This window comes from Ranitomeya imitator, chromosome 9 (assembly GCF_032444005.1).
Source record: "Ranitomeya imitator isolate aRanImi1 chromosome 9, aRanImi1.pri, whole genome shotgun sequence".
Lineage (NCBI taxonomy): Eukaryota > Metazoa > Chordata > Amphibia > Anura > Dendrobatidae > Ranitomeya > Ranitomeya imitator.
In genome coordinates this window covers 52209368-52281456 of record NC_091290.1, presented here as the reverse complement: position 1 = coordinate 52281456, position 72089 = coordinate 52209368, and the positions used below count along the sequence as shown (strand labels likewise).

General features: G+C 41.5%; 1 protein-coding gene across 1 annotated transcript; it reads left to right on the top strand.

Annotated features, from left to right (window-relative positions):
- The first annotated feature begins 14230 nt into the window (after nucleotides 1–14230).
- On the top strand, nucleotides 14231–54837 carry IGF2 (insulin like growth factor 2). Its single transcript, XM_069738576.1, has 4 exons — nucleotides 14231–14514; nucleotides 41982–42144; nucleotides 52222–52388; nucleotides 53407–54837. The coding sequence occupies exons 1-4, from the start codon at nucleotides 14455–14457 to the stop codon at nucleotides 53635–53637; spliced, it is 621 nt and encodes a 206-aa protein (XP_069594677.1). The 5' UTR covers nucleotides 14231–14454; the 3' UTR covers nucleotides 53638–54837.
- Nucleotides 54838–72089: the final 17252 nt, after the last annotated feature.

Below are 72089 nucleotides of genomic sequence, written 5' to 3'. Positions count from 1 at the left end.
AGTTATATCAGATAATATAGTGAATAAGTAGCACTTTTTTGGAAGAATTCTTAATAAATCAGGAAATATTTGCTTACGCAATATTTGAGACTTGAGAGTGTTAGATGTGACTCGAAGATGATCTCAAAATTATGTTTTTATCTTATAAAAAAACAAAAATTGTCATGACTAGAGTTGAGCGACCTTGACCTTTTTAGAGTCGAGCCGGGTTTTGCGAAACCCGACTATGTCCAAAGTCGGGTCGAGTGAAATCGGCCGATTATGACGTAAAGTCGGGATCGACCGAAACACGAAACCCAATGCAAGTCAATGGGGCAGCATAGTCGGCAGTGAGTGGGGGCCAGGAAAACACCTAGAGTGGCCATTTTAATGTCAAAACCATCCATTCTTCTTAATGAAGCTTGTCAAGCGTAATTTACCTTATAATAATTGGAAGGCATTTGAAATTGGGGGTCATTTGGCTAAAGTTGTGGGGGGTAGGGCTGGTTCAAGTAATTAGTGGGCCCAGGAAATCTGGACCACGTCACGGCAGTGGAGCAGGGAGAGGTAAGTATTTCAACTTTGCAAGTGCTGTGAACCTGAGCAAGCAGGGGGGGCCCACTCGTTGGCATTGGCACTGGCACAGGGCCCCTCAAAGTACAGCGGTGTGTTTGCACGGCGGGGGCGCCTCCCACCGGCAGCAACACTTTTGCGTACTATGAGAGGCCCTGTGCCAGTGACGTCGCCAACTAGTATTCCTCCCCCCACCTGATGAAGGAACCTGCACTTTCATCTGCACCTTCCTCTTTGTCCCCGTGTAAGGTGGTATGGTATGCGGGAAGAGCAACCTGACTTTCAGCAGGGTCACAATGTTGTTGTGTAGCGTGCACGGGGAATGTTGCGTTATGGGTCAATGTACCAGCAGACTCATCTATCACTGGCTGGGCAATGGGCACGATGAAGTGGAAACACAGATATAGGCCCAAAGAAGAAAGTGGGCTAAATGCAGTTCAAAATTGGTAACACAGGAATAACCAGGGGGCATTGCAGTGGAGGACAACTGGAATGAGAGGCTGACACAGAGAGTAGGGCCAAATCAGTAAGTAGTCGAAATGCAGTTCAAAATTGGCAACCGTAGTAAACAGGCGGCACAGCTTTGTTCAGTGGAGGAGAACAGCAAGGAGTGGCAGACACCGATAGTAGGCCCCAAACCAACTAGTACGCCAAATGCAGTTGTTCCATTTAACCACAATTTAATGAGAGCCTGAAGATAGAAGCTCAGGAAAGGCAACCTGGGGAACACCTTGGAGTGTAACACACCATCTCTCTCCACCCCATACCCATTTTGTATGGCCTAATGCAGTGTACTTTTCTACAACTACTAAACGAGAGTCGGAAGACCGAAGCAATGGCAAGGAAACCTGGGGAACACCTTAGAGTGTAACACACCCTCTCTCTACACCCCATACCCAATTTGAAGGCCTAATGCAGTGTAGTTTCCAAGAACTACTAAACGAGAGCCGGAAGATCGAAGCTCAGGAAAGGCAACCTGGGGAACACCTTGGAGTGTAACACACCCTCTCGCTACACCCCATACCCAATTTGAAGGCCTAATGCAGCGTAGTTTCCAACAACTACTAAACGAGAGCCGGAAGATCGAAGCTCAGGAAAGGCAACCTGGGGAACACCTTGGAGTGGAACACACCATCTCTCTACACCCCATACCCAATTTGAAGGCCTAATGCAGAGTAGTTTCCAAGAACTACTAAACGAGAGCCGGAAGATCGAAGCTCAGGAAAGGCAACCTGGGGAACACCTTGGAGTGTAACACAACGTCTCTCTACACGACGGAAGGGCTGATTCTTAGGAAGGAAGGCTGTTGGAAATAAGCATTGCGCGTCCGAGGGTGATTATATTCTTATTAGGTATATACTCACCCTCGGACGCGCCCTGCTTCTTTATTTGGAATGAATGTTTATTTGCAATGTGGTGTTGACTTTCTCTATTATTTTGGTAATTAATGATTTTATTATTTTCATTATTTTGCATCTTCTCGGCAATAATATAAAGAAGACGCGACAGGACAACACTCGGTGGATGCCATATGTGTGTTTTCAATTTAAAAAAACTTTCAGTTAACTACTTGCAGGAGAAAGTAATTGTAGCTGGTGGCCATTTTTAGTACTGTACCAGATTAGAGTTGTGTGTTTGTTTTTAATGTTAAAATGTCTGCATTTGATATCTCACCAGTATTTTCTTTTTTATAAGCAAAATACTTATTTTTATATTTTCTGATGTTGGTTCCAGGGGTACACGGCCAGCAGTGCCCTGGTCAGTGTAGTAGTAGTTGAAAGAATGGACCGCAGACAGGCATCGAAGGCCTAAAATAATAACACATGGCTGTAGGCAATTTTAAATTGGTTCCAGGGGTACACGGACAGCAGTGGTGTGGTCAGTGGAGGCCTAGTGGAAGGAGTGACCGCAGACAGGCATCGAAGGCCTAAAATAATAACACATGGCTGTAGGCAATTTTAAATTGGTTCCAGGGGTACACGGACAGCAGTGGTGTGGTCAGTGGAGGCCTAGTGGAAGGAGTGACCGCAGACAGGCATCGAAGGCCTAAAATAATAACACATGGCTGTAGGCAATTTTAAATTGGTTCCAGGGGTACACGGGCAGCAGTGACCTGGTCAGTGTAGTAGTAGTTGAAAGAATGGACCGCAGACAGGCATCGAAGGCCTAAAATAAAAAAATTGGGCTGGCTGTAGGCAATTTTAAATTGGTTCCAGGGGTACACGGGCAGCAGTGACCTGGTCAGTGTAGTAGTAGTTGAAAGAATGGACCGCAGACAGGCATCGAAGGCCTAAAATAAAAAAATTGGGCTGGCTGTAGGCAATTTTAAATTGGTTCCAGGGGTACACGGGCAGCAGTGGTGTGGTCAGTGGAGGCCTAGTGGAAGGAGTGACCGCAGACAGGCATCGAAGGCCTAAAATAATAACACATGGCTGTAGGCACTTTTAAATTGGTTCCAGGGGTACACGGGCAGCAGTGGTCTGGTCAGTGGAAGTCTAGTGGAAGGAGTGACCGCAGACAGGCTTCGAAGGCCTAACATAACAAAATTGGGCTGGCTGTAGGCACTTTAAATTGGTTCCAGGGGTACATGGGCAGCAGTGTATGGTCAGTGGAAGTCTAGTGGAAGGAGTGACGGCAGACAGTCTTCGAAGGCCTAACATAACAAAATTGGGCTGACTGTAGGCACTTTTAAATTGGTTCCAGGGTAACACGGCCAGCAGTGGCCTGGTCAGTGTAGTAGTTGTAGAAAGAAGGGACCGCAGACAGGCTTCGAAGGCCTAACATAACAAAAATGTCAAAACAATGGTATTGTCAGTGCCAGGCATTGAAGGATGTCAGCGGCTAGACTACACATTGGTGAAGCTGTGAGAGATAATTTTGCTAGTGGTAGAGCACTGTTTGAGCTGGGGGGGGGAACTGTCTTGTGGCCGGCGGTACAGGCACAGGGCCCCTCATATTACAACGGTGTGTCTGACGTTGGGTGCGCACCACCACCGCCAGAGACACTTTATTGTACTATGAGGGACCCAGTGGCAGTGCCGTCGACCAAAAGCGGCCACACCCACCTCTTCAGACAAACAGCACTCTCAAGGGTCCAAGCGCAAAGTGGCGATAGCACGGCCCCGTGTGGGGAGTTTGGCCATTTCGTGAGGTGGAAACATGTCGTATGCTGGACAATCAGGTGAAGAAAATTACGAGATTGGAAAAGTCATTCAGAATAGTCCACAGGCAAGACCTTTTCATAGGAAAGCTAGGTGTCAGCCGGGCAGGGTGGGGCAAAAGATTTTGAAATCCAGTTGTGGTTCATTTTAATGAAGGTTAGATCATCTACATTTTGGGTAGCCAGACGAGTCCTTTTTTCTGTTAGTATTGAACCTGCAGCACTGAATACTCTTTCTGATAGGACACTAGCTGCCGGGCAAGCAAGCTCCTGCAATGCATATTCTGCCAATTCTGGCCAGGTGTCTAATTTGGATGCCCAGTAATCAAATGGGAATGACGGTTGAGGGAGAACGTCGATAAGGGATGAAAAATAGTTTGTAACCATACTGGACAAATGTTGTCTCCTGTCACTTTGAATTGATGCTGCAGTACCTGTCCTGTCTGCGGTCATAGAAAAATCACTCCACAACCTGGTCAGAAAACCCCTCTGTCCAACGCCACTTCTGATTTCTGCCCCTCTAACACCTCTGGTCTGCTGGCCCCTGGAGCTCGTGTGAGAACGATCACGGGCGCTGTGTGCAGGGAATGCCAGAAGCAAACGGTCAACAAGAGTTGATTGTTTTGTTGCTAATATTAGTTCCAAGTTCTCATGTGGCATAATATTTTGCAATTTGCCTTTATAGCGAGGATCAAGGAGGCAGGCCAACCAGTAATCGTCATCGTTCATCATTTTTGTAATGCGTGTGTCCCTTTTGAGGATACGCAAGGCATAATCCGCCATGTGGGCCAAAGTTCCCGTTGTCAAATCTGCGGTTGTGCTTGGTTGAGGGGCAGTTGCAGGCAAATCTACGTCACTTGTGTCCCTCAAAAAACCAGAACCCGGCCTTGCCACGCCACCAATTTCCCGTGCCCCCGGGAAAGCTTCCTCATTAAAAATATACTCATCCCCATCATCCTCCTCATCCTCCACCTCCTCTTCGCCCGGTACCTCGTCATGTACACTGCCCTGACCAGACAATCGCTGACTGTCATCAAGGCTTTCCTCTTCCTCTGGTGCAGACGCCTGATCCTTTATGTGCGTCAAACTTTGCATCAGCAGACGCATTAGGGGGATGCTCATGCTTATTATGGCGTTGTCTGCACTAACCAGCCGTGTGCATTCCTCAAAACACTGAAGGACTTGACACATGTCTTGAATCTTCGACCACTGCACACCTGACAACTCCATGTCTGCCATCCTACTGCCTGCCCGTGTATGTGTATCCTCCCACAAAAACATAACAGCCCGCCTCTGTTCGCACAGTCTCTGAAGCATGTGCAGTGTTGAGTTCCACCTTGTTGCAACGTCTATGATTAGGCGATGCTGGGGAAGGTTCAAAGAACGCTGATAGGTCTGCATACGGCTGGAGTGTACAGGCGAACGGCGGATATGTGCGCAAAGTCCACGCACTTTGAGGAGCAGGTCGGATAACCCCGGATAACTTTTCAGGAAGCACTGCACCACCAGGTTTAAGGTGTGAGCCAGGCAAGGAATGTGTTTCAGTTGGGAAAGGGAGATGGCAGCCATGAAATTCCTTCCGTTATCACTCACTACCTTGCCTGCCTCAAGATCTACAGTGCCCAGCCACGACTGCGTTTCTTGCTGCAAGAACTCGGACAGAACTTCCGCGGTGTGTCTATTGTCGCCCAAACACTTCATAGCCAATACAGCCTGCTGACGTATGCCAGTAGCTGCCCCATAATGGGAGACCTGGTGTGCAACAGTGGCAGGTGCGGATGGAGTGTTTGTGCGACTGCGGTCTGTGGACGAGCTCTTGCTTCTGCAGGAGGACGAGGAGGAGGAGGAGGAGGGGGTGCGAACGGCTACAGACAACTGTTTACTAGACCGTGGGCTAGGCAGAACTGTCCCAAACTTGCTGTCCCCTGTGGACCCTGAATCCACCACATTTACCCAGTGTGCCGTGATGGACACGTAACGTCCCTGGCCATGCCTACTGGTCCATGCATCTGTTGTCAGGTGCACCTTTGTGCTCACAGATTGCCTGAGTGCATGGACGATGCGCTCTTTAACATGCTGGTGGAGGGCTGGGATGGCTTTTCTGGAAAAAAAGTGTCGACTGGGTAGCTCGTAGCGTGGTACAGCGTAGTCCATCAGGTCTTTGAAAGCTTCGCTTTCAACTAACCGGTAGGGCATCATCTCTAACGAGATTAGTCTAGCTATGTGGGCGTTCAAACCCTGTGTACGCGGATGCGAGGCTAAGTATTTCCTTTTTCTAACCATAGTCTCATGTAGGGTGAGCTGGACTGGAGAGCTGGAGATCGTGGAACTAGCGGGGGTGCCGGTGGACATGGCAGACTGAGAGACGGTGGGAGATGGTATTGTTGCCGCCGGTGCCCTAGATGCAGTGTTTCCTACTACGAAACTGGTGATTCCCTGACCCTGACTGCTTTGGCCTGGCAAAGATACCTGCACAGATACAGCAGGTGGTGCGCTAAATGGTGGTCCTACACTGCCGGAAGGGATGTTGCGTTGATGACTAGCTTCATTGGCCGAGGGTGCAACAACCTTAAGGGACGTTTGGTAGTTAGTCCAAGCTTTCAAATGCATGGTGGTTAAATGTCTATGCATGCAACTAGTATTGAGACTTTTCAGATTCTGACCTCTGCTTAAGGAAGTAGAACATTTTTGACAGATGACTTTGCGCTGATCAATTGGATGTTGTTTAAAAAAATGCCAGACTGCACTCTTTCTAGCATCGGATACCTTTTCAGGCATTGCAGACTGAGCTTTAACCGGATGGCCACGCTGTCCTCCACCAGGTTTTGGCTTTGCCACGCGTTTTGGGCAAGATACGGGCCCGGCAGATGGAACCTGTGGCGATGTTGATGCCTGCTGCGGCCCCTCCTCCTCCTCTGCTTCAGAACTGCTGCCGCCTGCACCCTGTTCCCCCAATGGCTGCCAATCGGGGTCAAGAACTGGGTCATCTAATAACTCTTCTTGTACCTCCTGCGCAACTTCGTCTGTGTCACCGTGTCGTTCGGTGGTATAGCGTTCGTGATGGGGCAACATAGTCTCATCAGGGTCTGATTCTTGATCAGCACCCTGCGAGGGCAATGTTGTGGTCTGAGTCAAAGGACCAGCATAGTAGTCTGGCTGTGGCTGTGCGTCAGTGCACTCCATGTCAGATTCAATTTGTAATGGGCATGGACTGTTAACTGCTTCACTTTCTAAGCCAGGGACGGTATGTGTAAAGAGCTCCATGGAGTAACCCGTTGTGTCGCCTGCTGCATTCTTCTCTGTTGTTGTTTTTGCTGAAGAGGACAAGGAAGTGACTTGTCCCTGACCGTGAACATCCACTAACGACGCGCTGCTTTTACTTTTACCAGTTTCACGAGATGAGGCAAAAGAGCTAGAGGCTGAGTCAGCAAGATAAGCCAAAACTTGCTCTTGCTGCTCCGGCTTTAAAAGCGGTTTTCCTAATCCCAGAAAAGGGAGCGTTCGAGGCCTTGTGTAGCCGGACGACGAACCTGGCTCCACAGCTCCAGACTTAGGTGCAATATTTTTTCCCCCACGACCACCTGATGCTCCACCACTACCACTACCCTCATTACCAGCTGACAATGAACGCCCCCGGCCACGACCTCTTCCACTAGACTTCCTCATTGTTTTAAAAACGTAACCAAACTAACGTTATTTGTTGCAGTCACACAACTTACACGGTGAGCTATAACTTCTGTATGATTTAGCTACCCCTTTACAGGTTGGTGAGACCACAGCGAAAATCAGGCCCAATGTTACACACTCTTTTTTTGGTGGCTGCAAATTAGAGAGATGCCCCACACGCAGGACTGTCACTGAAGCACAAATGTTAATATTAATGTCACACTATTATTTTTTTTTTATTTTTATTTTTTTCAGGAACACTTTAGAAACCCCCCAAAAAAAAAAAAATAGATTTTTGCAGGGAGAATTTAGAAAACAAATGTAACAAACTATATGCTTTCTATGGGCCACTGAGTGAGAGATGACGCACACAGGAATCAGGAGTGGCACACAAGCCCAGAGGCCAATATTTTTCTACCAATGATTGATGGAGTTATTTTCTCTGGTAGATTTTGGAACCCAAATCAAGGAAAAAAAATGTAGGCTTTCTATGGACCACAATTGGAGAGAGAGAGAGAGAGAGATGGCACACCCAGGAGTCAAGACTGGCACACAAGCAGAAAGGCCAATATTAATCTCCCACTGTTTTTTTTGGTTGTTTTTTTTTTTTTTTTTTTCAGGGAGACTTTAGAAAAAAAAATAATAAAAAAAATATGATTTTATCAGGAAGAATTTAGAAACCAAATAAAATAAAATGATTTTTTCAGGGAGAATTTAGAAAACAAATAAAACCAAAAATAGGCGTTCTATGGCCCACTGACTGAGAGATGACGCACCCAGGAGTCAAGACTGGCACACAAGCAGAAAGGCCAATATTAATCTCCCACTGTTTTTTTTGGTTGTTTTTTTTTTTTTTTTTTTCAGGGAGACTTTAGAAAAAAAAATAATAAAAAAAATATGATTTTATCAGGAAGAATTTAGAAACCAAATAAAATAAAATGATTTTTTCAGGGAGAATTTAGAAAACAAATAAAACCAAAAATAGGCGTTCTATGGCCCACTGACTGAGAGATGACGCACCCAGGAGTCAAGACTGGCACACAAGCAGAAAGGCCAATATTAATCTCCCACTGTTTTTTTTGGTTGTTTTTTTTTTTTTTTTTTCAGGGAGACTTTAGAAAAAAAAATAATAAAAAAAATATGATTTTATCAGGAAGAATTTAGAAACCAAATAAAATAAAATGATTTTTTCAGGGAGAATTTATAAAACAAATAAAACCAAAAATAGGCGTTCTATGGCCCACTGACTGAGAGATGACGCACCCAGGAGTCAAGACTGGCACACAAGCAGAAAGGCCAATATTAATCTCCCACTGTTTTTTTTTTTTTTTTTCAGGGAGACTTTAGAAAAAAAAATAATAAAAAAAATATGATTTTATCAGGAAGAATTTAGAAACCAAATAAAATAAAATAATTTTTTCAGGGAGAATTTAGAAAACAAATAAAACCAAAAATAGGCGTTCTATGGCCCACTGACTGAGAGATGACGCACACAGGAGTCAGGAGTGGCACACAAACCCAGAGGCCAATATTTTTCTACCAATGATTGATGTAGTTATTTTCTCTGGTAGATTTTAGAACCCAAATCAAGGAAAAAAAATATAGGCTTTCTATGGACCACAATTGGAGAGAGAGAGAGAGAGAGAGAGAGAGAGAGAGAGAGAGAGAGAGATGGCACACCCAGGAGTCAAGACTGGCACACAAGCAGAAAGGCCAATATTAATCTCCCACTGTTTTTTTGGTTGTTTTTTTTTTTTTTTTTTTTCAGGGAGACTTTAGAAATAAAAATAATAAAAAAAATATGATTTTATCAGGAAGAATTTAGAAACCAAATAAAATAAAATGATTTTTTCAGGGAGAATTTAGAAAACAAATAAAACCAAAAATATGCGTTCTATGGCCCACTGACTGAGAGAGAGAGAGAGATGGAACGCTTAGTACTGGCACACAAGCCCAAAGGGCAATATTAATCTCCCTTTTTTTTTCCAGGGAGAATTTCTGAAACCCAAAAAAAAAATAAAATAGGCTTTCTATGGCCCACTATTTGTGAGAGAGATGGGACGCTCAGGACTGGCACAGATGGCACGCTCAGGACTGGCACAGAAGCCCAGAGGCCAATATTAATCTCCCTTTTTTTCTGGGAGAATTTATAAAACCAAAAAAATATTTAAATAGGCTTTCTATGGCCCACTATTTGTGAGAGAGATGGCACGCTCAGGACTGGCACAGATGGCACGCTCACAACTGGCACAGAAGCCCAGAGGCCAATATTAATCTCCCTTTTTTTCTGGGAGAATTTATAAAACCAAAAAAATATTTAAATAGGCTTTCTATGGCCCACTATTTGTGAGAGAGATGGCACGCTCAGGACTGGCACAGATGGCACGCTCACAACTGGCACACAAGCCCAGAGGCCAATATTAATCTCCCTTTTTTCAGGGAAAATTTATAAAACCAAAAAAAAAATTAAATAGGCTTTCTATGGCCCACTATTTGTGAGAGAGATGGCACGCTCAGGACTGGCACAGATGGCACGCTCACAACTGGCACACAAGCCCAGAGGCCAATATTAATCTCCCTTTTTTCAGGGAAAATTTATAAAACCAAAAAAAAAATTAAATAGGCTTTCTATGGCCCACTATTTGTGAGAGAGATGGGACGCTCAGGACTGGCACAGATGGCACGCTCAGGACTGGCACAGAAGCCCAGAGGCCAATATTAATCTCCCTTTTTTTCAGGGAGAATTTATAAAACCCAAAAAAAAATAAAATAGGCTTTCTATGGCCCACTATTTGTGAGAGAGATGGCACACTCAGGACTGGCACACAAGCCCAAAGGCCAATATTAATCTCCCACTGTATTTTTATCAGGGAGAATTTATACACCCCACAAAAAAAAATACAGAAAAATGAAAAGGCTTTCTATGGCCCACTATGTGAGAGAGATGGCACACACAGGGATGGCACTCTAGCAGAAATGCCAAATTGCCAATCTTAATCTCCCACCAAAAAAAAAAAAAAAAAAAAAACAGGGAATGTCCTACAATTACTATCTCCCTGCCTGCAGTAATCTCAGCCAGGTATGGCAGGCAGCTACTATCTCCCTGCCTGCAGTAATCTCAGCCAGGTATGGCAGGCAGCAATAAGGAGTGGACTGATGCACAAATGAAATAAAAAGTGTGGACAAACAAAAAAGATAGCTGTGCAGAAAGGAAGGAACAAGAGGATTTGTGCTTTGAAAAAAGCAGTTGGTTTGCACAGCGGCGTACACACAGCAATGCAGCTATCAGGGAGCCTTCTAGGGCAGCCCAATGAGCTACAGCGCTGAGGGGAAAAAAAAAAAAAAAAAAAATTCCACTGTCCCTGCACACCGAGGGTGGTGTTGGACAGTGCAAATCGCTGCAGCACAAGCGGTTTTGTGGTTAATGGACCCTGCCTAACGCTATCCCTGCTTCTGACAAAGCGGCAGCAACCTCTCCCTAAGCTCAGATCAGCAGCAGTAAGATGGCGGTCGGCGGGAACGCCTCTTTATAGCCCCTGTGACGTCGCAGACAGCAAGCCAATCACTGCAATGCCCTTCTCTAAGATGGTGGGGACCAGGACCTATGTCATCACGCTGCCCACACTCTGCGTTTACCTTCATTGGCTGAGAAATGGCGCTTTTCGCGTCATTGAAACGCGACTTTGGCGCGAAAGTCGCGTACCGCATGGCCGACCCCGCACAGGGGTCGGATCGGGTTTCATGAAACCCCGACTTAGCCAAAAGTCGGCGACTTTTGAAAATGTTCGACCCGTTTCGCTCAACCCTAGTCATGACATCTACTATAAACGTGTGTGTCTGAGAAAGGAGGAACCCCATCGAGGACAGCAACTGATGGACAAGCTAGGTACAGAATATGTTGGGGCTATATGAGCAACATAAACTAATAAATATGCACTTATATAGTTAATGTATAGAAAATGGACACTGATATCAACAATTAAAAGACTCGATGAAAAGCATTCATAGATGTAAAAACTCCCATGTAAAACTTTTTTTTTCTTCAGCATGGTAGTCAACCACACACAAAAAAAAAAAATGTCGCTTCCCTAGGAAATACAGGTAGCATTTAAAAATGCGTTGCGTAATATTTAGTCATTTTTTTAATTTCTTTATTTCTTGACTAATTAATAGGATGATGACACATAGGGATAGGTGATCAGTGTATATGTGATCAAATATTATTTGCTTATAAAAACGAAAATGTTTGATTACCATACGTTGATCCGACCATTTAGTATACTGTTGATCAGTGCACAATTTGTTATTATATTTTGTTAAATTATTTTTTAAATTTCGGTGATAGTTACTTTTTTTTAGACGACATTTTGCTATGTTGCTAAAATTTCGCTGTCGGTAAAAATGTTATACGGATGATGAATGCAGAGTGAGATTTGCCTCTGAACTACGGACCTTTGATTAATTTTTTTTTTTCTATTTTTTTTCAAGCAGGATCATGTTTCATGGATAATCAAAAGGAATCAGTGAAAACAAAAATATATATATACATATATACACATATATATGTATATGTGTGTACATAAATATGTAAATAAATATAAAGATATTAGATATATAATATATATATATATATATATGCATATACATATATATGTATATATATATATTTTTTTTTAAATATAGATCAATATAAAGATAGATTAATATATTATACATATATATTTTATATATATATATATAATATATCTATATCTATCTATATATTAATCCTCTTCTGTGTGAAATGTGGTCGGGATTCTTTTATGATTAGGGATACGTTACTATAACTATCTGTCTTAATGTGGCCCAGAATTAACTAGATTTTCCCTACTTAAGGAGCAGTAAAATTTATGATAGTTATATTATTTTTTTTTCCTAAAATACAAACTAGTTTAATGTTTTAGCAGAATACCATCATGTCTTCACCCAACGAGTGCCCATTAATTATATGAGATCCATTTTGTTCACAGTTGATCGTGTGCCCTGGACTGTTCAATGAATTATCATTTATCGTGGGGTTTTTACATTAATGATCCATACTAATGATATAAATCGAATCCGTTTTTAATAATGACTTGGTTGTATCCGATTATTTTGATGCCTAAGGCACAACTATTATTATTATTATAAATCATATAGACCGAGAAGCCAGAAGCGTAGAAAATAATAAACGTTTGCGGGCTGCCACAGTGAGGACAGCGCGATAATATAAAACGAGCAACATCTTTTAGTAAGTCATGCGTTCACAGATTCTTTTTAGCTTCTGATTTTTTAGGTCTAACATCTGTCAGTCTAGATATAATTTCAGCTTATCACAAGTATCGTTTTTTTTTTAACTATAATCCAATTGCGTGATCAAAAAAAAAAGTATGAAATAAATTGCGTTATTTCAAGGCTCCTATAGATCAATCTCCACTTTTGCCTCATTCTATTTTTCTACTAAACGCTATACATCCCCCCATGTCCACTCCGCACTCTCCGAAGACATTTTAAGTGATTAATCGCAGTCATTTTTTTCAATTGTTTTTAACATAATAATAATAATAATAATAATAATAATAATTTTTATTTATATAGCGCCAACATATTCCGCAGCACTTTACAATTAAGCGGGGACATGTACAGAACATAGTTTTTGTTTACGTATTTTGCAGCCTCGGAACGTACGATTGCATGCCTCTAGTTCCTTAGGAGGTCTCGTAAATCAACGGATAGATTTAAAAAAAAAAAGCGTAGGATTGAATGTAGCAAAAGGGGACGCAAAATGCATACGCTATTCTTAGTAACAATAAATATTATTAAATAGGTGAATTATTAATAAGTATTGTTAAAAAAGATTATTTTTTAGGATTACGTTTTTGTTCGACATATTTTATTGGAAGAAACCGAGTTTGATTTATTCTTACACACTTAATTGAACATTAAAATAAAAAGAGAAAAAGCCATCTTTGACATCCATATTAGTATTGGTGCAATAATTAGTGAAAAAGGACTCAAATTGTTTATAGGAGTAATCTTTTCCTATATTGATTTTATATACTGTATGTATATATATATATATAGATGGATAGATAGATAATAGAAAGATAGATAGACAGATAGATAGATAATAGATAGATAATAGATAGATAATAGATAATAGATAGATAGATGATAGATAATAGATAGATGATAGATAGATAGATAGATAGATAGATAGATAGATAGATAGATAGATAGATAGATAGACAGATAGATAATAGATAGATGATAGATAGATAATAGATAGATGATAGATAGATAGATAATAGATAGATAATATATAGAGATAAATGATAGATGATAGATAGATAGATAGATGATAGAGTTATAGACAGAATGTATAGATAAATATTATATACATACAGTAGCTATGTTGAAGATAGATATAATGTGCCTCTGATTTTTACATTGATAATATTTTTATTAACATGAATAAACAATTATGTCATTAATAGTAATAATAATACAAATACAAGTTGCTTGTTAGTGATTTAGGCTGTTGTGGTCCCTTGTAGTGTGAGGGTCAGACATATGGGAACGCCCGGGGGGACAGGCCATTCTCGCAGAGGTGCTGCATGTTACCTCTCCCAGCTCACTACAATAGTATCACGTAAACTTGTGAATGAGATGGAGAACAATGGCTCCCAGGCGTTGTGCTCTTGATTAGACCCTTTGGCTGATTCTCTTTTTGGGGTGGGGGGGGAGGGGTGTGGATGCACAGGAACATGCCCACTGCAGGGGGAGCAGAGGGGGAGGTGGGCTGTATATAAGCCCGGGCAGGCTGCCTCCTCAGCCTGTCTCCCTAGGACTGGAGCAGCTAACAAGAATATCATTGTAGCCTGAGTGAGGAGACCTCTCCATGCAGTCACCCATCCGAGCCTCCTGCCTCCATCCCAGCCAGTAACTTCCAGAAACCAGCAGCACCAGTATAGACCAGCAGCCTGGACACACCACACTGCATCTTTATTATACAGTTATATATAAGGGAGGAAAAGTGACTTATAATAAGCCAAGCCATGGAGCAAGTAAGATGCAAGAACAGAAGCTGCACAGGCCGGTCCTGGCGGGGAGCACAGGTAACTCCTGGGGGGCTATGGTGGGGGGTGGAGACAGGGAAGCTGGGACTGCTCCATAGATGATAGTAATAATTCATAATATTATTCATTGTCTTCAGCTCGATCTTGAGCCATGGTGACTTGATGGATGAATAAGATCGATGGTGTATAATAATAATAATAATAATAATAAAGTGATTTCCGTGCAGCAGATGACAAGATCCAAGGTTCTGCTCATCCTAGATGAGATGATATAAGAAAGCTGCGAGTTCTCATGGCTCAGGTGGCATCATGCCCATCATCGGAGCCCCCCATGCACCTGATCATGCCCGTCATCGGAGCCCCCCATGCACCTGATCATGCCCGTCATCAGAGGGGGGATGCACCTGATCATGCCCGTCATCAGAGGGGGGATGCACCTGATCATGCCCGTCATCAGAGGGGGGATGCATGGGGGGATGCACCTGAGCTTTATGAGATATGGGTCATTGCCAGTGATTAGATGATGGGTTCAATGGAATGAATGATTTTTGCGTCATGAGTGATACGTGAGCAATGACGTCACGTCTGAATCGCACTCATTACGATAATCAGGCAATGGATGTCATCTTTTATCATGGTCGGTTAACCCTCTGTGGGATCAAGTGAGGTTAGGTAAGGTTGGAGTGGAAGAAGATGCCGGCAGTGCTGGGAGTTGTAGTTCCGCTGCAGTTGCCGAAAAGGAAGTTTTTGGTTCATTGGTTGGTTAGTGGTGGAGGTGGAAGGTGGTTGGCAGATAGGTCTGAGGATGTTGCTTTCTGGCTCACTTTGCCACTTGTTAATTAGCGGTGTAGTAAATGCTTTGTGCTGACAGCGATGGCTAGCCGTGCCAGGGGCTTCTGTAAGAGTCTGAGAACGAAGAAAGGAATTAATGCCGGATAGGAAGAAGGATAAAAAATAATCGCTTAGGGGAAGAAAAGCGGAGAAAAAGTAAAATATGCCAAATCTGACTACAGTTATTACACTGTAATACCACTAGAGGGCGTCAGAGTAAAGGGCATTTGAGCTAAGTCTGACTTCTGGTTTAACTGTGCTGAGCTTACAAAATAGTCTGAAATACTCTAAATGGAGTGAACTCTGCTTATAGATAACTGCCAGCAAAATGGGGGGTCAGAGGGCACTTGTGCAACGTTAACCCTGTGCATGCATCATTGCCATCGGATTTCTGGCAAAAGGAATTCTTCGCTCATTATGTGTCTAGAGTATGCAATGATGATTTGTTATAGTATGTATAGAAACGTGTTACTTATATGTCATTGTAAATTCTTAATGGATATTGGTGGCATATTGTTAGGCTATCCTACCCGTGACCTAATTGATGATTACAAGAATAAGCTGGCAGTGGCGCTAGGAAGCGTTACTTTGTCTCCTGCCAGCTCCGCTCAGCTTAGTTGGGCCAACCATGGAGCCTGCAAGGAAGGTTGAATAGTGGTCAGTATCAATGCTTTCTGAGATTGCCCTTTATTAATGTAATGGCTGGCAGGATTGACAAACTTTGTTTATTCTTGACATATTATTGAACAGCCCCCGGCAGGCGATCTGACGGATATACATTGGTATGATAATGACTATAAGTGATGTTTGTCCATAGTCTAAATCTCTGAGATTATTATATCATTGGTTGCACTCAGACAAGTGCGATCAGTCAAAACTTGAGATAGTACTCGGACTAATTTTATTGAATGAGGCAGCGCACGTGTATGAGCTTTTTCTTGGACAGAGTGGTCCGAGAAAAAAATCACCTCTGATAAGCGGATGGCACTCTTTCATTCGTGTACATGGAATACATCAGACGGCACTCGGATGACGTCTGGGTGCAGTCCGATTTTCACAGACTGAATGGAGAAACTGTTTTTTTTAATTCTCTACATCCGAGAAAATCAGATCACGATCTGGTGAAACTTTAATGGGTGTAATAAATGCAATTGGATGGATTTCTCAGATGCAGAACATACTGCCATCGGCACCTGCGAGCTGTAAAATGATGATAATTACAATCTCAGCCATGAAATAACATCACGACACGTCAAGACCTTTACTGAAACTTTTGAAAAGTTTATTGTGAATTTTTTTAGCATTCTTATTCCACATCGGTCTAATTGTCACGTATATTTGGGGTCTACATCGGAGGAGTTGTCTTCCTCCATCTATTTTGTGAATGTTGATTGATTGCACATTGGAAATTAGTAATAAACTCTTTATTAGTCTGTTTGATGAAACGATGAGTTGTTTACACATATGTGTTGTGCAGCAGTAGGCAGGTAGGAAACGTTACATTCTCCGTCTTTTCCCCTGTAAATGAACCTCTTCCTCGGTCTACATCGGAGGAGTTGTCACCCGCCATCTGTTTGGTGAATGTTGATTGATTGCACATTGGAAATTAGTAATAAACTCTTTATTAGTCTGTTTGATGAAACGATGAGCTGTTTACACATATGTGTTGTGCAGCAGTAGGCAGGTAGGAAACGTTGCGTTCTCCGTCTTTTCCCCTGTAAATGAACCTCTTCCTCGGTCTACATTGGAGGAGTTGCCACCCGCCATCTGTTTGGTGAATGTTGATTGATTGCACATTGGAAGTTAGTAATAAACTCTTTATTAGTCTGTTTGATGAAACGATGAGCTGTTTACACATATGTGTTGTGCAGCAGTAGGCAGGTAGGAAACGTTGCGTTCTCCACCTTTTCCCCTGTAGATGAACCTCTTCCTTGGTCTACATCGGAGGAGTTGCCGCCCGCCATCTGTTTGGTGAATGTTGATTGATTGCACATTGGAAATTAGTAATAAACTCTTTATTAGTCTGTTTGATGAAACAAGTTGATTACAAATATGTGTTGTGCAGCAGTAGGCAGGTAGGAAACGTTGTGTTCTCCGTCTTTTCCCCTGTAAATGAACCTCTTCCTCGGTCTACATCGGAGGAGTTGCCGCCCGCCATCTGTTTGGTGAATGTTGATTGATTGCACATTGGAAATTAGTAATAAACTCTTTATTAGTCTGTTTGATGAAACGATGAGTTGTTTACACATATGTGTTGTGCAGCAGTAGGCAGGTAGGAAACGTTGCGTTCTCCGTCTTTTCCCCTGTAAATGAACCTCTTCCTCGGTCTACATCGGAGGAGTTGTCGCCCGCCATCTGTTTGGGGAATGTTGATTGATTGCACATTGGAAATTAGTAATAAACTCTTTATTAGTCTGTTTACTGAAAAGATGAGTTGATTACAAATATGTGTTATGCAGCAGTAGGCAGGTAGGAACCGTTGCGTTCTCCACCTTTTCCCCTGTAGATGAACCTCTTCCTTGGTCTACATCTGAGGAGTTGTCGCCCGCCATCTATTTGGTGAATGTTGATTGATTGCACATTGGAAATTAGTAATAAACTCTTTTTCCATCTGTTTACTGAAACGATGAGTCGATTACAAATATGTGTTGCTCAGCAGTAGGCAGGTAGGAAACGTTGCGTTCTCTACCTTTTCCCTGTAGATGAACCTCTTACTTGGTCTACATCTGAGGACTTGTCGCCCGCAATCTATTTGGTGAATGTTGATTGTTTGCACATTGAAAATTAGTAATAAACTCTTTATCCGTCTGTTTATTGAAACGATGAGTTGATTACAAATATGTGTTGTGCAGCAGTAGGCAGGTAGGAAACGTTGCGTTCTCCATCTTTTCCCCTGTAAATGAACCTCTTCCTCGGTCTACATCCCGAGGCTGTGTGTAACATGAACTGCAGATGATCTGCGGGGCTGTGTGTGTATTCAGGGCCCCTTGGCTAATTCATTTCTAGGAAAACGCTTATTTTCTCTGCCCTTTGAAGTGATGCTTTGTGTATGGATTGAGAGCACTTGTGACGTGTCTCACAGAGCATGCTTGTTACAGTATGAGTGTCACAGATAAAACACGCATGCAGGGATCCTGCTAACTGCTGACTCAAGATTCCTAGTAGGGAGCTCTTCCCACACAGACACTGAACACATGGCACAGCTCTGGCTAATGGTTATATACCCTGCCTGCAGCCATCGTTTAACCCATGCCCTGCCAAAAATTGTATTGACTGTTTTTTTATGCACTTAGCAAAAGGAGAGGAGGGGGTAAACTTTAAGGAAATTTAGTTGAAGATCATTTTTCTTGAGCGTTCCAGGAAAAGTTTGGGAATTCAAACCAGAGAGTTATTACAACCCCACATTTTTTCTGTTTTGTTTGAGTCCGTAGGTGGTCTTTATTCGATGAGAAACCGTACGTAAAATAGGAGAAAAACAAAAAATGGGTCTGACGAAGATCCCTGCTGACTACAGATGCCGAGATTGGGCTTCATTTCCCTAAGGCTATGTTCACACAAAGATTTTCAAGTGGAAATCATGTCTGATAATTCTCCCTTTTTTGGGTGGGGGGTAAGTTTTTGTGGGTTTTTGTAGACTTTTTGTATGACAGTGCCTAGTTTGGAGTGGATAGTATCAGCTTCAAAGAAGTGACATGGTCAAGACCTCTTCGGTTATAAAAGCAATTCAAAGACTCTTTATAAGAGGAGTCAATTGAGTTTCACATAGGAAAGAATTGGAAGCGTTTTTCAACATTTTTTTGTGTTGATTTAGAGTGGATCTGCTCCAAAAACTCTTCAAAACATCTTTGAGTGTACATAGTCTAAAACATTTCAATCTTAGGTTTTGACCAACACCAGATATTAGTTCCAATTCAAGAGTTCGCGCACACGACAGGTTTTCTCATACAAGTGCTATCCGGAGTTTTCATCGATAGCACTTCTATGGGGCTGTCCGATTTTTTTCCTTAGACTGAGTGGTCCATGGATAAAAGTGGAGACATGTCCGATTTTAATCCGAGTGTTGGATCAAAATCGGCAAAGCAAGTCTACAAAAAAACATCGGATCGCACTCAGATGACATCAGATTTTCACAGACAGAACAGAGATGACGGAGAGACTATTTTTTCTCTCCATGTTTTTTTTGGAAGGAGAGAAAACAGTCGTGACATGAAGGATACAATCATCGCTTGCTTTTATAGCTAAATTATTTTAATTTACTGTTTCCTTTGGCCAGAACTGCCATTTTGCTGCCATACATGCCGCTACCTTTGCTGATCATTCGGGCATTAGGCATTAGGGCAGTGCCCAAGGGCAGGATCGGTGAAATATTGTTGGTTACCTTTTGCCAGGTAATATCCGTGTTGGAAGGGATTTTCTACATTTTATCATTATAACGTGTGATCACCAGCGCAATGTATCTCTACCAGGTTTTGTCAGAACCTCGGTGTTTAGTAGAGTCTGGTCAATGGACCTCAAGATGTCAGGAACTGAAACTTCTACAGTTGGGTTCAAAAACTGATTTTACTTAGCTGGTTCATATGTGGTGGCACGAGGACAGGAATAATGGTCAGCAAATCCCAGCCAAAATATGGAGTTAGTGTAGAACCTTCCCGTCTATAGCAAGCCTAGGAATGGGAGTAGGTCGTCCCCGGAATGGGAAGTTGTTTTTTTTTTTAGGAAATCCCACAGTAATAATTAAGGGGGCGGGTTGAAGATGTGAGTATGCATCATAAGCAGCCGATCACCACCACGTAACTAGCTAGTATTATGTGGTTGTGTTTTGTGATTTGGTGCTACTATATGTTTTTTATGGAATACTTTATATGTCGTCACATGGCCTAGTATATATGTTTTTATATGTTACTACTTTATATGTTGTCATATGGCAGTACGTTATATGTCCCTATATGTTACTACATTATATGTTGTCATATGGCAGTACTATATATGTCCCTATATGGTACTACTTTATATGTTGTCATATGGCAGTACTATATATGTTTCTATATGGCACTACTTTATATGTTGTCATATGGCAGTACTATATATGTTTCTATATGGCACTACTTTATATGTTGTCATATGACAGTACTATATATGTCCCTATATGGCACTACTTTATATGTTGTCATATGGCAGTACTATATATGTTTCTATATGGCACTACTTTATATGTTGTCATATGACAGTACTATATATGTCCCTATATGGCACTACTTTATATGTTGTCATATGGCAGTACTTTATATGTCCCTATATGGTACTACTTTACATGTTGTCATATGGCAGTACTATATATGTTCCTATATGGTACTACTTTATATGTTGTCATATGGCAGTACTATATATGTTCCTATATGGCCCTACTTTGTATGTTGTCATATGGCAGTACTATGTATGTCCCTATATGGCACTACTTTATATGTTGTCATATGGCAGTACTATATATGTTCCTATATGGTACTATTTTATATGTTGTCATATGGCAGTACTATATATGTTCCTATATGGCACTATTTTATATGTTGTCATATGGCAGTACTATATATGTTCCTATATGGCACTACTTTATATGTTGTCATATGGCAGTACTATATATGTTCCTATATGGCACTACTTTATATGTTGTCATATGGCAGTACTATATATGTTCCTATATGGCACTACTTTATATGTTGTCATATGGCAGTACTATGTATGTCCCTATATGGCACTACTTTATATGTTGTCATATGGCAGTACTATATATGTTCCTATATGGTACTACTTTATATGTTGTCATATGGCAGTACTATATATGTTCCTATATGGCACTAATTTATATGTTGTCATATGGCAGTACTATATATGTTCCTATATGGCACTACTTTATATGTAGTCATATGGCAGTACTATATATGTTCCTATATGACACTACTTTATATGTTGTCATATGGCAGTACTATATATGTTCCTATATGGCACTACTTTATATGTAGTCATATGGCAGTACTATATATGTTCCTATATGACACTACTTTATATGTTGTCATATGGCAGTACTATATATGTCCCTATATGGCACTACTTTATATGTTGTCATATGGCAGTACTATATATGTCGCTATATGGTACTACTTTATATGCTGTCATATAGTGCAACTCTTAGGGATCGTTCACAGTATAATAGTACTAAATAGTTAGGTGCTGTTCTGGGGCATGATACATACCTGGTTCCTAGACGTTGCAATCTGTTTTACCACTTAGGCAGATGCGCAGAACAACACCGAGTTCCCGTCCTTTACATTACAATTTACAATGCCCGCTTAGTTGCCAAACACTCCGAGCATGAAGTTATTTCATTATGAGCCCAACACAGCAATCACGGCAGCCTTGCCCAGGTTATTATTTTGGCACGTAAGAAGTCAGATCATGTGCGCTATGTGCATAGTTTCTGGCTTACACAGACTCCTTTAATGAAATGCAATCCCTTACCTAGTCATATTCACTTTAGCTTTGTCAGGGTAATGGGTGTGTTGGAATGTATATTCACAAATGTCTTGGACGCAGAATATCCACAGGGGGTTATTTATTTCCACTTTGGTAAATGCAAGCACTTGTACAGGATGCCCCTTTTCGTGTATTGAGAAGGCTGAGGGGGGCACATACTTACAGTATATGTTCTCATATCTCTTACGAGAAGTTCTTCTGTGTCTAGGTTATTTGAGACATCTGGAAGAACACACAATGTCCTATTTATCGGTCTAAACTCAAGACCGACACCAGCAAAGTCTTCTTCCTGATTGGACTCTTGATGGCGGACACAGTGCGCTCATCTTATAAACTGTATTCATAAAAGTTATGTAGCTCCATAAAAAGCTCAGCCGCTCACAATTCATAAAACAGAAAACCAATGGATCCTTACTGTGTTAGTGATATGGCGCTGACAAAGAAATGAGAAATCTCTCCGGATCACTGATTTATATCTTACTCTTGACTGTTTTACAAAATATGAGTGCTAAGTCCTAAATATTAGGAATTTTTCTTAAAGGGAATCAGTAGGATCAAACTTCCTTAGCCGTGTATATGGGAATGTAGGTCATAGGAAGCTGAATAAATTGATACTTTAATATCTGGGTTCTGATACCTTATTCCAGAGAAATCCATGTTTTCTCTGAACTGTTAAAATCTATGGGCTGGACATAGATCTCCATGAGAATTTGCTTCTTTTCAATGAAAGGGAAAGTTACCAGTGTGAGACATGTAATAACTGACAGTCCGCTCTCCTGATCTACATGTCTCACACTGGTAATGTCCCCTTTCATTTAAAATAAGCTCTGGAGGCAGATTCACACTGAGAGCTATGTTCGGCTGATAGATCTTAACAGCTCATTTACATATTAAGTAAAACAGGGATGTCTCTGGAATAAGACATGGGATCTCTGATATCAAGATGTCATTGTATTCAGCCTATTATGACCTATATGTCCATATAGCAGGGCTAATCCTACTGACAGATTCCTTTTAGATACAATCCTGGGACCTTGTGGGATTCTATGCTCAGGGACCTTTCCCTTCTTTCACTTCTCATTGACTTTTCAGAAGACATATTTAGCAGAAAAACGGTATAGCTGTAAGTACTGATGTACAGTATAGCTAAGGCTACTTTCACACATCAGGTTTTCAGTGTCAGGCTAAATCCGGCTAATTTTCAAAAAACCGGATCAGGCGAATGTTGCCAACGGATCCAGTTTTTTTTTCCCATAGACTTGTATTAGTGCCGGATTGCACCGGATGACATTGTGTTTCGTCCCGTTTTCGCCGGATACGGCAAACCTGCCGCTTCCGGTTTCTTGAAAAAACGTCCATAGCAAAGTTTTTGTCTCCGGCGAAAAAGCCTGAAGCTCCGGATCTGGCGCTTCCGGCTGTTTGCTGGAATGGAAGCCTATGGGAGCCGGAAGGTGCCGGATCCGGAATAAGGCGGATCCGGCGGCCTGATCAGTTTTTTTAAACTGAGCATGCTCCAAATTTTTTTTATCCAACAATCTAGATATGCTAGCCGGATCCGTCAAAAAAACGGATCCGTCGCATCAGTTTTTCACAATCTGCGCCGGATCCAGTTTTTTCAACATTCGCCGGATTTAGCCTGCCACTGAAAACCTGATGTGTGAAAGTAGCCTAATTCTTTTTTTTTTTTTTGCCTTTTGCATCTGTTGAGCTACATTTTAACACATCTCTGACTCATCAAAGAGCTTCCAACAAGGAAGCCCAGAATATCATACCAAGGCCAACGTGGACAGCAATCTTAAGGAAACCTCTAATCTGAATTGCCTTCTCAATCATCACTCCTTTGGAGAGGCGGATGAGTTTTACCTATTAGGCTGCCGTCACACTATCAGTATTTGGTCAGTATTTTACATCAGTATTTGTAAGCCAAAACCAGGAGTGGAACAATTAGAGGAAAAGTATAATAGAAACATATGCACCACTTCTGTATTTATCACCCACTCCTGGTTTTGGCTTACAAATACTGAGGTCAAATAGTGATCAAATACTGAACGTGTGACGGCAGCCTTAGTTTCACCACCAGCCCTATCCATTGTTCATGAGGTTTCTGGTGGAAAGCCAATGATTTAATGATGCCTCATTGTGCAGGAATGATACTAAGAAAACTATGCTTTGAGTTTGCAAGTTCAACAATTATCTGTTTGAAACGGATCCAGCGGCAATCAGTTGCGCAGACACAAACTTTTTTGTTCAGTTAAAAAAAAACAGATTGCTTCTGGATCCGTTTTTTTTAAAACATAGACGTCCATGGAAAACGGATCCGTTAAACAGTCATCCACTTTTCCATTTTTTTTGCTTACTGAATCAGTTTCAAACAGACGATTACTGGACATGTGAACTAACAAAGACTGCAATAATTTGTGTTCTGATTTAGAGAATGGCCTTACTTTGGTGAGTAAATCAGATTATACTGAACAAAGCTACATTTAGTACTTAAAGGGGTTGTCCGAGACTTTAACAGTGATGACCGATCCTTAGGATGGGTCATCAATGCCCGATCAGTGGAGGTGCGACGCCTGGCATCCCCACTGATCGATTGTTCCTGTCGGCCAGAACTGCTCAGTTACACCACAGCTCCATCCACTGTATAGTGGCTGCGGCTGGGTACTGCACCTCCACAATCTATTCAAATGAATATGTGGCGGATGTGTAGTACCCGGACATGGCCACTATTCCATCGATAGAGCTGTGCAGCTACATAGCTGAGTAGTTCCGATCCACCACCGGGAACAGCCGATCAGTGGGGGAGCCGGGTGTAACCCCAACTAATCAGACATTGATGACCTATCCTAAGGCTAGGCCGGCAATTTTAAGGTCCCTAACAATGCCTTGAAGCTTATTTTGACACCTTCGACATCTGACTGAGTAATGTGGTTCTGACATTTATGCAACCATGCAAAGTTGCTACTGGCAGTTTCTAGAGTTTTTGGTAAACCTCTAGTAGGAAGGTTCGGACCACTCTCAAATAATGCACAGGACTGGTTAAACATATGAGCTGGCAATCCAATCAAAGTTGCATTGTAGAACAAAAGGAAGAGTTAAATCTCTCAGATCTTGGCATGGGGGAACTTAAAAGGGATAAAATCCAATTTAAAGGGGACCTGTTCACTTTATTACAATATTGCTTTATTATGTACTTTTAGTCCCCGGAAAATAATTATTATGGAGAATCTTTTCTTAAGACTCAGAGTGCAGAGGGCAGTTCCTCATTTATTTTTTCTAGAAACGTACGAATAAATAGACAACTGGGTCTTATCACTCCACCTCTGTCCCTATACAATATAATGCAGTCAGTCATGATTGGGCAGTGTCAGACTGTGAAGCCCAATCATGACTACCCCGAAAGGTATCACCTGGTTGGCAATTTATACACTCCTAGAAGAAATAATAGCATGGTAATATTAAGACTCCAGAATTCTTGTATAATGGTGAATAATTTACTAACACAGACACATCAGTAGTCAAGATAGATGATAGATTCTCTTTAAAGGGAACCTGCCGTTTGCCATAAATAGCTATTTTTTTTACCTGGTGTAAATGCCGCTGTTCTCCTGAATCCAACGTAGTTGTTTTTTTCTTCCTGCATCTCTCCATTCCCAAGATATGACCCTTTTTCTCTACGCAAATCAAATCATTTTAGTCAATTATCTGTGGTAGTCAAGTAGACGCCCATTTAGAACACTTGATGACCACACCCAGTTAGCTAAAAAGACTAGATTTACATACAGGGAAGAGAGGGCTATATCTCATAAATGGAATGGCGCAGGGACAAAAGAAAAACAACGCCGGATTCAGGAGAACAGGGGCATTTACCCAAGGTAACAAAAAAAACATATTTATGATAAGTGACAGGTCTCCTTTAAACCCATTTAGTGAAGTCAGGACGTCTCTTCACTTTCTTTGGTATCCAGAGAATTGTAATAGATACATATCACTGAAGGAGAAAATTCATCAGTAATCACAGAGCGTTCGGGGTCTTTTAGAACAGCACATACCACCTTTTAAATGGAAGAGGTAAGGCCCGTTCTGTTCCAGAGGGGATTAGCGCAGTAACATTTTAGTCAACAATTAGACACAGTTATTGCATGCATTTCCAAGAAAGGTTCGCCCCGTTTTTTGTTTCATGCCTTTACTCTATGTGTTATTTTTGCACCGTTACAGTATCAGTTTTTCAGTCATTTCACAATGTAGTCAGCCTACAATAATGCTGTGGTAGGCGGCCAACAGTTCTCCAGCTGTTGTGGAACTGCGTGTCCCAAAAGCCCCTGCCAACCTAGTCATGTACCAATCTGCCCATGCTAGAAAAATGTGTGTCAGCTCATTATGCCAAATAGTGCCCACATACCACAGGCTAGACCTAATGAACATGCGTTACTCCTAAATAGGTTACATGCTGTTAACTCCGCTATTTTCGACATAACCCTATTAGTTAATGTCTCCTCCCTACAAGTTGCCTTTGCCTGCAATAACCCAGAATACAGCATTTACGTCTCCAGCCCTGAATTAACCTTCTGGCAGTGGGAGAGGATTTATGTAGATGTAAGCAAACGACTTTCTTTTAAATTAATAATTTAAGATTGCTTCTACTTGTGATCGACTTTAGAAGGTACAGTTCGTCCTTTCGCCTTTTTTTTTTAGGGGGAACGGAAGGAGCAATGAAGAGTATGGAAAAAAAAAAAGAACGAGAGGGGGGACAAACCATAAAAGCAACTTTGGAAACAAAACACCCCTTCATCATCTTAGTGTCCCCAAGGAGAAGCATATTCAGGCAAAACAAGTGAAAGCAGCCAGAATAGCGAGCGAAATGATGGCACGTCGCCAGCTGAAAAAGTCTGTTGTTTGCTTGTTTCATTCTGTTTTTCTTCCTCTTTCTCTCCCAGTTGCCTTCTCTCTGCAGTGATTGTTTGGAGAAGGAGAGAGAGAGCGAGCGGAGTTGGAAAGGCTTCTGCATTGTTGAGCAACAGGGAATAGGGGGCATATGAGGGAACCTTTAACATGCAGGAGTAGCAGCAAGAGAGCAGATGTTGCTGACTCCCCTTTCATTTTTTTTTTTTTTTCGTTTTGTTTCGTTCTGTCCCTTTAAATTTTTTTTTTCTTTGCCGGCCTAATTGTGAAACAAAACACAGACGGCATGATTTGATCCAGAGAAAGTTTAGGATTATAAAGCCAGGGCTGCTAGGAGGTCGAATTGTTGGAGAAAAACATATGATGTGCTGAACGGGGCTGTGCGCAGGTAGCAAGGAAATTCATGTTATTGATTTAAATGATTGATGGAAAATCTTATCAGTAAATAACTTCTGGCAGCGGCGACGTGAATGTGTTCCCATAAACCAGATACAGGCTTAAGAGGATGTTATGTAGAATTATATCGATAAAGAAAAGTTCTCCTATGCCTTCTGCACACAAAATGTCGGGCTTCAACTTTGGACTCCTGTCCAAACAAACAAAAAATAAATAAAGAAATAATGGCACACTTGAAGGGCTTATACAGGACTATTTTTTTTCTCTATAAACCTAAAAACTAACTAACCACTTAAAAACTAACTACTTGGCTGTTGTACCCCTCGCCGGTTCAGGGCAGTCAATCAGCATCTCTTCTCCTTCAGGGCTGCTCTGTCGATAGAGAAGACTGGCGATGTCATGCTGATTGACAACTGGCTCCTTGCAGTTAGGCAGCGGGGAACCGTTTGTCAATCACCGTGACATTGGCAGTCATGCCATGATAACAGAGCAGGATGAGAGAGAAGCCGTTGCCCTGTCGACGTGACATCAGCGGAAGTCTCTGAATCACCGGCAGAAGCAGTCTATGACCACTCTGTGCCTGCAGAGGTTGGTTCCATGCATAACCACAGTTACTTTTATGGCATACAGTGTCTCATACAAGTAACTGGCACCTGCCATAATGACATATGTTAGAATGACCAAAGCAACGTCTGTATTTCCATTGTGGCCAACCATCATATGGCTGGTGCCCACATATACTTTAAACTGTCAACTGAATCCATCGATACTGGTGGGTTTGGCTGCCATTAGTCTAAGGAAAGAGTCAGACTGCTATACAACTTGGATGGGGATCGCAACTCAATGTCTGGACTGGCCGGTGGCTGTCCTCACCCAAGCAGAAAGCATGTATTTTCTTGCGCATGTCACGCTCGAATAGGCAGAGCTGCCAGCCAGTCCGAGCAATGCAGTACGATCCTCATCCAAGTTATATGACTCATTCCTAATGTCTATGGGGGGATTGTCTGTATTTCCATTGTGGCCGACCATCATACGGCTGGTACCCACATACACTTTAAACTGTCAACCAAATCCATCGATACTGGTGGGTTTGGCTGCCATTAGTCTAAGGGAAGAGTCAGACTGCTATACAACTTGGACAGGGATCGCAACTCAATGTCCAAACTGGCCAGTGGCTCTCCTTACCCAAGCAGAAAGCATGTATTTTCTTGTGTATGTCACGCTCGAATAAGCAGAGCCGCCAGCCAGTCCGAGCAGTGCATTGCGATGCTCATCCAAGTTATATGACTCATTCTTAATGTCTATGGGGGGATTGTCTGTATTTCCATTGTGGCCGACCATCATACGGCTGGTGCCCACATATACTTTAAACTGTCAACTGAATCCATGCTGGTGGATGTGGCTGACATTAGTCTAAGGGAAGAGTTAGATTGCCATATAACAAGGACGGGGATTGCAACGCAATGCCTGGACTGTCCGGTGGCTCTCCTCAGCCAAGTGTAAAAGCACGTATTTCCTTACACCTGTCATGCTCGAATAGGCAAAGCCGCCAGCCAGTTCGGGAAATTCATTGCGATCTTCGTAAAAGTTGTATGACTCTTTCCTTATGTCTATGGGGGATTAAAGATAAAACACATTTATCAAACAACATTTAGACTGTGATAAATCTGGCGCCTTTCATGACTGTGTCCAAAAATGCAACATTTTTCATATATGTCCCATTGTATCACTTTTTCCTTAAAAAAAAGTTTCCTTACTATAACTAAATATATGAACAAAAATGTGCAAAGTTACTTACATTATAGATGGAAGAGCTGAGAGTGAGTATAAAACTGGTATCTAATCAGTGCCAACAACTTTCTCAGTGCCTCTATCTCAGAGGTCACGACTGTCACTGTCTTATGATAGTTTTTCTTTTTTTAGTTCTTACTTTACTATACTTTTATTTTTTGCTAACTCTGTAAAATCATATCTTGTGATATACAGAGAGGGAAAGCTTAGTCACTCTGTGCTCTTTATTAAAGGAAATTTAGTAAAGTCTAAACTTGTCCTTCCTGTATGAAAAAAAGGAAATTTGGGGTTCCCGACCTTCAACATTTGGGGTTTCCGACCTTCCACTTTTGTCTTCTACGGATCCAAGATCTTTTGCAATAGTGAAATCAAGTCAGCAATGTAAATGGGAATTAGACATCAAGAAAGGACAGTAATTTATTGTTTTGCCTCCTGGTTCTTTTCAATATGTGCAGTTCCCGGCATGGGAAGGGAGGAACTTTACACAGATTTAAAGGGGTTGATATGTCTCGGTCAAACGCTTTCTTATTGGAAACAGCTGTTTTTTTCTGGGCGAAGCTTATGAAGGTGGTCCTGAGTGAGGCCCCATTTAGGACTTCCAAAAACGCATATGCACAGAGGTTTTTGATGGGAAAACCCCTGTAAATATGACACAGTGATTTCTACTGGTAGAACATATACTGTGGTGGACTACTCTTGCTCCGGCTGGGTGTGATATTGAATAGTCCCTATGCCATAGATATATGGACATCACGATGGGGTCTCCAACATGAGCCAGAGAGGAGAGCTTCTAAAAAAATAGATCAGGAATGCTGGGAACCAGGAAAACATTCATTTCTCAGTGCATCCTCCTCCTGATGCAGAATACTCCTTTTATTACATTTTCAATAGCATTATACGATTAAATATATGGAGCGAGAAACACATGTACACAGGGCTGTATAATTATTTCTTGACGTCAATGACTTTTCTCCTGCTATCATTCCCTGCATGACTTGTGTGTTTTTGTCCTTCTTCTTCTTCTCCACTAATTGTCATTAAGCTGTAAATGACCCAGAACAGTAATCTTAATATCCGTGTTAGTGGATGGCTTGTGATTTCATCTTCCTCTTCAACTAGGTGCGGTGAAGCAATGAAGCAAGCTTCACACCCGTTCATTGCCTGGCCCCTCTCATATTTTGCCGGACCTGTCATTCATTTATACTCTGGTGCAAACGGGGGGGACTAAGGGCTGAGATTACTGTTATATGAGAGGGGAGTAGTAATTAGGGGGTAGAGAGTAACTCTGGGTGCTGCTGTTATGGAACAGAACAGGGGGCAAATAAAACAGAAAGGAGGTTTACAAAAAATGGCATTTCCTCCTAATTGCACACCGATGTAATCACACTAGATGGAGCTATGTTACTATACAAATTATCACCGCAGCCTAGCAGTGTATGCACATTCTGCATTGCATCGCATAGTTTTATATATATATATATATATATATATATATATAGATATAGATATAGATATAGATATATAGATATATATATGTTCCTGCTTGAGGTACAAGTCTGCAGTCCCTCTATGTTACTGCAGACCTGTGAACCCTCACGTCGCGCACACTGCACACTGTAAGGTTTTTCTTGTGCTGGGCGGTGATGTGACCACCCGTGTGCGATATGCATTTTCCCGGCCACATTCTGACTAGACTGTTTACGGCCTCACTGAATACACTTGAATAGCGACTAGAGCCCATCTAGTTGGAATGAGACCAGGAATATGCATATCACATATTTGCAGCCACATGACTGTCCGCTCCCAGAGCCACTACCGGAGGATCCTCACAGTGCGCAGAGTCCTCATAACTCCACAGTCATTCTATGTAGTGTTCTTCTACTGGGGCTCTCTTTTGCTGCTTCTGCCATTGAAAGGAGCTATCCCTCAAGGGTTCAGCACTGATGTATCTCCCGATACCCCAGTAGACTGTCTGGTATAGTTAAGGTCTGATTATGAAGGTAGGTATAAGCTTTAAAGTGGTTGTCCGGCCTTGGGGTACTAGTCTGCAGTCACTCTATGTGACTGCAGACTTGTGAATCCTCACATTGAGTGCACTGGGGGCTGTACAGATTCTACAGAACCGATGCCGGGAGTGTTGGGCGCTTGACCCCCAAGTATGTGATTTGCATATGCGCAGTCAAATGCTGACTAGATGGACATGGCCTTCCTCAATGCAAGTGTATTGCCTTAGGTCAGACAAAGTCTAGTCGAAATGTTGCCGGAAGTATGGAAATTGGATACCTACGGTTGCATAACTGTTCCCGCCACTGAAACAGGAGAATCTCAAAAGAGCGAGCAGAGCATGCGATGTGAGGATTTACAAGTCTGCAGTCACATAAAGTAACTGCAGACTTGTAGCTTCAGACTGGACAACCCCTTTAACTGTTATGATTGATGATGGTCCATTTTTTTCTTCTATATCAGAACAGTGTAGTAAATTACCTGTAGAATTGCTAGATCGCTATCCTTTCCTCCCTGCATAATAATTGGATACAATGCTGCTTTGTGATATAAATATCAAAAGCTTATTAGTCTGTGTTCCACTAACGGGTTAAGGACGCTAATTACGTTAAGCTGCTTTCAAAAAGTTTTTTATGCACACGCTCGCATTTCAGCCAACCTCCTTACGTCATTTTATATAAACAAGCCAAAGCCGGCATCAATATGATTTAGAACCCTTTTACATGCTTATTAAGCAAAGGCGAAGCAATGGAAGTCATTGCCGGATGGTCCAGGACATGCAGCAGATGAGGAGGGTTATAACTTCTGAAGATGATGACAGAATGCAAAAATAAAAATAAAATGAAGTGTTACATCCTCCTTAACATGGCTGATCTTCCATGTTGATGTCATGTGCAATTTATCACCACATCCAACAGCTTTCCCAAACATTACCATTCGTGGCGGTGAAAGCTAGCCATGGGCCAATGTGTCATACATGGTCATCCTAGTCCAGTACTGCAGCCAGTGCGCTCCAATATGCTTAGACATTTTAATGACATACATATCACTTATTAATATACTTATTCCACTGTCGTCTTGGTTTCATTGTCCGTCCCGAATCTCAGAAGCCCCACTAAGGATTTGTGTTTGACACAGGAGTTTCCTGAGTTAACGTTCAGTCTGTGCTGAACATGAAGAGACCTGGCTGATGGCTCATTTCACTAGCGAGGCTAGGCTCTTCTCCATCTGTGCATTAGATGTGACAGAATAGGGGAGCTGCCTTACTTTCTAAAACTAACCAGATGGCCATCCCCCAACACACATTTTACCGATGACCTACAGACACAGGAAATTTTCTCCTATGTCAAGTGGAATTGTTCAGAACTGGGACCAACTGGAAACCTGGGACATTGTTGGAGAGTTGTTAAAACAATTCTAGAAGTTAATTATTAATAAGTAATTTATATGAACACATCAAAACAATTTGGTTTTAAATGGACAACCCCTTTAGCTCAAGCAAAATTAATTTGAGCATGATAGGTACCTTAATAACTGTGGTCAGAAGAGAACTGTCAACGACTTCTATTGGCCTAGATATTCAGTCTTATTCCATGTAAACCAGTGGTCCCTGTCATTTCTTAAAGTGACAGCCACATTCAGCTCTGAGAGATCATTGAGAGCCACATTCTGCACTTCTTCTCCTCCACACTAGTGACACTGATACCCTGGTATAAAGACAGCCAAAGCTTCCCTACAAAGAACACATTGTGATCGTGTGTCTCTTCCCATCTAGGCAGGACACTTATATGGGAGTGCCCATTTACCACCATTTAGTATTCTTACTCCAAACATACTCCCTTCTCTAATGGACAGTATCATCATATCTCTAGTTTACCATATTTATATCCACCCACCCAGTATATGAGCATCCAGATCTGTCCTTCTGTGCACCATCTGGATCCTAGAGACCTCATCTTCAAAGCTGTTTTCTAATCCTGGTGCTAATGCACCAAGCTTGCAGATAACCACGAACCATACATTATTCTCTTCATTGAGTAGGGGTTGGACACCATGACCCTTGAGAACCCTTCCAACTCTAACATTCTATTATTCTATGGGCCTGCAAGCCACCTGTGGCTCTCGAGCCATAGGTTGGGGACCCCTGATATAGACTATCACATGATGGAAGAGGAGGTCAAAGAGTTTGACCAAACCAGAAAAGTTTCATAGCCACACCTTTCTTCCGGACACTCTATACCCAATGGCAAGAATTTTTCATAAGTGATCTACTTAGTGTATCCAGTACCAAAAAAAAACTAGTTCTGAAAAAAGATACCATTATTATGTTTTACATGTAATGTACCATGGTAATAATAATAATAATCTTTATTTTTATATAGCGCTAACATATTCCACAGCGCTTTACAGTTTGCACACATTGTCATCGCTGTCCCCGATGGGGCTCACAATCTAAATTCCCTATCAGTATGTCTTTGGAATGTGGGAGGAATCCGGAGTACCTGGAGGAAACCCACGCAAACACGGGGAGAACATACAAACTCTTTGCAGATGTTGCCCTTGGTGGGGTTTGAACCCAGAACTCCAGCGCTGCAATGCTGCTGTGCTAACCACTGCGCCACCATGCTGCCCGGTAGAATAGTAGAATGGTAGAGTAGAGTGGTAGAATAGTATGCAAATGTGCTCTTTTGCAGAAGATCAGACATTGACTTATGGGGTAGCTACCTAGTCTAGGTGGCAATTGCAAGTTTGTGTGTCTTGAAATTGAGATCTTTTCATCATGTGTCAAATAGAAGCATTTGAAGAACTTCTTAGTGCTACTCATAATAAAGACAGTGGTCTCCAGCTTCCTCATGTAGTCATGGGCTAGTGAAATCTTGTAATTAAGGAACCATTCTGTCATTGATCTACGTATTTATGACTAAAGGATCCATGAACTGACCTATTGTATAGTCTTCTGGGTTCACATGAGTTTCAACAAGATGACTTAATGGGTCAAATGCCTCTTTTATGCTCTTGATCACCCAACACGCTCTTTAGCCTGTGTTTGTATAGATGCATAAATACAATCTCTATTCATTTGTTGTGAAGCCATACCTAATAAAGTGTAGAAATAACACATAAAATAATAAATCACTGAGCTCAGCCTCACAGACATTCATTCATGCACCCAGGGATGGCAGAACTCTGGGTTAAGGCTAATTGTTCGCAGTTCCCCTGACCTAAAATTCCTATCATTTCAGAGGCTAAAATTCCACTGGGTTCCCAATCTGGATATTTATTTTGCTTTTCTTTAATATAATTTAAAACCTACCAGATATGGAATTTGCAGAAACAACAACATTGATGCGGAAACTGACTCCGAACCCTTTCACATTTGACAGAATTTGATTGTCGTAATTATCAGAAACACCTATGATTCAAAGGTGGTAGTGGAGACCTCTTAAAGCTACTTTTGTTTGTTCTTGCAAACTAGTGCTAAAAGTGAATTCCTGGCTCCTCAAACAGAAGAGACACAGAGGTTAGAGCAGGACTGAAACGTAACCCTATTTGAACTTAGCAGATTTGTGACTTTAATTATCCATGGCTTTTCATGGTTAATAGGAAGACTGACTAGACCTGTCAGAGAGGACCACCTACCTGACCCACCTATGCTGGTGCCATAAAAGCATCTACTAAGTCTGCTGTTTAAAAGCTAATATTTCCCTAAAATAGTTTTCAAGCTTATTTGCTTGTGTAATTAGTGCCCACCCTATAATTTTGCCAAGTTCTAATCTCATTGGACACACTTTCTATGATCATCAAGAGGATATTCCATGAGCATAAATTGGATTATGGGTTTGGTAGAAGACCACTAGACGGTTGGCCAACTACATTTATCAAGTGACCACCACTTGATTACAAAAAGCATGGAAATTCATTATAGTAAGGTTCAACTCCTGTGGAAAAACAGTGAATCCATGAATATGGTCATGCAAGACTGGATTTAGGGTCGTAATTCATCCTACTTTTATTCTTTCTGTGTATGTTCAACTAGCGTTCTCCTCTAGCAAGTATAAATAGATGTCACTGGCATTTTTAGATCCAATTATTTAGTACGTCTAATTGTCCCCTCCAAAACTGGTCAAGAGCTCTATATACCTATATGTAGAAGTCCCTCTCACCATTGGGTAGTCATCTAGGCCACTAAGCAGAATGCTGGTTTGAGTTCCTGAGTTATGACAAATGGATCATTAGAGGGGAGAAGGTCACCACATTTGTGACTTTGTGGTGCCCTTCTTTAAGGGTCATCCTCCTAAAGGCTGTAATTCTGCCTTTTAGTTCATCAGTGAGAGCAGGGTCACCTAACCTTTTTCTGTCCATCCGAGAAAAAACGAGAGTTTGAGCAGAGTTTGATCAGAGTGGAATCCGTTTTTCTTGGACACGGAGAAAAAAAAAGTTTGTCAACCTACTCCGTTCTGTCAGTCCGTGATTGGACCTCACTCCGGTGTCATCCGAGAGCGGTCCAGTGTTTTCCACGGCCTCATAGACTTGCATTGCCAATTTTGATCTGACACTTGGATCAAAATTGGACATGTCACTGAGTCTTTCCTCGGAACATTCGGTGAACGAGTTCTAGAAAAATAGGAGATGTTTTTTTCCTATGTTCAGATGATGAACGAAGTTCTTCGATATGTTCAAAGATAAAGGAAAAAAAAAAGAAAAAATAAGGTCACATTATTGAAGACATTTCGATCCACATAACATTTGCGAAATCTATGTTTGGTCTTATATACATGACTGCAATGTTTGACTATGTCCTTTGCAAATATGTACTTCAGAAGTCCTGTAGGTCGTTTACTTAGCTTGAGCAATATTTTAAATGAGTTTATTTACATTTTTTCCAGGGTCACATACATTATTTCAGAATCCTCTACAGATTTTTATTTTGCATCAAGGATATTGATGTAAGGAAGTAATTTCAGGCCCCCTATCCTGGTGGGACCTGGTTCTGTTTATTTAATCCTGCAGTCACTCACTTTTTACTGAGAACTGAATAATGCTCCTAAGTGCTTAAAGGTGCACACTCAATATATAAGAGTGCATACTAGCAGATGTCGTCTTGTGAAAAACATCTCTAGGCTGCCTACGCACATTTCAGCACTTTTACACAAAGCATTGTTTTTATCTCTGCTATTATAGAGGGATATGTATTTATTTTAGATTGTTTTGTAGTTCTGTTGTATAGTTTGTGATATACTTTATATGTTTAAAATCAGTAGCTGGTGCTGTACAGTGACAAACTGCAGGCACTCTGTGACTTTGCAACACAGAGACACGTATAAAACAGATTTCAGAATGGTCAAGTTATGCTTTTCTATTTTCATTACCTACAAAATAATAATTATAATTATGGTATAAAGCGTCAACAAGTTCCACAGCACTTTACAATTAAGCACGGACATGCTTAGACAGTACAAAGTAACAGTTCAATAGTTCCGAGGATCATCCTCGCAAGCTTACAATCTACAAGGAGGTGGAGGGGACAAATGGGTAAAGAGTAATTCTTGTGTATGGTCCAACCATCATTATAAGAAATAAGGATTTTCAGATAAGGCTGCATGATCCGGCCATTAGAGGAACCAGATATCGAGGTGATAGGCTTGCCCAAAAAAGGTGTGTTTTTAAAGCACCCTTAATAATGTTGGGCTAGTCACTAATTGGATCGTCTGGGGTCATGTATGCCAGAAAACTGGCGCAGCATGAGAGAAGACTTGGATACGGGAGTGGCAGGTTCTGATTATGGAAGATGTTAGTGTTAGATCACTTGTAGAATGAGAGCACGTGCAGGGTGATAGATAGAGATGAGCAAGGAGATGTAGGGTGGTGCTCACTGTGGAGAGCTTTGAGGGTGAGAAATACGAGTTTATGTTGTATTCTCTAGCGAATGGGCAACCAGTGCAATGACTGGCACAGGGTAGAGGCATCGGTGAAGGAGCTGGACAGAAATGTGATCATGGCTGCTGCATCCAGGACGGATTGGGCTAATATATTTTGCAATGCTCTATAGAGGAACATCAAATTCAACCAATGCCAATGTCATTTCTTTGCGACACGCTGGAGTCGGTTTTCTATTAAGCCAACTAATGGACATAAATATTATGGTATTTAAAAGCAGAACGAAACCCCAAACTTGCAAACTCCATTACCTTGGTCAGATTCATATCCATGAACCAATGATGTAAGGCAACAGTACTAACCACAGAGGTACTCCGGTTAATAGTGTGGATTTTTGCTGCACCTTGGTCACGACCTGATGACTGGGCCACCTAAAATGACACATTTTTTCCAAGCTTCTTTACAGTATGCCATGTTTTTTATTCTTTATCATCACTCCGAAGAAACCTCTTCTGGGATGCCCTTAATTCTTATTTAATGGGATATTCGATTTTCAGAGAACCCCTCTTCCTCAGCTACAGTTTGTTTTTAGAAAATAAAACTCTGCTCTACTCACCCTCCCCGGGTCCATCGCTAATTCTTCACTGCTGCTTCCTGTGTCTGTTATTGCCTGCAATGCTGCCGTCACAGTGCGGCCGCCATAACTAAGATCAGAGCTCAGTGGTTGGCTGCACCACTGTTGATGTTACGTGAGTGCTGCAGACAACAATAGGCACTGGGAGCAGTAACGTAGACTCAGCGCTGGACCCAGGGATGGTAAGTAAAGAACATTTAGTGGGGGGGGGGGGTTTAACTGCAGCCGAGGGAATAGGAGTTTTAATGCCCAATTCACAGATGTGATAATATTGCCCTTAATAGAATCCAGGCTTCCATAAACAGATGATCAATTCAGCTTGTAAAATAATTCCAACAATTACAGAGCTTAACTTTAATGGGGGTTTCTGCTTCTGACAATTGCTAGTTTCCCAATGCAAGTGATCACAGGCAATGCTATTACTGGGGACTCCCAGCGATCTGCTGTGATCAATGCAGAAACCATGCAACAAGTGCTCAATTTCCCTACAGCACCCCCTATAGTTAAAATAAAGAATGACATCGTTCTCATTGGAACCAATGTGGATGTCCATATACGGTAATTTCCATCATGTTGGCTGGTCTTGAGCAAAACATTTCTTTGTAGCCAGTCTCTTATTTGGCTCCGATTTACCTATAAACCTGGAAATCCTTAATAGATTTTCTCAACTAAACAACCCTTTTAATCAATTATGCTAAATTCTTAACTGTCCCTGTTCCGGTGTTCAACACAATTTTTTAGACTTAGAAGTACAAAAAAATAGTTTTATATCAAACATTGCATCCATGGGAACAATGTTACAAATTTTTTGCAACTATTTAGCAATTAGGTTTTATTTGCTGGCACTACAATGGCAGGAAAAACAAATATCAGATGCTACAGTGTACTACAAATTAACATATAAGTGCAATGTTAGTGAAGAGTCACCGGCCTGCCATGCCTAAAAATCCTGGAATAGTCACATAAATTCCAGGACAGCGCCCTTTGATTTTTGATGTGCATATTTACAGATTTTTCACATTACTTACATATAGGGTAAAATTTCCCACCATCCATTACTATAACTCCATCACTTTTCAGCAGATGGTTCTAAAACAGGGTAAAAAATAATAATTTCAGTGGAAGTGATTGAAAAATAGACCAACAAAAATGCAGGCCTACAGAATGAAATATAGGGGCACTGCTTGTTCAGCTTTCTTCAGAATTCATCAAAGAGGCAGCCAGAATATTGAATCCATAAAGAGGGGTCAACAATGTGCACCTACCAGACTTTTATGCCTAACTCTCATTTAATTCTTCACTGCAAAACATTCTGTCCCTCTTTGGTCATTTTGTCTATGTACATATGTTGTTTCTTGAAACAACAAGAAGATAGAGTTTAAAAAAGCCCCAGTGGCTAATGTGAGTATTGCACAGGTTCTAATTTTTATTTTTAATGCAGATATGGAAAAAAAACATTGCCATAGAAAAAAATAAGTGCAAAACCTGACTTAAACAATAGCTAATTTTCCAATGGCACATACTCTTTAATTTGAACTCCTAACAATGTAGAAACCTTACAGCACTCTATTAAGTTTCACTATTTAGTGCGTGAGGAGACCATTCTGCATATTTCCTCAAAGCCTACCCAATGATGTTTTCTGTTATGCAAAATAATTTGTGATTAATCAAGGATAGCTTAATTTGGTGAAACAATTTGGTTTTTCTAAAATTTATAAATAGAATTTTGGATCACAGTATCCATTTTGCTTATGCAGCACTGTAATTTTTACATACGCCCGACTGTAACCTAAAGCATGGGTGGATATTCCATTGGTTCAACCCCAAGAGGCAAATGGGGCCCCCCAACACAATATGAAACTTTTGTCAATGACACAAAGAGGGGTACATATACAATTTTGCCACAGGGGCCCTCTTTTATTTGTGCCCACCAGCAGTTTACATGACTGGCAATGTTTGCCATGTTTTGGGGTCAAAATAGGGCCATTCTGCTTTGGCTGTAGCCAACTTGGATTTTGCCGAATTTTAAGGTGGGCTGCTCTAAGTCTGCCGTTGGTTCTGAGTGTGGTTTATTGAGCGGAGATCTTAAATAGTGATGAGCGAGTGTGCTCCTTATGCGAGCATGCTTGGGTGTTCTCCGAGAATCTTGGGTGTGTTCGTAGATTATGTTTGAGTTCTTGCAGCTGCATGATTTGCTGCTGCTTGACAGCATGAATACATGTGTGGATTCCCTAACAAACAGGCAATCCTCACATGTATTCAGGCTGTCTAGCAGCCGCAAATCATGCAGCTGCGGGGACTCAAACATAATCTCCGAGCATGCCCAAAATACTTGGAGAACACCCAGGCATGCTCGGAAATCTCGAGTAACGAGCACACTCGCTCATCACTAATCTTAAATCTACATGTATCAATGGAGACGCTGGTGGACAGAGAGAATGTATTCCTCTTATTAGGATCTGTAAATTTGGAGCACAGCTGTCGACCTGACGGTGATGCCACTTACATGTGAGAAGTGTAAACGCCATGGGGCAAATATTAGTGATTACAGAACAATAAATTGTGTTTGTTTTATTTTGCCCAAAGGCATAATTTTTTTCACATGTATATTCCTATGTATCATTTTCTCTTTATATCCAGAGGCCCAGTAATCACCGCGCATAGACCAGCGCCGAACAGTTCCTATATAAGGCGTAATTTATAGATACATTTATACTTTGGCTGTAGAAGCCACATCTTGAGGACAACTGTATTTCTGTGATCATGCGTTTGGCCCTTTACAAGACTTCCAGAAGGTTACACGGGAATGGAAATGAATCACAATAGCTACTGGCAGGTTGACGTCTCTAGATTTACGGCCTGACTACAATGTAAATGTTTGCTCAAGCACTTGGGGAGATTCGCATTGTCCGCGGGTATTAATAGAATTGTAAAATGGACGGAGCTAAATTTATCCCTACGTGCAACTGGGCGCAAAGGTTTGCAGATCACTTTATGAAGCCAATGCAATAATTCAAGGAAGAATGGAACTTATACACAGGAGACGGCACTTAGCCGCGATGTTTCCTGTTTCCGCACGGACCGGATTGCTGATGACTTATGACTGTTAAACTTTATAGATGACAATTAGCAAATTACTGGAATAAAAAAAATAACTGCTTGTACAATACGAAGCCAGGGGTTCAGCCATATTGTTTCCAGTGAAGTCATCATCTCCCGGTGCCATATTTGTATGCTGGAGGAAAGGCCGTCACCTTGAACCAGCTCTTTTGTTAATACCTTGTGCACAAGGACTATCTAAGGTAGACTTTATAGGAAGTATATACAGTATGGAAATACATAATCATGTTTTATTGGGCCATCTATGGTACTGATGACTGAGTTTGAAGTTGATTTTAATAAGGAAACTGTCACTGATAGTTTTTGCTACCCCGGCATGATATAGGAGCAGAAACCCTGACTCCAGCGATGTATCACTTATTGGGCTGCTTGCTATAATTTTGAGGAAATCCCAATTTAATCTGTTGCAGATCTAGCAGTTCTCTGAATGCTGAACTCTGTATAACCCCGCCCACATCACTGATTGGCAGTTTTCTGTGTACACTGTGCATAGGCAGAAAGCTGCCACGTTAGCTCAGCACATTTGGGCAGCATGATACCTCAGTGTTCGGCATCACTTCTTTGCAGCGCTGGGGTCCTGGGTTGAAATCCCACCAAGGACACCATCTGCACAGAGTTTGTATGTTCATCCTGTGTTTGTGCTGGTTTCCGCCGGGTTCTCCGGTTTCTTCCCACATTCCAAAGACATACTGATAGGGAATGTAGATTGTGAGCCCCAATGGGGACAGCGATGATAATGTCTGTAAAGCACTTTGGAATTATTGGCGCTATATAAGTGAGTAAATTAAATAAATTTAAAAAAATTGTGGTATCTGGTATAGCAGCTCAACTCTATCAAAGTAAATTTTGATGTGTTTTTTTTTTGTACTTTTTTTTCAAACATGACGTATATATAGTGTTTTGGTTATGGGACTATTAGTTAATTGAATATTTTTATTAGTGCCAAAATGGTATATAGAAAAAATTGGAGTCCGGCTCAACAGGACTGGATTTTCCTTTTCTTTTTCAAAAGAAAATATAGTGCAGTCGACGCGTTTCAACTGCACTAGGCAGTCATACTCAGCAGTGGTGGTGCGAACTGTAGAAGTGACATCAGCGATGCCTCACTGACTCCTCTTATCAGCATCAGTGAGGCATCGTTGGTCCTGGGGAGGGTGAGTAACAGCTGTGATCATTATTTTGTTGGTGTGCCACTTTATGGTTGCTGATACCTGAAATCGGACAACCCGTAGCAATCAGTATTGGGTAGGGATTGATGTGGCATCAGGATCCGACTCTTGAAATTGAAGGTTATGGCACAGTTGACTTTCTGTCCTTCTTTATAAAAGCAAATGATACTGTAATGACTTATTGGGAAGTGTTATTTGCTTAGTACCTGATTTATCTGCAGACGCTAACGTCTCCTGTTTCATCATTTGTTTAGCTGCCAAGGATACCAATCACCCGGCATACCCTATTCATCCTCTACACCTTCATAGCATACACAGCAGAATCATCGGGAGCCTTCAGCCGCGCCGAGACGCTCTGCGGTGGAGAGTTGGTGGACACGCTGCAGTTTGTTTGCGGAGATCGGGGCTTCTACTTTGGTAAGTGAAAGATATGGGCCAGGGAGCACCACAACTGGGCAAAAAAACCAATAATACTCAAAGCAACAAATATACTCAGGGGTGCCACTCAATGCATAGCGAAGAACCATATAAGAAGAGCAAGAAAAAAGAGACTACGCAAACAGGGCGCACACCCAAAAAATACTATAAAGTTACAAAAGTACAAAAATTTATTGAGAGCAAGACAGAAAACACAATCGAAATAGAAACATGTAAAAATATGATTATTCACTATGGGACCAGTGGTGTGTTAGTTGTATTTTTACATGTTTTTATTTCGATTGTGTTTTCTGTCTTGCTCTCAATAAATTTTTGTACTTTTGTAACCTTATAGTATTTTTTGGGTGTGCGCCCTGTTTGCATAGTCTCTTTTTTCTTGCTCTTCTTCTACTTTGGAAAGTGACTTATATTATTCACTTTCATATATGATTATTACCATCCTGGAGGGAACTCGTTTGTATACAAATTATACGTACATTTAGAGCCGCCTAGAATAAAGAGACCTAAGCATCTGAGCAATGTCAGCACCCAACAACTGCAGCGGGTGTAGTGTTTCCGAGCTTTGCTCTCTATTGGGATGCAGGCCTGTTGTCGCCAGAGGGGATCAAAAACATACTCAAGCGCATTGGTGGGGAAGGGTTTCCATATTTTTCTTCAAAAACCACTTAACACATTAAATGCCACACAGGGCACAGATTATTGCAACTTGAAGAAGAACTAATCTGTAAAGTTTACTATGTCTGCCCAAAATGACACTAAAATTTACTAACAAATCTTACATTCCTTCTCATGGTTCACATGTTGCATTTTTGCTGCATTTTTTTTTTTGCAGGCAAAACCTGCTTTCTTGGCAGTAAAAAAGCTGCTTGCACATAGTAGGGTTTGCTACTTTTTGTGTGTTTTTGCTGCATTTTTTTTGGTGTTGATTATATGTGTCATTTCATTTGTCTACAGTGCATGTTTAACAAAGTTAAGTTTGTTCACCAAAAAAGCATTGTTGCATTTTTGCTGCATTTTTATTTTATTTTCTGCAGGCAAAACCTGCTTTTTTTGCTATTTTTTTTCTATATTTTTGCTGCTTTTTTTTGGTGTGGATTTTATGTGTCATTTGTACATGTTTCATAAAGTTATGTTTGTTCACTGAAAAAGCATCGTTGCATTTTTTCCAGCATTTTTGCACTTTCTCATTGCTTTCTATGGTGCAAAAATGCTGAAAGAATTGACAGGCTATAGTCTTTATAAACAAAGCAGTTTTCCAATTCATTCAGGTAAAAAACAATCTTGTGCACGAGATTTCTGAAATCTCATCGCTTTTGCTGATACTGTAAAAAGCAACTGTTAATTTACATAAAAATAACGCGGCAAAAAAAAAAAATGCCATGGAGGATAGCACGAACTGATAGACTAGAACAGTGTTCCCCAAGTCCGATCCTCAAGAGCCACTAACAGGTCATGTTTTCAGGATTTCCTTAGTATTGCACAGGTGATAATTGCATCACCCGGACAGGCAAGCATTCAATGACCTGTGCAATACTAAGGAAATCCTCAAAACATGACCTGTTGGTAGCTCTTGAGGACCGGAGTTGGGGAACACTGGACTAGAAGATATCCACAGAAGGAAGAAAAGCTTCTAATCATTATTATCCAATTCAAAATTATTAATTCGCACTCCTATGAGCCACGTCTTGTAAAAGAATCACCACCACCACTTTCCTCTACAGTTCTCCTTTCTGTTGATAATTTAATAGTCCGTTTACATAGACCGACCGGTGGCACAATACAACCATGACATCAGCCAAGCCAAGCTCTTATGTGTATGGGGGAGACAGGAGAGATAGATGTATGGCGAACGAACATTCAACTGACATCTATGTCATGTGTATGGCCAGCTATGGAAGCATTCAGCACCATGATGTTCTGGACACCCAAGCACCTGTCTTCGACAGGGCTTGAAAGTCATCCCAACATGGCAGACGTGGAGGCCATTGGAAGGCTTCCGGCTGCCTTGGTGATCTATCTTGACCTCCCGATCACTTGAAGTGGTGGCCAACTGAGTCTTTGTCTTCTGTCTAACCAACTAGATGCTGAGGTCAACATTATCCTAGTGGTTAAAAGGCAAAAAGATTGGAGTTATCTCTGAATCTGGTCATCAGAGCATGGGGCCACCTGTCAAGTAGGCAGGATGGGCACAGGTATCATTGCACCACAGAGGTATGGCCAAGGCCGGACTGGCCATCTGGCAATTCTGGCAAATGTCAGAAGGGCCTGTCTGGTCGTGAGCCACCTTGTCTACTACGTTGTTTACAGAATCGGTATTCTCAAGACACTCATACTGTTAAGAGTTGTGACGGAGGTATCATTAGAAATATTGGTCTTGTAGTAAATCTTCCTTTCCTCCATCCAGGGTAATATTAGTGATATATCCCATCTGGTGCTAGGGGACGGGGACAACATGGGCCTGTGTGATTTGAAATTCAAGGACTGAATTTCAGCCCCAGTCCGTACCTAGGTACGGCGGTATATGGGAACGCTGGAGCTGACTCATGTAGACAGCTTATCTCCATTTGTGCATGGGTGTATAGAGTGGGGCTTCTACTGATGAACCTGTATCTTCCTCGTAGCACATGGGCAGCCATAATACCAAGCTAATTTTCCTTTACCTTTATCTATGAAATATTGATATATTTATTAAATCTTAAATTGCAGATGTAAGTTTGTTAGTTCTGGGCGTCTGGCTTAGATCTCGTAATCGTCTTGGCTTGTGATGTCACGCTTCATAGTGTCATTTGCTTTTTTCCTTGACAGCTGTCTATAGTACAATACACAATGAGGGGGGAAAATGCTTCTCTATGAACAGCTGATAAGAGTTTGTTCTGTGGAACTTGTGCTGACGATGCACATTCTTGGCCTATGTGTCCTTCTCGGTAAAATTGGCAGAGGAGAAAAGGAAGATCCAGGCAGGAGGCAGAATGGGGGGGACAGCGGTTCAGCGAGTTAGGTCCCACAAAGACCCTCTTTGTTGCTTCCTGCATTCCTCTGGGAGAGTAGATGGAGGGGAGGCGGAGGGAGATTGTTTACTTCAAATTCCCCTTTAACGCAGTTTGATTGATTTGGCAAAAAAAGGCGAGGGAGGGTGTTTGAGGTAAGCGAGGGACAAGGAAAGGATGTTGAAAGGAAATTGCCAGCATATTTACAGCGCACAAGTCGTGAGAGAGAAAGACAAAATGCAGGAATTCTGTATGACCCAAAAGGCCAATCATGTCCTGCCGGCTAATGGGCTCTTCTGTGACCCAAAAAAGCGTAGCCGGGTGGTCTAAGTGCCTATGTACACTTTTGATGATCGCTGTCTTTACACTACAAAGGGATCGAGTTAATTTACAGTCCTGGACACATAACATGGGTATTATGGATGTCATTACAGCTCAAGCTTATCATGGCTGCTACTACTGTAACTACAAAACAGAAATACAGCCATGGCCTGTCAATCACCTGAAACACGAGCCGTGAGAGAGGATCCGCCATCAATAACTTATTATTGCACGGGGAATATGCAGCTGGCCTTATATTTCTAGCACCATTACATGGCAGCCATACAGTGTAATGGCAGACCATGTGAAACGTAGATAGCCGAGTTCCCCAGAAAGGGAAAGGTTCTTTGTTAGCAGCTCTCCGCTCTAATTCACACAAAGGACCCACTTTATGACAGTGTTATTCCCTAATTGGACATATGGAAAGGCCGTGTCTTCATTGGAGAGATTCTGATAGTAATCAATTTTCATTAGAGGAGTGACATTTTCCCTAATGCATCTCCTTAAAGAGTAAACTTTTTTTTAAAATTTAATAACTCTACATAAATGGCAAACTAATGATTTTCTTCAGTATTCTTTACTACTAGGATTTTGCTTCCTATTCACCTAAGCACTTTGCTGCAATGATTTTTATATGCCCAGATCATGCTCCTTTATAAGCTGCTTTCAACTGCTGCTCATTATCTGTACACTGTATTCAAATACCGTAATCTGAGTACGTGGTAGAGGACTGGGAGCAAAGCAGAGAGGTTCAGACAGGGAAAATCCTGTACTCTGATGGAATACAGTGTACTGATCTTTGCAGAGCAGCAGTTGAAAGCAGCTTCTAAAGGAGCATGAACTTGCAATGAAACATCACTGCAGAACAATGTTCGGGTGAGAAGGAAGATAAAATACAATATTGAAGTATATTATAACAAACAATAACCTTAAAAACTGGAATGCCTGACCAATAATTACAATTAAAAAAAGTTTAGTAACTCTTTAAAAGGTACCTGTCCTCTTATCTATGATGAGTGTAGCATGACAAATTGGAAGTCATATTTATTTCACAGTTTTTGAGAAATTTGAGTCAGATGTCTTCATTATATGCATGCTAACCCCCACCCTAAGCCTCCAATTTCTGTGCATGGGAGCTGTCAATCAATAGCTGGAGGGTGAGTATACCTCCCACATCATATATATCATTGGATATCATATGCACATGTTTATGCGGATCTCAAAACCTGCAGCACATTACCGATATCGGACAATTAATATGAGCATGTCTGGAATTACTTTTTTCTGCTCTCATTGAGAAACATTAAGGAGCTGAAAAATGTCCATTATGGTAACCGGAAAGTAGAGACATAATCTATTCAAAGAAATGTTTTTACATCCTTTTTTTTATTAAAAAAAAAAGAAGCTATTAACTCTGGTGCCATCAATATTGCCAGACGCTGCTTATTAAAGTACACTTGATATCTGTTATTATAATGTTTTACAGTCAAGTGACGTTTTCATTGCTGCGAGGTATTTTTCACTGTTTGTCATAGGACTATGGTCTGTTGAGGAGGTTGGGCTGTCTACATGTTTATCGGCTCCAGCCTGTATCTCAAATTTATTCTAAATCATCACTATAGAGGAACGAAATTAAAGGTTCTTTACAACACTATTTGCTTTACTATCTACCGACAAACTAACAGTTGTTAACTAACTGCTTATTCTATCCAATGCCAACACAGAGCAGTTACTGACTGCTCCTATTAAAGATTCAGTTGCTCCACATTAACAGAGCAGCTCTTCTTCTTTCGGCCTGCTCTGTCGACAGGGCGTGACTGCCAACGTCATGCTGATTGACAGCTTGTTCCCTACAGTTAAGCAGTGGAGAGCTGGCTGTCCATCAGCATGACATCGGCAGTCATGCCAAGTCAATAGAGCAGAGTGGAAGAGAAGACGTCGCTCTGTCGACGAGGCATGACTGCCGACATCATGCTGGTTGATAGCCGGCTCCCCGCAGTTAGGCAGCAGGGATCCAACAATCAGCATGACACTAGCAGTAAGGGTCCTTCAATAGAGCAGAGCGGAAGATAAGCTGCTGTTTTTTTTACGTGAAACGGCATCGGGCACAAGAGGCCAGTAGGTAGCAAGTACCTGCCTCTTAATACTTAGGCTCATAAAAAAATTGTTCCAGATAACCCCTTTAATCTACATTAAGGCAATAAAGAAGTGTAATACCATGCCCGTAGCTTGCATACCATTCCTCTTCATGCTGCTGATTTGATATGGAAGCAAGTTTTGCTCATAGATACATATATAATCCATGAAAAAAGATGGGGCCATCTTATTTTTGTATGGCATGTTACACAGAGCACCATACGTCAGCACCCAAAGTGCCCACCATCCTTTATACCCAACAATAATGCTGCTTGGTTAGGACATCAAATATCAATTTCACATAAAAATGCTGATAATGCCAATGTCTGGTCTGGTATAACTGTTTTATTGCTTTAAATTCTGGAAAAAATGTCTGCCCACTGTCCTACACCCTATTTATACCATTTATACCAGAAAAAGACAGCAACAGACCAAGCAAATACAAGTTGGACAGTTTTTCCAAAACAATGCATTCACTTTTTGTGTTAATTATATATTATGCTAGCTTTTCCTTTGGTAGTTTGTAATTATAGAGGGAAAATGATTTTTAGAACAAATAGATACATAATTAACGCATTGAAATATGCTATAAAAATCTGCACGTATAAATAACTCTCTTGATCAAACATAGTGATTTGGTAAGTGGCCACATCACAAGATCGTACAAACCCAACAGCTTTAGTTCCACCGACTATTTAGAAGTTGGAGATCTTTTGAAGCAACTTTGGCGAAGTAAACAGGGAACCACATGAACATGGATTCTTTCTGCTATGTGTAATGACACAAAACATCTGTAGGGTACAGGCTGAATCAACACTTCAGTATATCAACATATCAAGCCTGCACATATATTGCCAGCACATTTCGAGTCCAATAACTTTTAGTGCTCCACAGGAAAGTACAGTTTGTTTATGAATGCTCATCAATTAATATGGCAGAAATTCACAAGGACGACCCAAATCCTCTCAGTGTTCAACGTATTCGAGAATCCAAGAAAGATTCACTTGGGTTTTTGTTGATGTTTATATCCTTGTAATATCTGCCATAGTAAAACTGAGCTCAAGTTGTCGTCATCACTGAGCGGACCTTCCAAGAAGCTAAAGCTGACCTTTGTAGGAATAAAACTACTTAACAGATGTATTTAGACAGTGAAACCTCACTAAAAGACCACTTCTTTGAGAAAGCTGCTAAATTAGAACATTTATGAAGAACATCTATTCTGTGGATACTGGATATTTTGATTGAGAGCACCACCCTTCGAGAAGATCGATTTTTGAAACTTGGTCATATGGCTTAGTGTTGAACTGGAGAGCCAAGGACCTATCGGTGACACTGACTCTGGGAGCCCACAGATCAGTTACACCCCATAATACTTGACCCTTGTTCACGAATTTGCCCAAATAATATACTGGGTAGTTGATAAATAAATTATGAGATGCTTCTTTTATCTGTAATTGGTGTATTATGTGTACTGTGCAAAACTATAAGGGATCGTGAGGCCCACCGTGAGTTTCACCTTTTCTCCTGTGCGCCAGTCCGAGCCTGGTATAGCTCCTCTTATTACTCCAATACTAACACATTTCTGGCAGTGTTTGATTGGGCATACTTTTGCACCCAGGCCTCTGTATTGGAGGGAAAGAAAGTTTCCCAGTCACCAAACAAACATACAATGGAGACAGAACATTGTGTCACTGAAGCTCTGTTCACATTTGTGTTATGCTCCGTTTGCCAGATGCATTGCACAACGAACACCAATGGCGCCGTTGAATTTTAATCAGGTTTCATTAGGTGAAATAAACATAGCCTCAGATATGCTTTTAGTGCAATAAGTAATGACTAAGAGATGTGATACCAAGTATCTCTTCAGGCTAACATTTCATAAATATGTCAGAATGAATAATGTGCTGGAAGGTAGACAGTAAAGTGTTTTTTTATGAAACAGGATATTCATTGTATAAATTGTTTAGTTTATTAAGTTTGTTCTGTATATGACCTGTGCAAGTCAAGTGAAGACACTATGATTGGTTTATTCTAGTCATACTTCCTTTGCTTCTCATTTCCCATGTAGAAGTCTCCATTGGACTTTCCCACTTGACAATTGTAACAAACGTTTGCCAAAAGAGCGTGCACTTTCTTCTACAGACTTTGGAGATCTCGTTGGAGATTGTGAAGAGACAACAAATACTGCCCAACTGATACATTCCATGGCTCGTCTTAGTTTATTGTTCACCATGAAACATTGAAAAGGGTGATTTGGTTTGGATTGCTCTGGATGTTTTGGCTGTTCTGGCTACTGAAGATAGCTCTCTTATGTAAGATTATCACAGCAATGTTGAAGCTGACCATACCCATAAGAGATATGCTCTCCTGCAGACCTCATTTACAAAGGATCGGGTACATTGAAATCCAACATGACTGATCTTATTTTATCTTGACATTTGTCAGTCAAGACAAGAAGTCTCCCTTCACATACGATTGTCAATCAATACCTCTGAAATCGGTAGATGTGTCCGATTTTTGTCTACTGTGTCTGTCAAGTTTCAGTCGATCTTAATGTGATGTTTATGATGAAACTAATCATCTCCGCGCCATGTTTATTTTTTTATACATAATTTCTTATGATAACCCAACTAAAACTCAGTAATATAGCATATGAATCACCATAGAAGGGTTAACATACCGAAGCAGAATTAATGGAAAAGAGCTGAGCGAGCTTAGCGTGACACCCCCTATCCAAGAGTGAAATCCAAGACTCTTGTTTACATGGCTTACTCTGCTGGTATTTGAGCTGAGGGACATGAATATTTATCTGACATCTTCAGGCCATTTAGGAATACGACGATAAACGTCCAGAGGAGCTAAATCTGCATAACGTTTGATTCGTGGATTACACATGGATCGTTCACTTTATTGGTGTGTTATGACCATACGGTTGTGGCGCTATTGAAATTTTCAGATTTTTTTTTTTGAGATTTCAATTTTTGGGTCTTATTTGAATATAGTCATAGCACAAAAAAAAGGAAAAGAAAAAGGATTCTGGCCAATTGGCCTGAGACCAGAAACTGCTGGTGTCTGAGATTACAGGAATCTTGTCCCTATAAGAATGGATATGATCCAAGAGGAAAGAGCAGTCCAGACTGTGAAATCAAGATCACAGAACTGAAGAACTATTCAGTTTATACAAACAAAAGAGTAAAAGAAGAGTTACCTGACTTACCAAAATTTTCTCCATTGCGTCAGAAAAGTGTTTCCTACAGATGATACTTATAGTAGTCTCTCACTATTTAAAACCTCCTGTGTGTTTGCCATATTGTGGTGTCATTGAAAGAGAACCCTCTTCTCCTTGCCAATAAACATTGGGGAATATATAGACCAGATATAATATCATCATTTTATATCGTTTTATAGGAAAAATTGGAGACAGTAGATCTATGGCCAATGCAAATTCTACGAGCAGGTGTCCATGGCAAAGAGAAGTCCAGCTCTACTTGTCATGTGCAACCTTATAGCCAACCTATGAGCAACCTTACTTATGTGTTTTTTTTTTAGCAAATCACGAATATGACAAGCAGAGCTGGAGTTAAGATATTAACTGTGTTTTTAAAGGACTTACGATGACCTACCGTTAGGACATGTCTTCAATAACAGATCAGTTGGGATGTAAAACTACAGTCAATCAGGTGACATCTGCTCCGATGGTTGCCAGATAACAATAATCTACATGGTGGAACACAGCAGACCCACATATTGTTTAATTGATGTTGCTTTGTCCTGCACCTTATCTCCTATTTACTTAATTGGAACCTGTGTTATACCCCAAACTAATGGCGTGTATATAAAGAAGTTTTAATTAATGCTGATTAAATCCTTACCTTGCTTGTAGAAGTCTGTTTTGTTGTTTTAAAGAAATCCATAGGTGAAATTGTATGCCAATAGCTGTAAGTGCAGTGGGCGGGTGCTGCACTTAAATCTATCCAGAAGTTCTCCCTATTCCCCTCCTCCTGTCTTCCTTCTGTCCCTGTCTGACAGGTCACTGAAACTTGAGTGATCTGAAAACAGGAGTCAGCCAACTATAAGTCCACTGTTCCTGGTGCCAGTGGTGGATGGAAGTACAGCTCCGTTAACGGCTTAGTGGCTGCAGTGTGATACTTCAGATCCCCCCTATTCATTTGAATAGGGAAGATGTACCATACCTATTCCATGCAATTATGCAGTTGATGGAGCTAGCTGTGCAACTCTGCAACTGATTAGATCCAGCCGCCACCGGCACCGTGAACAGTTGATCGGCAAGAGTGTAGGTGTCTCACCAACACTGGTCTAGCATTGATGACCTATCCTAAGGATAAGCCATCAATCTTAAAGAACCAGACAACCCTATTAAGGTTCTAAAGACAAGGGAATGTTGACTTCTGGATACTACTAGGTCAACCTTAGTTATATCGTGCATTGCGCCTATACATTATCACACTGTGAATGTTGTGTCACTATTAACAGTAATTGTATTTGTTTTTAAGGCTTATTATTGGACTAAAACATTAGTGTACTATTTTTATTTATGTTGCTGTCAGAAAAGTTTTACTTAATGTTAATAAACTACTTTTTTGTCTTCTAGAAAAGAATCCCGGCCGCTCCAATCGCAGGCCTAACAGAGGAATTGTTGAGGAATGCTGCTTCCGAAGTTGTGACCTAGATTTACTGGAGACATACTGTGCGAAGCCCGTGAAAAATGAGAGAGATCTATCCACTGCACCTGCCTCAGCGATGCCATCCCTGAACAAGGTGAGTGTGAAGGTGTCAGGTTTTCTGTAATCTTAATCTGATCAAGAATCTGCTGAATAAAAGTGAACAGTAAAATCGAGACTTGACCGTGAGATTGTGCTTACGATGAGGGTTCAGTCAGCTTGGCTGAAAGCCTTTTAACCATTAGAGTGTCTACTGAAGGATGCAAGGATAGACCGACCATTTTCGCTTTAGGGGAATCCTGAAGACCTGTAGCTAAAGGGAGACCACAGTTCTTTGGGGAGTTAGCACTCATGAAAATTAAAAGTTCCCACATATTAGGACCCCGAATTAGAATGGCTGAGAAGAAGCGAGAGGGAAAGGCACATTTTTAGTCAAAGCTAAAATTCTGAGTCTGATTCATTATTTTATCTGCACCTTTTTTGGTCAAGATTTTGATGTTTTTAGCGTGTTTTTCAACTAATTCTTCTTTTAATTTGCATAATTTAAAAGTTTACTGTATTTGAATTTGCCAGGTTTTTTTTTATGTCCACTTTTGTTGGGCAAAGTTCAAGTTTTCCAGATGTTTTTTTTTGCCTGAGTAATCATTTGCAACTTTTTGAAAAGTTGCAAAATTTGTCGAATATGCTCTCTAGTCCCTTCTCTGGAGTGATTTTATGTGCGACAGGTATTTTTGCCCAATACATGTCCCATTTGGGAAAATATGCACTAATAAGTGATAAAAAAGGTTAACAGTAGGCAAAATAAAGATAATTTTTGACTTCATAAACCACGTGCTCCATTTTGAAAAATTTGCCATGAGCCAAAAACAGAAAAGTAACTTAAAAAATACCCCCAAATGATGTGTGTTAGTTTTTGACTAGCGGTTAGTGCTGATGAAGTCAGAAACATAAAAATGGGAGAACTTCAAGCAATAAGTAATTCAATTTGTATTGAAGAATTTGCCTTTCACTTTTAGACCTTTACATTTTTCACGTTTCTTATGTGTTTTATGGTTGCAAAACGTAAGTCTACAGCATTTGTTACTAATAATAATTGTATCTCTTATATCTTGTAGGACATCTATCACAAGCATTCTCACAAGTACTCTAAGTATGACATTTGGCAAAGAAAATCCACGCAACGTCTACGAAGAGGGGTTCCTGCCATTGTTCGTGCTCGCCAATACAGGTGGCGGGTGCAGCAAATTGAAGAAACTCAACAGCTTTTAGAACATCGACCACTAACAACGTTACCTGCGAAGCAGCCTTATCTCATTCATCAAGACTCAGATCCATCCCACGATTGAGCTGGAAATCACTACTAAAGAACATTCCACTGCCTTCATTTTCTGTTCCTAGAATTTGATTGTTTTTCTTCTGATATCTCAGAAAGGGAAGGAGAATAAGCTCAACGACGGAAGTGAAGCCTAAAAACTCCATGTGTGACACCTCACAGAAGAGACAAAAATGAGCAAAATGAGAGACGCCAAAGCAGGAACAACATTGTTTTTGGTGGGAAATTTTTCTGTGGTTTTTTTTAATGTCCTTTTCTATGTTTTTTTTTGTTTTTGTTTTACTGCATTTCAAAATCGAACCTTACGTGTGTGTATGTGAACTTTTATGCAAAGACGCAAAAGCAGGTCTCTATACACGCACAGAAATATGCAAAAAAAACTTGTCTTTGTTGTGGCACATCAAGTCCTGAACGTGCCAAGAATGAAAGAAACAAACATTTTCTACCAATGGAAGTATTGTAAAAAAAAAAAAAAAAATCCATCCCAATAATTACCTTAGGGTGGAAAGGGCAAAATCAGTGCAGAAGGGAACTTTGTCTTCCATTTCTTATGCCTGGTTTCTATGCTACTTAATGTTTTCTTTATTTTTCTGTAGCATTTATTGTCAGTGTCCAAATTTTTTTTTTGCACCTTTTTTATGCCTGAGATTCCAAGGGCATGCAAGGTTTTTGGGGTTTTTCTTTTACTTGACTCCTATGTGTCACCAAGCTGTGCAGCATTATACATGGTGGTGTGTCGCAGTTTTCGGTATCTTAGGGGTCGAGCGCAAGATTCCAAATGTATTTGCACCTTTTAATCATTGAAAACTAAGAAAGAACGAAGAAGAAGAAGTAGGCAGAAGGCTATATATTTTTTTTTTTTTAGTTTGAGTTGGAGCGCTGTCTGCTTTGCACATATGCCACAGATTACAATGATTTTATATATGTATAATATATCTATATATTCTATTTTTTTTTTTTTTTTTTTGCAAAAAGGTAAAAAAAAAGTCAAGCACTATTTTTATGGGATTTTTTTTTTTTTGTAAAGCAATGAAGAAGGGGACATGATATTTTAAATATGATGTCCTTTTGGTGCTAAAGTTAAAATGAGGGGAAAGAGCTGGATTGAAATGTCAGATTTAGCCTATACGGCTAAATATATAATACGGAAAACATTCATAGACGAATGAATCCTTGCCATAGATCGAACGTAATAGATGAGTTATTGAACTTGAAAAAAAAGAAATGCTTTTCGTTTTAAGAAAAGTATATTTTTCCCTCCTCGGAATTGTGTAGTGTTACTTAAAATGAAGCCATTCATATGCAATTGCGACAGTATGAAATGATGTTGTGTGGTCTAATCCCAGACCTAAGGAAAAGGGAATTACAATATGTCATTATATTTTCAGCTAGTCACACCCACGCGGAACTGTTCTCTATAGTACATAGTATAGTCTGTTGATTCTGCGCAGTTTATGGAGATACCACCTCAACCTATTAAAATAGCCATATGGACTTTAAATTTAGGTTAGAATGCATACAGCATTGAATATTTTAGACTTTTTTGTATAACAAAATCACCCTCCATACAATATGTTATTCTTAAATTAAACCAACCAAATTCCCATTTTAGCCAGGAAATAAAGTGACAGATAAACAATGCAGGTTCCATCAAAAACTGAGCAGACCAAACAGTTCAAGTGAAAAAAAAAAAAATATGTGGTCACAATTCTGTAATTAAAGGGAATCTGTCACCAGGTTTTTGCTACTGCTTGATGTAAGGGGAGAAACCCTAATTCCAGCGATGTATCACTTGCTGGGCTACATGCTGCAATTTTGATAAAATCACCGTTTGCTGAAGATCTTCCAGTTCTCTGAATGCTGAGCTCTGTATAACCCCTCCCACACCACTGATTGGCAGCTTTCTGCCTATGAACAGCGCAAGGCTGCCAATCAGTGCAGGGTATGGGGTTAGAATACCTAGCAGCAGGTTTACTAGTTTTCTAGTGATAATTTCCTGCTGAAAAAAAAACTGTGATTTTATAAAAATTACAGCAAGCAGCTCGGTAAGTGACACATTGCCGTAATCAGGGTCTCTGATGAGTAGCAAAAACTTGGTGACAGATTTCCTTTAAATCAAACGTGACTAAGTAAAGCATACAATTTTTTGAAATAGCTGTAAAATATTAGATAAATTAGTGTTTTTTTTTCTGGAACATTTCCACTGTTGTCTAAAGCTGTGTCTCGTATTGCAGTTTGTACCATTCAATGGATTGGGACTGGGCTGCAATACCAGATATATCCTTTATTGGGTTTGCTTTGAGGCCAAAAAAACAGACCATTTTTCAAGTCTCGGACAACCCCTTTAATTAGTTATATAGAAAGCTAATAAATCTTATATTAAAAGCTCCATCACCTACTTTGCAAATGGATCGATTTGAATTTTTAAATTGTACGCTCTATTAATTAATGGATTTATCTCTTTTTTGATTGGATTTTTTCACGTCATTCACTTATCCGCTAAGCACTTGCCTATAAAATAAAAAAAATCAAGAATTCTGTTTATTCAGTTTATAGCACTGCATTGCTGATTGAACTACACACTTTATACTCATTTTAGCATTGATCCTTAAGAATTCTACCAAGACATTATGAAGTATAGATTGCTTGATGGGATTGTGAGCAGAGTTTTACGGCAATGTGTGATGAATACATCTGTAATAAGGAGTTTACCTGCACCGTAGTCTTTACTAATAAAAAAAGTCAACTAGGTGATAATACTTAGCAATTTCAGAAGATAGAATGCCATTAAGGCTACGTTCACATTAGCGTCGCGTCGCTGTTGCGTCGGCGACGCAGCGGCGACGCGTGCGTCGTTTTTTGACGAAATCGGACGCAAGAAAAATGCAACTTGTAGCGTTTTCTTGCGTCCGACGCTAGCGTCTAAAACGACGCACGTGTCGGAAAACGCGTGCAAAAAGACGCACGCGTCCCCTATGTTAAACATAGGGGCGCGTCGCCGCTGCGTCGCCGACGCAACAGCGACGCGACGCTAATGTGAACGTAGCCTAAAGTGTTCCTAAAGAAAATGGGTCATCAGAAAATTACAATTTGCTTAAATCAGATTTTTGTGTTAATGTATTTTTTTTTTATTTAATTTTGCCAATACTAATAATTTCATATCACGATTTTTATAATAATGATAAAAAAAATCAACATTAGTGATCTTGCAATTTTCACACTGGCCACTGGGGTTATTTTTGGGATCGTACTTCCTGTCTTTTCAGGAAGTATGCATTTAAAATAAAAATCTGATTTAAATAATTGGTCATTTTGTGATGACTCACAACCTTTAATGCCAACCTGGAGTTGTTAGCGAAACGTATCTGGATCATTGATACAAAAGCGAGATTGATAAATATGGATATATATATACAGATAATTTTGTTTCAACAGATTTATATTTATTGCTAGCTTAAACTACCAGAATGCTTGCACGGCCTGATAAAAAATGGAGCAGTGAGATGGTGTAATGGCTTACTCCATGGCTATATAGGCAAAGGCGGGGAGCATTGATCCCCACTCCAGGCGTAGGTCATAATGTCTTAAAGTGGTGAAAAAACAATGTGTCACAATGAGAAGGACCCATAAAATTTGCTACAAAATCACTTTCAGGGATCTCTTCCTTTAAGAAAAAAAATCAATGATCTTGAACAGGTTGGCTAAGTTTCTAAAGTAATGTTTTATTTCCAGTGACAATGTTCTGACAACACTAAAGCACCACTCCAACATTTTTTATTTTATTCCACCACTGATGTGGTGCCACTAATGTAAGTTCCCTGCCATAGTCTTCTTCTTATCAGCCGCTGTCTTCATCTGTTCCCAGTGCTGCTCTGTCGTCTTCTGCTCGATGTGACCTGCCGGATCGCCCTTGTGTTTGCCGGATGGACTGGTTGTCACTTCTTAACGTAAGTCTATAAGACCTAGAACGAGGCCAGAACTCTTTGTACATAGATTTAGAATGAGACTTTGTGGCCGTTACCTTTCACTTCCGGGCAGTCAGAAGTTGAGGTCACAATATGGTGGAGTGGGACCAGAGTGGCACTGGGAAGAGCAGAAGACAGCAGCTGGTAAGTATAAGACTAGGGTCTGAAAACATTAATGATACTACTTGTGGAGGAAATAAAATAGAGCGCCAGAGTGGTGCTTTAAGGTACCGTTTTGTAAATGCCATCTGGCAACTCTTACGAAATGCAATGGTGAACTTTACAGTCTTTATATCTATTAAACAATATGTTTTATACAAGATCCCTGTGATTTCGAGGATGAAATCTTTAGAGTTTTATCTTCAGTGTAAAATTAGGTAAAAATTAAACCATAGATTTCTACTAAAGTTGCAAACGGGCATAAACCAATATATGAAGTTGTCGAAAAGATTGACCCGTTATGTGACATCTTTTGATAAGAGCAACAATGATGATCAAGAAGGATAATTTTGCTATTTTTTTTTGGAATCTGCTAAACATTGATGACATCCAGTCAACCGGCCAGCCAAACTTGATGGCAATGCCACTTTATTGGCTATTTTATGTTTTCCTGTCTTGTCCGTACCATAAAACACAATGGGAAGACTACTTGAATTGTATATTATTTCATATCAAGAAGCTTGGTTATAGAGAGGGCTCTAGAAATGGAGATGGGAGGATGTAATTAGGTATTTTTACTGTGTAATCATTTTTATATGATATTAATATTATTTCCTTGCAATGTTGAGCCATGATACATTTTGTAAAAAAAAAATAATAATAATAAAAAAAATAAATAAAGGCAAAGGTAAAAAAAATTACATTGCAATACGATGGACATGAGGAAGAAAAGAAATGAACGGAATTATTTATTGAGGAGGCAGAGTGGTTTTAACAAAGGCAATCGAAGTTCAATTAAGGTGTGCAACATGAATTAGAAAGAAGAAAGAAACATTTTAATGATATTTTATACTATTAGTTTTTAGAACTTTGTAAATGCTTTTTACCAAAAAATGAGTAAAAAAAAATTATAAAATTAAAAAAAAAAATCTCAGCAAGAAATACATCAAAAATCATTTTGCTCGCTGCCTTTCACAAAACCTTTTTTCAGCATAACGACTGGTATATATATAAAAAAACACATAAACACAAACAAGCAAAAGCAAAAAGTGTGGTTAGCAGGTCTGAGCCATTTCATTAAAAAAAACTCGGCTTTTTTGTGTGTTGTTTTTCTGTTTCAATATGTAAACGCAATGCAAATTATGTCTTTTCTTCAGGTTTGATGTTTCATATCAAGTTCATATGCATTCACTGTTGGGAAGTCTGTCGCTCACACTATGCGGCAGGGCCTTATTGCAGGGACTGTTAAATGTATATTTTATCGGCATCTGTTTGATCCACCATGTTTTATGTTCAAGCAGATATAGCAAGTTGAACAGAAAAATGCAACTTCAAAATTCTCAAGACACATCATTCATTACAAAGCATATGTCTCCATATTGTATCATATCCTATACATTAAGACAGTTAATGGACTTTCATATAATTCATTCACAGAAGAACCGTATCTCTGTCAATTTATGTTTATCGAGTGTTTGTTTTTGCATTCTGGTAAATCATTCTGAACATTTTCACAGTATTGTATCATACACTATCTGCCTTTATTGGATAAAAAAAAACAAGTAAAACAATTACTGATGCACAAGGCCTTTATGTTTCAGAGCCAAAGTGCAGCAGTTTTCATCACCAATTTAGAGGCTTCCATAGAACTGGAACAGCCACCACTGTGTGGTTGCAATGAGTGGCCTCTGCACTATATGAAGGATATATTGTCTTGTTTGCTGCCAGTGGACTGTTGACTTTCATAGATTGTTTTTTGGCAATGCTATGGTACCTTTGTCATAGATTGTCCAATTTTATGTGCACTCAGCATAATATGCAACTTTACAACTGCCCAGATTCTGCACCTATTGTACCTTTTTTTTGTAATATCATATCAATAAAGCAAATTTACCACATTATGAGAAAATTACGTTGTCTGTTTTTTCTTTGCCAGATACTTCTTCCCGAACAAAGAATGAATTAGCATGTAAGGTCATGTTCACATGTTTCGTATTTTGTCAGTATTTTACCTCAGAATTTGTAAGCCCAAATGAGGAGTGGAACAGTCAGAGGAAAAGTATAATAGAAACACGTCTGGATTTATCACCACTCCTGATTTTGTCTTACAAATACTGAGGTAAAAATCTCACCAAAAACTCACATGGCCTCAGACTACAGTCACACATCCGTTTGTGTATCAAAAATTGACTATTTTTCTCCGACGTTCCATATTTTTACTCCGTCTTGCACCTGTTTTACATCCCTTTTTGAAAGATTTTTTTGGCACCCACACATTTTTAAAAACTGTCTGCATCTGATCCATAAAAATAGACGAGGACACCAAAATTAAGGCTATGTTCTCGCAATGATCTTTTGGTGAGTTTTTTACGATGCATACTTTTGAAAAAATGTAATTAATGGACGAAAATAATAATAATCTTTATTTTTATATAGCGCTATCATATTCCGCAGCGGTTTACAATTTACACACATTATCATCGCTGTCCCTGATGGGGCTCACAATCGTGCCGAAAATCTGCAACATCAAAAACACACCAAACGCTCATTGTGGGAAATTAGACTTAGGCCACGGTCACATGTTCAGTATTTGGTCAGTATCTGCATCTGCATCTAAGGGCTTGTTTTCACTTGCGAGGAACACATCCGTGTCTCGCATGTGGAAACGAAGCTCTGGCGCCGGCACTCCGGAGCGGAGCGTGCGGCTGCATGTGTTGCTATGCGGCTGCACGCTCCACTCCACAGTGCTGGCGCCAGAGCTTCGTTTCCACCTGCGAGACACGGACGTGTTCCTCGCAAGTGAAAACAAGCCCTAAATGGTTGGATTTGGTAGAGAAAAATAGTGAGGCTTCCAGACAACTGAGCATGTTCCCAGAGCACTTTCCAGGTCCCAGTGAGGAGATAAATTGCAGACAAAAAGAAGAATAGCGCTTGCATTAAACTGTGCGGCATTAAATCGTATTTAATAATGTACCCACTGGAGGAGGATCTAAATAAATAAACTGTGAAGTTTTTTATTAATACTATTTTTATAATAGTACTTTATTATGCTCTAATAGTGCCAAAATGCACAAAAATTTTGGAACCCCAAACTTCTTTTAGGGGTACTCACTGAACCATGGTGATACCCCTATCATCAAGCTCCGTTCCAGAGGCAGGAATTTGTTTTCCAGCATGTTTCCCCACTGCCAGGGCATGTTCTATTTATTTTTTTTCCGAGAGGAACACAAAAGAGGGTAAGAAAGGGGCATGGCTTGGTAGAGGTGCTATCACATTGGGAGGCCTCTTGAAGTCACATTATTGATGAGGCGCTGCTGGGTCAGCACATTATAAAGTAAGAAAAGACCATAGTAGATCCTCCCCAGGAAGCCCATGAGATTGATTTTGCTAACTGTCAGGAATGAAACCTAGCAGCTCCTATGCACCAGGCGGCATCTCTTCCTTCTGAGCTTTTCAGCTTGCTGGCCAGTTCTGTGTTTATCCAAATACCTGAACCTATGTTGTTGCTGATGTCTCCTCCCTGAGTTTCCTGTTGGTCGCAACACTGAGTTTCTGATTGGATCATTCTGATTTCACACCCTATTTAAACCTGGCCTGGCTCTGTTCCTTGCGTGATTATTGAGCTACCTACCTTTATACAAGCTTCCTTCCTCCTGCTATTCCTTCAAATGACACTACTGCTCCTGGAAAACGACCTCCGGCTTCCTTGACAACGACTCCTGCTTATTCCTTCAAACTACATTACTGTTCCTGATAAATGACCTCTGGCTTCCAAGACTATGATTCCTACTTATTCCTTCAAACTACATTGCTGTTCTTGTGTATTGACTCCTTGGCTGTTCCAGACTACGCTACCTGCACGATGCTGCCCCTAGTGGTTGCAATATCACTACTCCAACCAGGTCAGTCCATAACAGAATAATCTCGCACACAAAATGGAGTCTGTTGCAGCACAACTGAGGCAACAAGTTGCTGAACTTCAGAATTTTGGTAGCACCTACCAATGGAAATGTTCTAAGTTGCAGACACAGGTGTTGTTGGGTCAGCAAAAGGAAATGATTGAGTTTCAGAGGCAACTTCTGGAATTGTGCAACTCTCGCCTAGAATCAAATGCTCGCATGCTGCTGCCCGAAAAGTTCAGTGGGGATCGTTATCACTACAGTGGATTCCTAAATCAATGCCGTATCTATTTCCAGATGCATCCTCCGTTTACCAGTGACAGGAAAAGGGTTCTTCTTATCATTCATTTCCTGACTGATGAGGCTCTTGCATGGGCCTCACCTTATGTGGAGAAGAACTCTGAGCTCCTAAATGACTTAGTCTCTTTTATGACTGCTATGAACCAAGTGTTTGATGACCCATATTGTGGTGCTACAACTGAAACCAAATTGCATAGCCTAAGTCAAGGGCAGCGCTCTGTAGCTGAATATACCTCAGAATTTCGCCCCTGGGTGGCAGACACTGAATGGAATGGCTGCCCAGAAGGGACAATTTTGATGAGGATTATCAGAGCTAATCAAAGATGAACTAGCAAGGGTTGAGACCCCTGATAATTTGGAGGACTTTATTCAGCAAGAACCAGAGAAATCAAGGATCCCTAAAATATAACTTTTAATCGATAAAGTTTCAGCGGTGGCTTGCCATTCTAACCCTAGTCAATCCTTTTTTTGGGGGAGACTGAATGAAAACTCAGGGCCTGTGTATAAAACAAACCAAAGTAAGTGGCAGAAAGAGGCTGGAAGATATACAACAAACTACCAGGACTGAGGTGTATCCACTTTGTGAGAATTTAAATCTACCTTTTTTGGGGGGAGACTGAACCATAACTCAGGCCCTGTGTATAAAACAACACAATGTAAGTGGCAGAAAGTGTCTGGCTGATATACAACAAACTACCAGGACTGAGGTTTATCCATTTTTGAGAATTTGAATCTCACTTTTTTGGGGGGGAGACTGAACCAATACTCAGGCCCAGTGTATAAAGCAACACAATGTAAGTGGCAGAAAGTGGCTGGCTGATATACCACAAACTAACAGGACAGAAGTATATCCACTTTGTGAGAATTTGAGTCTCACTTTTTTGGGGGGAGACTGAACCAATACTCAGGCCCAGTGCATAAAACAACACAATGTAAGTGGCAGAAAGTGGCTGGCTGATATACAACAAACTAACTAGACAGAGGTATATCCACTTTGTGAGAATTTAAATCTCCCTTTTTTGGGGGAAAACTGAACGAAAACTCAGGGCCTGGGTATAAAACAACACAATGTAAGGCTGGCTGATATACAACAAACTACCAGGACTGAGGTATATCCACTTTGTGAGAATTTAAATCTCCCTTTTTTGGGGGAGACAGAACCAAAACTCAGGCCCTGTGTATAAAACAACACAATGTAAGTGGCAGAAAGTGGCTGGAAGATATACAACAAACTACCAGGACTGAGGTATATCCACTTTGTGAGAATTTAAATCTCCCTTTTTAAGGCTGAAAACCAGACAATTGACGCTCAGCTTTTTTCAGAGGAGGACAGCTGTATTGAATGGCGCAGACAGACACAGGTAGTAGGCCTTAAACAAAAAATTTGGTTCAATGCAGTTTAAAAAAGGTTACAGGGGTACACAGGCAGCATTGGTGTGGTCAGCGGAGGACAATTTGAATTGTCTGCAGACAGACTTAGTAGGCTGTCCCCTGTGGACCATGCATCCACCACATTAACCCAGTGCGCCGTAATGGACACGTAACCTTCCGTGGACATGCCTACTGGTCCATGTGTCTGTTGTCAGGTGCACCTTTCTACTCTTAGATTGCCTGAGTGCATGGACAATGCAGAGTTTTACATGCTGGTGGAGGGCTGGGATGGCTTTTCTCGCAAAAGAAGTGTCGACTGGGTAGCTCGTACCGTGGTACAGCGTAGTTCATCTGGGCTTTCTAAATATAAAATAAAGAAAAAAAGTAGGCTCTATGCACTTTCAACTAGGTTCCAGGGGTACACGGCCAGCATTGGTCTGGTCAGTGGAGGACAATTTCAATTATGGACCGTAGACAGACTTAGTACGCCTACAATTAAAAAAAGGATGCTCTATGCAATTTAAAATAGGTTCCAGGGGTACACGGCCAGCATTGGTCTGGTCAGTGGAGGACTATTGGAAGGAGGGACCGCAGACAGACTTAGTAGTTAGCTAAAAGCACGACAGAGTATAACATAATATCACGAATATACTCATAAGTCCCACAATAAGGGGAAGACTAAAGACAGACTAGTCGCTAGTAACTATAGATCAGAAAAAATGGTCCAAAGAACCAAAGAAAACGACCACAGAGTCCATGTATGAAATGTATGACAAGAACAATCTTTATTAGTTTAAGAACAGAATTAATAGACAACACAGAGCAAAGCAAATGGGACAGAGTACCACATGGTGTGCACATACGCCTCACCAGTGTGTAAACTACCACAGGCACACAGAGTCAGGGAAGGAAAGCACCTGCATATACATATGTGACAGTTCACAATAAGTACAGGACAGGCCGCAATATAGGTCATAATCCGGCTTCATATAAGTGGCGATGCCAATCACTAGCTGAGAGCAATGAATCAAAAAGCGGAGAATCCATATCTCCCCACGTAAATACAGCCTAGGAACTGGCTTAGTCAAAACAAGGCATCCAAGCCACAACACTTAGAAAAACCATCAGGTATACCAAGCGGACCTTACCTCAATGTGTATAGAGCAGTGTGCAGCCCTTCCCGGAGTCCGTGTGCCCACCCCTGGGGTGCACACTGCTCTATACCTTGTTTTGACTAAGCCAGTTCCTAGGCTGTATTTACGTGGGGAGATATGGATTCTCCGCTTTTTGATTCATTGCTCTCAGCTAGTGATTGGCATCGCCACTTATATGAAGCCGGATTATGACCTATATTGCGGCCTGTCCTGTACTTATTGTGAACTGTCACATATGTATATGCAGGTGCTTTCCTTCCCTGACTCTGTGTGTCTGTGGTAGTTTACACACTGGTGAGGCGTATGTGCACACCATGTGGTACTCTGTCCCATTTGCTTTGCTCTGTGTTGTCTATTAATTCTGTTCTTAAACTAATAAAGATTGTTCTTGTCATACATTTCATACATGGACTCTGTGGTCGTTTTCTTTGGTTCTTTGGACCATTTTTTCTGATCTACAGACTTAGTAGGCCTAACATAAGAAAAGTAGGCTGTAGGCACTTTAAAATAGGTTCCAGGGGTACACGGGCAGCAGTGGTGTGGTCAGTGAAGGACAATTTCTATTATGGACCGCAGACAGACTTAGTAGGCCTAACATAGCAAAAGTAGGCTCTATGCACTTGGAATTATCTTGCAGGGGTACACAGGCAGCATTGGTGTTGTCAGCAGAGGCCAATTGTAAGGAGTGTCTGACAGTTAGTACTCCCAAAAAATAAATAGATGTTAATGTCTCGCAATACAACAAAACCAAAAAACAAAAGGGTGGCATACTTAGGTACAGGGGTGGGCTCCTCTGCTGAGTTTCAGACCTAGTAATTTGGCGCTAAGTATTTACTGGTGTAAATATAGGACACTGCCCCTGACTATTTTAAGTAGCATCATACATGTCAACACATTGGTATTGTCAGTGCCAGGCATTGAAGGATGTCAGCGCATAGACTAAACATTGGTGGAGCTGTGAGAGATAATTTTGCAAGTGGTAGCGCACTGTTTGAGCTGAGGGGGGAACTGTCTTGTGGCCGGCGGTAGAGTCCCAGGGCCCCTCATGTTACAACGGTGTGTCTGACGTTGGTTGCGCGCCACCACCGCCAGAGACACTTTATTGTACTATGAGGGACCCAGTGGCAGTGCCATCGACCAAAAGCGTGCACACCCACCTCTTCAGACAAACGGCACTCTCACGGGTGCTTGCGCCAAGTGGCGAGACCACGGCCCCATGGGGGGAGTTTGCCCATTTAGGGAGGTGTAAACATGTTGTATGCTGGACAAACAGCTGCTACAAATTACGAGATTGGAAAACTCAGTCAGACCAGTCCACAAGCAAGACCTTTTCATAGGAAAGCTAGGTGTCAGCCGGGAAAGGTGGGGCAAAATAATTCGAAATCCAGGAGTGGTTCATTTTAATGAAGGTTAGATCATCAACATTTTGGGTAGCCAGACGAGTCCTTTTTTCGGTTAATATTGAACCAGCAGCACTGAATACTCTTTCTGATAGCACACTAGCTGCTGGGCAAGCAAGCTCCTGCAATGCATATTCTGCCAATTCAGGCCAGGTGTCTAATTTGGATGCTGTTATGACCTGGTGGTTAGGAGCACCTGCGGTCATAGCAAAATCACTCCACAACCTGGTCAGAAAACCCCTCTGTCCAACGCCACTTCTGATTTGTGCACCGCTAACACCTTTGGTCTGCTGGCCCCTGCAGCTCATGTGAGAACCATCACCGGCGCTGTGTGCTGGGAATGCCTGAATCAAACGGTCAACAAGAGTTGATTGTTTGGTTGCTAATATTTGTTCCAGGGTCTCATGTGGCATAATATTTTGCAATTTGCCTTTATAGCGAGGATCAAGGAGGCAGGCCAACCAGTAATCGTCATCGGTCAAAGTAAATTCTTTGTCATAAAGAATGTAAATTCTTAAAGTCATAAGTCAAATTCTTGTGATCCGTCAAGACCACCACGCGATGTTTAGCTCATTCAAGCCAATGTCGCCACTCCTCGAATGCCCACTTCATAGCCAACAACTCCCGATTGCCCACATCATAATTGCGCTCAGCAGGCGAGAATTTTCTAGAAAAGAAGGCACAGGGTTTCATCACCGAGCCATCAGAACTTCTTCGCGACAAAACAGCCCCTGCTCCAATTTCAGAAGCATCAACCTCCACCTGAAAAGGGAGCGAAACATTTGGCTGGCACAACACAGGGGCAGAAACAAAACGACGCTTCAACTCCTGAAAAGCCTCTACAGCCGCAGAGGACCAATTGACCACATCAGCACCTTTCTTGGTCAAATCAGTCAACGGCTTAGCAACACTGGAAAAGTTAGCGATGAAGCGACGATAAAAATTAGCAAAGCCCAGGAACTTCTGCAAGCTCTTCACAGATGTCGGCTGAGTCCAATCGTAAATGGCCTGAACTTTAACAGGGTCCATCTCGATAGTAGAAGGGGAAAAAAATGAAACCCAAAAATGAAACCTTCTAAACTCCAAAGAGACACTTTGACCCCTTCACAAACAAGGAATTTGCACGAAGGACCTGAAACACCATTCTGACCTGCTTCACATGAGATTCCCAATCATCCGAAAAGACCAAAATGTCATCCAAATATACAATCATGAATCTATCCAGGTACTCTCGGAAGATGTCATGCATAAAGGACTGAAACACAGATGGAGCATTAGAAAGCCCGAATGGCATAACCAGGTACTCAAAATGGCCCTCGGGCGTATTAAATGCCGTCTTCCATTCATCACCCTGTTTAATTCGCACAAGATTATATGCACCACGAAGATCTATCTTGGTGAACCAACTAGCCCCCTTAATCTGAGCAAATAAATCAGACAGCAGCGGCAAAGGATACTGAAATTTGACTGTGATCTTATTAAGAAGGCGGTAAACAATACAAGGTCTCAAAGAACCATCCTTCTTGGCCACAAAAAAGAACCCTGCTCCCAATGGTGACGACGACGGACGAATATGACCCTTCTCCAAGGATTCCTTTATATAACTCTGCATAGCGGCGTGCCCTGGCACAGATAAATTAAACAGACGGCCCTTAGGAAACTTACTACCAGGAATCAAATTAATAGCACAGTCGCAATCCCTATGAGGAGGTAGGGCATCAGATTTGGGCTCTTCAAATACATCCCGGTAATCTGATAAAAACTCAGGGACTTCAGAAGGAGTGGAAGGTGAAATTGAGAGCAATGGAACATCACCATGTACCCCCTGACAACCCCAGCTTGACACAGACATAGATTTCCAATCCAACACTGGATTATGGACCTGTAGCCATGGCAACCCCAAAACGACCACATCATGCAGATTATGCAACACCAAAAAGCGAATATCCTCCTGATGTGCAGGAGCCATGCACATGGTCAATTGAGTCCAGTACTGAGGCTTATTCTTGGCCAAAGGCGTAGCATCAATTCCTCTCAATGGAATAGGATACTGCAAGGGCTCCAAGAAAAAACCACAGCGCCTGGCAAACTCCAAGTCCATCAAATTCAGGGCAGCGCCTGAATCCACAAATGCCATGACAGAATAGGACGACAGAGAGCAAATCAGAGTAACGGACAAAAGAAATTTAGACTGTACCGTACCAATGATGGCAGACCTAGCGAACCGCTTAGTGCGCTTAGGACAATCGGAGATAGCATGAGTGGATTCACCACAGTAAAAACACAGCCCATTCCGACGTCTGTGTTCTTGCCGTTCAGCTCTGGTCAAAGTCCTATCACACTGCATAGGCTCAGGCCTATGCTCAGAGAATACCGCCAGGTGGTGCACAGCTTTGCGCTCACGCATGCGCCGATCGATCTGAATGGCCAAAGACATAGACTCATTCAGACCAGCAGGCGTGGGAAATCCCACCATGGCATCCTTAAGGGCTTCAGAAAGACCCTTTCTGAAAATTGCCGCCAGGGTACATTCATTCCACTGAGTAAGCACAGACCACTTTCTAAACTTGTGACAGTACCCCTCCGCTTCATCCTGACCCTGACACAAAGCCAGCAAGATTTTCTCTGCCTGATCCACTGAATTTGGTTCATCATAAAGCAATCCAAGCGCCAGAAAAAACGCATCAACATCACGCAATGCCGAATCTCCTGGCGCAAGGGAAAATGCCCAGTCTTGAGGGTCACCACGCAACAAAGAAATAATGATTTTTACCTGTTGAACGGGGTCACCAGAGGAGCGGGGTTTCAAAGCTAGAAGCAGTTTACAATTATTTTTGAAATTCAAGAACCTAGATCTATCCCCAGAAAATAAGTCAGGAATAGGAATTTTAGGCTCTAACATAGGATTCTGAACCACAAAATCTTGAATGTTTTGTACCCTTGCAGAGAGATGATCCATACAAGAGGACAGACCTTGAATGTCCATATCTACACCTGTGTCCTGAACCACCCAAAGGTCTAGGGGAAAAGAAAGACAAAACACAGTGCAAAGAAAAAAAAATGGTCTCAGAAGTTCTCTTATCCCTCTATTGAGATGCATTAATACCTTTGGCCAGCTGTACTGTTATGACCTGGTGGTTAAGAACACCCGGAACGACCTGATAGTTAAACCTCATACAGGACGAGCTCTGGGATGTGGGAGCTCTGCTGACCGCAAGCCCTAATCCTATCACACACACGAGAAATAGCCGTGGAGCGCTCCTGACCAGACCTAGGCGCCTCGTCACAGCCTAAGAACTATCTAGCCCTAGAGATAGAAAATAAAGCCTACCTTGCCTCAGAGAAATTCCCCAAAGGTAAAGGATGCCCCCCACATATATTGACTGTGAGTAAAGATGAAAGTCACAAACGCAGAAATGAAACAGGTTTCAGCAAAGGGAGGCCAGGCTTACTAAATAGACAGAGGATAGAAAAGGTAACTTTGCGATCAGCACAAAAACCTACAAAAGACCACGCAGAGTGTGCAAAAAAGACCTCCACACCGACTCACGGTGCGGAGGGGCCACTCTGCATCCCAGAGCTTCCTGCTAGCAAGACAAAATCATGAAAACCAGCTGGAGAAGAAAACAGTGAACAAATAATGACTATCAGGAACTTAGCTTCTGCAGGAGAAGGTAGGTCACCAGAGAGATCCAGGAGCGAACTGAACCAATGCAAAAACATTGACAGCTGGCATGGAGTAACGATCTGAGAGGAGTTAAATAGAGCAGTCAACCAAAGGATAAACCACGTCACCTGTGTAAGGAACCTCAGAAGCAGCAGCTTCACTCACAGCCACCAGAGGGAGCCCATAGACAGAACTCGCCGAAGTACCATTCACGACCACAGGAGGGAGTTCGACAACAGAATTCACAACAGGATGCCCAGTAATCAAATGGGAATGACAGCTGAGGGAGAACATCGATAAGGGATGAAAAATAATTAGTAACCATACTGGACAAATGTTGTCTCCTGTCACTTTGAATTGATGCTGCAGTACCTGTCCTGTCTGCGGTCATAGCAAAATCACTCCACAACCTGGTCAGAAAACCCCTCTGTCCAACGCCACTTCTGATTTGTGCACCGCTAACACCTTTGGTCTGCTGACCCCTGCAGCTCATGTGAGAACCATCACCGGCGCTGTGTGCTGGGAATGCCTGAATCAAACGGTCAACAAGAGTTGATTGTTTGGTTGCTAATATTTGTTCCAGGTTCTCATGTGGCATAATATTTTGCAATTTGCCTTTATAGCGAGGATCAAGGAGGCAGGCCAACCAGTAATCGTCATCGGTCATCATTTTAATAATGCTTGGGTCCCTTTTGAGCATACGTAAGGCATAATCCGCCATGTGGGCCAAAGTTCCAGTTGTCAAATCTGCGGTTGTGCTGGGTTGAGGGGCAGTTACAGGCAAATCTACGTCACTTGTGTCCCTCAAAAAACCAGAACCCGGCCTTGCCATGCCACCAATTTCCAGTGGCCCCGGAGAAGCTTCCTCATTAAAAAAATACTCATCCCCATCATCCTCCTCATCCTCCTCCTCCTGTTCGCCCGCTACCTCGTCCTGTACACTGCCCTGACCAGACAATGGCTGACTGTCATCAAGGCTTTCCTCTTCCTCTGCTGCAGACGCCTGCTCCTTTATGTGCGTCAAACTTTGCATCAGCAGACGCATTAGGCGGATGCTCATGCTTATTATGGCGTTGTCTGCCGATGCAAAGCCGTGTGCATTCCTCAAAACACTGAAAGACTTGACACATGTCTTGTACCTTCGACCACTGCACACCTGACAACTCCATGTCTGCCATCCAACTGCCTGCCTGTGTATGTGTATCCTCCCACAAATACATAACAGCACGCCTCTGTTCGCACAGTGTCTGAAGCATGTGCAGTGTTGAGTTCCACCTTGTTGCAACGTCGATGATTAGGCGATGCTGGGGAAGGTTCAAAGACCGCTGATAGTTCTGCATACGGCTGGAGTGTACAGGCGAACGGCGGATATGCGAGCAAAGTCTGCGCACTTTGAGGAGCAGGTCGGATAACCCCGGATAACTTTTCAGGAGGCACTGCACCACCAGGTTTAAGGTGTGAGCCAGGCAAGGAATGTGTTTCAATTGGGAAAGGGCTATGGCAGCCATGAAATTCCTTCCGTTATCACTCACTACCTTGCCTGCCTCAAGATGTACAGTGCCCAGCCATGACTGCGTTTCTTTCTGCAAGAACTCGGACAGAACTTCCGCGGTGTGTCTGTTGTCGCCCAAACACTTCATTGCTAATACAGCCTGCTGACGCTTGCCAGTAGCTGCCCCATAATGGGACACCTGGTGTGCAACAGTGGCAGCTGTGGATGGAGTGGTTGTGCGACTGCGGTCTGTGGACGAGCTCTCACTTCTGCAGGAGGACGAGGAGGAGGAGGAGGGGGGGCGATCGGCTACAGCCAACTGTTTCCTAGACCGTGGGCTAGGCAGAACTGTTCCAATATTGCTGTCCCCTGTATTGCTGTCCCCTGTGGACCCTGCATCCACCACATTCACCCAGTATGCCGTGATGGACACGTAACGTCCCTGGCCATGCCTACTGGTCCATGCATCTGTTGTCAGGTGCACCTTTGTACTCACAGATTGCCTGAGTGCATGGACGATGCGCTCTTTAACATGCTGGTGGAGGGCTGGGATGGCTTTTCTCGAAAAGAAGTGTCGACTGGGTAGCTCGTAGCATGGTACAGCGTAGTCCATCAGGGCTTTGAAAGCTTCGCTTTCAACTAACCGGTAGGGCATCATCTCTAACGAGATTAGTCTAGCAATGTGGGCGTTCAAACCCTGTGTACGCGGATGCGAGGTTGAGTACTTCCTTTTTCTAACGAGAGTCATGTAGGGTGAGCTGGACTGGAGAGCTGGAGATCGTGGAACTAGCGGGGGTGCCGGTGGACATGGCAGACTGAGAGACGGTTGGAGACGGTATTTGTTGTGAATTCTGTGGCTGAGTTCACTTCTGTGGTCACAAGTGGTATTGCAGTCTCTGGGCTTCCTCCCTCAGGTGTTTTGGTGAGCTCGTTGGCTGCCTTGCTATTTAGCTCCACCTGAGTCTGTCTTCCTTGCTCCTTGTCAATGTTCCAGTGTTGGATCTGAGCTACTGCATCTTTCCTTGGGCCTGCTGCTCTGCTAGATAAGTGCTTCTAGT

Excerpts from the sequence above, each read along its gene's own strand:
- IGF2 (XM_069738576.1), top strand. The coding sequence starts at position 14,455 with ATGGAGCAAGTAAGATGCAAGAACAGAAGCTGCACAGGCCGGTCCTGG. Across the intron at positions 42,145-52,221 it reads AGATCGGGGCTTCTACTTTG|AAAAGAATCCCGGCCGCTCC; the intron begins GTAAGTGAAAGA and ends TTTGTCTTCTAG. Across the intron at positions 52,389-53,406 it reads CGATGCCATCCCTGAACAAG|GACATCTATCACAAGCATTC; the intron begins GTGAGTGTGAAG and ends TATATCTTGTAG.